Source organism: Musa acuminata, chromosome BXJ3-9, assembly GCF_036884655.1.
Source record: "Musa acuminata AAA Group cultivar baxijiao chromosome BXJ3-9, Cavendish_Baxijiao_AAA, whole genome shotgun sequence".
Classification (NCBI taxonomy): domain Eukaryota; kingdom Viridiplantae; phylum Streptophyta; class Magnoliopsida; order Zingiberales; family Musaceae; genus Musa; species Musa acuminata.
Genome location: NC_088357.1, coordinates 40,588,413 through 40,660,501, shown reverse-complemented (window position 1 = coordinate 40,660,501; position 72,089 = coordinate 40,588,413). Strand labels below are relative to the sequence as shown.

General features: G+C 39.8%; 3 protein-coding genes across 9 annotated transcripts; 2 read left to right on the top strand and 1 right to left on the bottom strand.

Annotated features, from left to right (window-relative positions):
- The first annotated feature begins 16,978 nt into the window (after window positions 1–16,978).
- On the top strand, window positions 16,979–18,143 carry LOC135649858 (chlorophyll a-b binding protein 13, chloroplastic). Its single transcript, XM_065168758.1, has 3 exons — window positions 16,979–17,139; window positions 17,226–17,387; window positions 17,474–18,143. The coding sequence occupies exons 1-3, from the start codon at window positions 17,026–17,028 to the stop codon at window positions 17,981–17,983; spliced, it is 786 nt and encodes a 261-aa protein (XP_065024830.1). The 5' UTR covers window positions 16,979–17,025; the 3' UTR covers window positions 17,984–18,143.
- A 1,472-nt stretch (window positions 18,144–19,615) lies between these two features.
- Window positions 19,616–27,817, top strand: LOC135649859 (protein ULTRAPETALA 1-like). Of its 7 annotated transcripts, none has more exons than XM_065168767.1 (5): window positions 19,616–20,153; window positions 20,328–20,612; window positions 21,450–21,555; window positions 23,314–23,638; window positions 27,380–27,817. In XM_065168767.1, the coding sequence occupies exons 2-5, from the start codon at window positions 20,529–20,531 to the stop codon at window positions 27,552–27,554; spliced, it is 690 nt and encodes a 229-aa protein (XP_065024839.1). In that variant the 5' UTR covers window positions 19,616–20,153; window positions 20,328–20,528; the 3' UTR covers window positions 27,555–27,817. The 7 variants fall into 7 exon arrangements, with proteins under 7 accessions (XP_065024839.1, XP_065024838.1, XP_065024831.1 ...); XM_065168766.1 differs by lacking the exon at window positions 21,450–21,555 and having other exon boundaries at window positions 19,627–19,954; window positions 20,038–20,081; XM_065168759.1 differs by lacking the exon at window positions 21,450–21,555 and having other exon boundaries at window positions 19,627–20,081.
- Window positions 27,818–30,043: 2,226 nt separating this feature from the next.
- Window positions 30,044–64,891, bottom strand: LOC135650081 (secretory carrier-associated membrane protein 1-like). Its single transcript, XM_065169198.1, has 12 exons — window positions 64,629–64,891; window positions 51,156–51,218; window positions 49,528–49,590; window positions 48,360–48,393; window positions 48,085–48,207; window positions 47,469–47,531; window positions 47,297–47,390; window positions 47,130–47,175; window positions 46,958–47,025; window positions 44,894–44,942; window positions 30,751–30,816; window positions 30,044–30,445 (listed from the first exon to the last, which is right to left on the bottom strand). Exons 1-12 carry the CDS (start codon window positions 64,683–64,685, stop codon window positions 30,359–30,361), a joined length of 813 nt encoding a protein of 270 aa, XP_065025270.1. The 5' UTR covers window positions 64,686–64,891; the 3' UTR covers window positions 30,044–30,358.
- Window positions 64,892–72,089: the final 7,198 nt, after the last annotated feature.

Genomic DNA, 72,089 nt, shown 5'->3' with positions numbered 1-72,089 from the left:
AAGTAAAGTTGATTGCTCCACAAATGAAAATTCTCCTCAAGTTGAAAACATCCAAATCAGTCCATACAGCCCCAAACAAGTGCTCGTCGCATGTAGGCGGTGGCACCGCCCAGCTGGCGGTAGCACCGCCGACTGTCACGGGTTGTAAGCGGTTGCATCGCCCTAACCAGCGGTGCAACCACCCGCAATCTTGCCCCCTTTTAAACCGAGCTAGGGCCGACGGTGGAACCGACCCCAACTTACTCCCTTCCCCTCTTTATACCACCAAAGTGTTGAATCTCGTATTTTGATGATGAAACTACTTGATATATGTTTATGATTTAATCTGCGTTTTGAGTGACGCAGGATGCTTTGATCAGGATGAGACAATTAAAGCAGGAAAATCATGTTGTGCCGGAGGAACATGTTAGAAGATTGGACGTCGGGACGGTGGATCGGTCGACGTATCGACAGAAGGCTTCGGGCCGTGGACTTGGGCATCGGGCCAAGAAGAGCGGGTATTGCGCCAAGGATATCGGAGTTGCGGAGTCAACTGGCCAATTGGGCAATAGGCCGCAGGAGAGGACGATGCGCCGAAGAATCAGACGAAGCGTCAAGGGACCAATGACATGCCGGACAACTTGGTTAATTGCTTAGGATTAATTGTCTTGATCGAAGTTTTGTTTTAATTGTGCAGGATTAACTATGATAACGATGAAGACATAAAGTGAAACAAAGTGTCGGAGTCAAGCGCGAAGGATTTGTTGCGAGTTCGAGAGTTCGACAGAAGTCCGAAGGTTCATCGGGAATGCTACCGGAACTAGCCGAGAAAGATCGGAGCTTGCCGAAGAAGCTCGTTGGAACTCACTAAGATCAAATCGTGAAGTCTAGGAGCTTGCCGGGAGTCCGCAGAATGGTTTCCGAGAGTTCATCGGAAGACCGCCGGAAGTTTACCGAAAGCTCGCCAGAAGAAGTCTTGACTTGCGGACTATGTAATAACTTAGAAAATATCTTTAAAATCATAGTTAGCACGTTAATTAGGGTTAGGATTATGTGTTAATCCTATAACCCAAGTAGGGGCCAATTAGGCCCAAGTTCAGACTGGTTTGGACCAAGTTTGGAGCCAAACCAAGTGAGCTGAAATAGTAAAAGAGGTGGCACCGCCAGGGTTGGAGGTGGCACCGCCCAGGAGAAGCTTTGCCAGGAGGTGCAACCGCCCCAGGCAGGCGGTGGCACCGCCTAGGCTTAGTCTCCGAGCGAGACTGGGCGGTGCAACCTCCCTAACAGAGAGGTGGCACCACCTGAGCTCGGTCTTCGAGCTCTAGCAGGAGAGGTGCAACCGCCTCAGTCAGGGGGTGGCACCGCTTGGGGCTCAGTCTCCGAGCCAGACTCAGGCGGTGCAACCGCCCCTGACAGAGAGGTGCAACCGCCTGGGCTCAGTCTTCGAGCTCTACCAGGCGGTGCAACCTCTCCAGTCAGGAGGTGCAACCGCCTGATCCCGGAATTCCGGGATTTGATCGTTTTGAGCTCCAAATTTGAATTGGGTTGGGGCCTATAAATACCCCACCCATTTAGCACTGAAAAGATACAGATCCACACCGAATTCCTAATCTTTTCTGTGATTCTAAGAGCTCAAATTTGTGTAAAGTCCTAAAGTTCTCCTCTTTCTGTTCTTCAAGTTTTGAGTTGTAAAGAGAGGAGAGAAAGGATTTGTAAAGGTTGTCTCCTGAGCCTGTCAAAAGAAGAGAAACTGTAAAAGGGCAGTTGGCCTTCGCCTATTGAAGGAAGGCCCCTAGTTGACGTCGGTGACCTCGCCGGTGGAGGAAGCCAAAAGTGGAGTAGGTCAAGACTGACCGAACCACTCTAAATCTCTGGTTTGCATTTATTTTGAGCATTTTATCATTACTGCAAACCTCCTTCATAGCTACTGCTCTCTGCGCTTTCACGAACAAGTTTCTAAACTCTGATCTTTCCGAATCTGCATTCAGACGTAAATCAGTGTTTTCGTACGATCTTTACATTGCAGTTTACGTTTATGTTTTGATTCTATTTATAACTGCAAACTGTCTTCTGCGCTTTTACGAACGAGTTTATAAGTTCAGATCTTTTCGTAAAACTACGTTTAGACACAAACCGCGTCTAGACGTAAAACTGTGTTTAGACGTAAACTGCCCAAACTGTGTTTAGACGTAAAACTGTGTTTTTGACGTAAACTGCGCAAACTGTGTTTAGACGTAAAACTGTGTTTTTTGACGTAAACTGCGCAAACTGTGTTTAGACGTAAAATTATGTTTTTGACGTAAACTGCGTAAACTGTGTTTAGACGTAAAACTATGTTTTAGACGTAAACTGCGCAAACTGTGTTTCGACGTAAAACTGTGTTTTAGACGTGAACTACTTTTAAACGTAAAACTACGTTTAGACATAAAACTGCGTTTAGACGCAAACTGCGTTTAGACGTAAAACTACGTTTAGACGTAAAACTGCGTTTAGACGTAAAATTGCATTTAGACGCAAACTGCATTTAGACGCAAATTGTATCTAGACGTAAACTGTGTTTAGACGTAAACTGCGCTCAATCTTAAGTAATATTAGAATCGGCTTTTACATCGAAATCGTGTTTATCGAACGAACGCAGCTTTCGTTTTTAATCGCTAAAAGATTTCCGCTGCACTAATTCACCCCCCCCCCCCCCTCTTAGTGCTCTCGATATCCTAACAATTGGTATCAGAGCAAGGTTAACTCTCTAACGGATTAAAACCCAAGAGAGATGGCATACGCCGGAAACCAAGAGGGGCATTCTATTACATGTCCACCCATGTTCAGTGGGACGGACTACACCTATTGGAAAACCCGAATGAGAGTTTTCTTGATTTCTCTAAATCTGGATTTATAGAATATCGTTGAAAACGGTTTTCAACTTCCCTCTAAACCGATGAACGAATGGTCGGATTTAGAGAAGAAGTATTTTTCTTTAAACGCAAAGGCTATGAATGCCTTATTTTGCGCTTTGGACAAAAATGAGTTCAATCAGGTTTCTTTGTGCGAAACGGGTTTCGATATTTGGCGCACTCTTGAAATCACGCACGAGAGAATTAGTAGAGTCAAAGACTCGAAAGTAAATATTTTACTGCATGATTTCGAGCTTTTTCATATGAAACCAAGCGAAACTGTTGTTGACATGTACACCCGTTTTACGGATGTCGTCAATGGTTTAAAATCACTAGGTAAAAGCTTTTCGGATTTTGAACTCGTTAACAAAGTTTTGCGCTCACTTTCTAAAACTTGGGATTCAAAAGTAACTGCTATTCAAGAATCGAAAAACTTGAACCAATTTCTACTTGAAGAACTAATTGGTTCATTGATCACATATGAAATGACGTGCAATGCACGTGAAGAACTTGAGAACCACCTTCCAAAGAACAGAAAGGATTTGGGACATAGAACATTTGAAAACCACTCGAGCATAAGCTCAAGTGATGGTGAACTTAAACTACAAATGAAACAAAAATTAAAAAGTAAAAAGAACGGAACTACTTGCTTTGAACGCAAGAAGAAGGACAAAAATTGGGATGAATCGAGCTCCTCCGAAGACGAGGAGAAAATCAAGAAAGGCGAGGTGGCAAACTACGCCTTAACCACTTTCAATGATGAGGTAATCGAAATCCCCCTAATTTACTTTGAAATTACTTGATGCTTTCATGATGTATTTTCTTTTTTAGTTTAGAATTAATGTTTAAAAAAAAAAAATTATGATCATGCTTGTAATTTCGAAAATAATAATGTTACATATTTTATGATAAACAAACAAAATGATTTTGATTGAAATGCAATCCTCTATCTTATTGATTTTTCAATAAATCTATGCTTGTCATATATGAATTTACTGAATGTAATTTTGAGGATGATTTCAGATTTGACAAATGCTTGATTCATATTTACGACATAAGATACACTTTAAATATGAATCATGCTTCAATCATGTTAAATGCTTCAATCATTTTCTATCTCTAGAGTTTTCGATTTTGATGAAATACAAGTGATAAATTCATTTATGATATCTTGTAAATTACTTGAATTATGAATGAGTTTTTATGATGTGTTAAAAGAATCACTTAAAAAGAAAATGCTTTTCCCATCTTATCGAGATTAATGATTTCATGATATTATGTGAATCTCGAAATTGATTTTGATGAAATAGTAATAACGTTATTCATGTTATGAATCTTAAAAATGATAATATGCTTCATGTGATAATATGAATACATGAAACACTTATGATATTCTGTGTATTCATAAAATATTTATCTCATCATCCAATAACTCTTCTTGATATTCCTTATGAGATGAAATGAAATAATGCATGAAATACAAATGAGGAGTTAATGATCATGCATAATAGGATGTAATGAATTCTAGATACCATCATTTGAATATCTATGATCATGTTGCCAAAATGATATATCATGAATGCTTGAATATCATGTTTGATATGCTCATGATGATGATTGATTTTTCGGTATCGTGCATAAAATTTTTTGAAATGTAATGTTAATGAATTTGTGCATTGAAACTATAATGATGCACAAATAAGAATGATTACTTACCTTTGTCATGATTTAGAAATTGATGTAAAGGGTTTTTCCCTTGTTGACAATGACAAAGGGGGAGATAGCTAGCTTGCACAAGTCAAGAAGATGCAAAAACTTGATTGCTAGCTTGCCTATCGTAAGTAGCAAATATTGCTAACTTGCTTATTTCAAGAAGCAAAAGTTGTCTTCTTGAACATCACCATCTTGAATATCTCAAGAAGCAAGACTTGCAACCTGCACATTACAATAGGAAGCAATAATCATGAGCCTACACAAGAAAGTTATCTTGCATTTGCTTTCGAAGTTTTTGCTAGCTTGTATATTGTGAAACTTGTACATCGTAAAAATTGCTAGCTCGTAGTCTAAAGAGAAGCGAAAAGTTGCTATCTCAAAAGAAGCAAATGTGCTATCTTGCCTATCTCAAGAGGCAAAAATGCTAACTTACACATCTAGCAAAACTTGACAAATTTGCATATCTCAAGAAGCAAGAGTTGCTTTCTTGAACATCTCAAAATTACTAGCTTGCGGGCCTTAAAATGTAAAAATTTTTTGCTAGCTTGTATATGGTAAACTTGCTATCATACTACCATGATGATGAGCATGTCTTATCTTTATGATTGTAATTGAATATCTATAGCAAAACCTTGTCCGAATGGAAGAAAGAGTCAAATTTCATTTTCGGATTCTCTTGAATCTAACATATCAAGTTCACTCTCTTCCAAACTTAACAAGCATATGTCATATCAAGTTTAGTTCATATCATTGATTTTTGACATATGTAATTAACTAGCAAATACATCTCTCATACACACATCATGTGAAAAATATTTTTTGAGAAATGGATTTGATGAATATGGATGAAAGTGTTTTTACTTGCAAGGATTTATTTCACATACATAACAACAAGCACTTATGCTTAAAATTTGCTTATATCGTTCTCCGTTTTGTTGATGACAAAGGGGGAGAAATATATGAATTGATGCTATGAACACTATTGCAATGCTTGCATCATTAAGAGATATATGAATTGATGCTATGATTGCATCATGCATTAAGATATCAAGAACTTGTATCGTAATTTTACGCGTTAATATCTTACCATGTGATTAAATGCTACAATTGATAAACACTTGAAATGTTTGCGTTATGATATCAAAAGCTTACATCGTAATTTTTCATATTGATATTTGATATTAGCAAACTTGCATGATGATAAAACTTGATAATATGTTTTTCATACAATGAGTTGAACCAATATCACACACACTTGATTGTGGTACTTCTCCTTTTTGTTGATGACAAAGGGGGAGAAGTATGTTGATGACATGACATGTGATGCATAAGTTTATGCATATGTTCATGTTGACGTGTTGCAAGTATTCATGATGAATATTGCAATGACTTGAATTCAGTTTGAATTCAAGATTCTATCAATATGGCATATTGATAGGGGGAGTTTGTTTAAACTCCGGGAGTTAAGGTTAACTCCGTCATCAAGTAGTTGCCATCATCAAAAATGGGGAGATTGTTGAATCTCGTATTTTGATGATGAAACTACTTGATATATGTTTATGATTTAATCTGCGTTTTGAGTGACGCAGGATGCTTTGATCAGGATGAGACAATTAAAGCAGGAAAATCATGTTGTGCCGGAGGAACATGTCAGAAGATTGGACGTCGGGATGGTGGATCGGTCGACGTATCGACAGAAGGCTTCGGGTCGTGGACTTGGGCATCGGGCCAAGAAGAGCGGGTATTGCGCCAAGGATATCGGAGTTGCGGAGTCAACTAGCCGATTGGGCAATGGGCCGCAGGAGAGGATGATGCGCCGAAGAATCAGACGAAGCGTCGAGGGACTAATGACATGCCGGACAACTTGGTTAATTGCTTAGGATTAATTGTCTTCATCGAAGTTTTGTTTTAATTGTGCAGGATTAACTATGATAACGATGAAGACATAAAGCGAAACAAAGTGACGGAGTCAAGCGCGAAGGATTTGTTGCGAGTTCGAGAGTTCGACGGAAGTCCGAAGGTTCATCGGAAATGCTACCGGAACTAGCCGAGAAAGATCGGAGCTTGCCGAAGAAGCTCGTTGGAACTCGCTAAGATCAAATCGTGAAGTCTAGGAGCTTGCCGGGAGTCCGCAGAATGGTTTCCGAGAGTTCATCGGAAGACCGCCGGAAGTTTGCCGAAAGCTCGCCAGAAGAAGTCTTGACTTGCGGACTTTGTAATAGCTTAGAAAATATCTTTAAAATCATAGTTAGTACATTAATTAGGCTTAGGATTAGGTGTTAATCCTATAACCCAAGTAGGGGCCAATTAGGCCCAAGTTCGGACTGGTTTGGACCAAGTTTGGAGCCAAACCAAGTGAGCTGAAATAGTAAAAGAGGTGGCACCGCCAGGGTTGGAGGTGGCACCGCCCAGGAGAAGCTTTGCCAGGAGGTGCAACCGCCCCAGGCAGGCGGTGGCATCGCCTGGGCTCAGTCTTCGAGCGAGACTGGGCGGTGCAACCTCCCTGACAGAGAGGTGGCACCGCCTGAGCTCGGTCTTCGAGCTCTGGCAGGAGAGGTGCAACCGCCTCAGTCAGGGGGTGGCACCGCCTGGGGCTCAGTCTCCGAGCCAGACTCAGGCGGTGCAACCGCCCCTGACAGAGAGGTGCAACCGCCTGGGCTCAGTCTTCGAGCTCTGCCAAGCGGTGCAACCTCTCCAGTCAGGAGGTGCAACCGCCTGATCCCGGAATTCCGGGATTTGATCGTTTTGAGCTCCAAATTTGAATTGGGTTGGGGTCTATAAATACCCCACCCATTCAGCACTGAAAAGATATAGATCCACACCGAATTCCTAATCTTTTCTGTGATTCTAAGAGCTCAAATTTGTGTAAAGTCCTAAAGTTCTCCTCTTTCTGTTCTTCAAGTTTCGAGTTGTAAAGAGAGGAGAGAAAGGATCTGTAAAGGTTGTCTCCTGAGCCTGTCAAAAGGAGAGAAACTGTAAAAGGGCAGTTGGCCTTCGCCTATTGAAGGAAGGCCCCTAGTTGACGTCGGTGACCTCGCCGGTGGAGGAAGCCAAAAGTGGAGTAGGTCAAGACTGACCAAACCACTCTAAATCTCTGGTTTGCGTTTATTTTGAGCACTTTATCATTACTGCAAACCTCCTTCATAGCTACTGCTCTCTGCGCTTTCACGAACAAGTTTCTAAACTCTGATCTTTCCGAATCTACATTCAGACGTAAATCGGTGTTTTCGTACGATCTTTACATTGTAGTTTACGTTTACGTTTTGATTCTATTTATAACTGCAAACTGTCTTCTGCGCTTTTACGAACGAGTTTCTAAGTTCAGATCTTTTCGTAAAACTACGTTTGGACGCAAACTGTGTCTAGACGTAAAACTGCGTTTAGACGTAAACTACCCAAACTGTGTTTAGACGTAAAACTGTGTTTTTGACGTAAACTGCGCAAACTGTGTTTAGACATAAAACTGTGTTTTTTGACGTAAACTACGCAAACTGTCTTTAGACGTAAAACTGTGTTTTTGACGTAAACTGCGCAAACTGTGTTTAGACGTAAAACTGTGTTTTAGACGTAAACTGCGCAAACTGTGTTTAGACGTAAAACTGTGTTTTAGACGTGAACTACTTTTAAACGTAAAACTACGTTTAGACATAAAACTGCGTTTAGACGCAAACTGCGTTTAGACGTAAAACTACGTTTAGACGTAAAACTGCGTTTAGACGCAAACTGCATTTAGACACAAATTGCATCTAGACGTAAATTGTGTTTAGACGTAAACTGCGCTCAATCTTAAGTAATATTAGAATCGGCTTTTACATCGAAATCGTGTTTATCGAACGAACGCAGCTTTCGTTTTTAATCGCTAAAAGATTTTCACTGCACTAATTCACCCCCCCCCCCCCCTCTTAGTGCTCTCGATCCTAACACAAAGCTTCTCCACCTTCATTTCTCCCAAATACTCCTTATTTCAAAGCAAAAGATCAACAATCTCTCTTTCTCTTAAGGATCTCACTTAAGGTATTCTCTAAGAACCTTTTAAATTCTATTTTTGAGTCATTTACTCTTGTTCATTACTATCTTCTTAAATAGCAGTAGTTATGGGCTCTAGAAGATCCTCTAGGGACAAAGGGAAGAGGAGATTAGAAGAAGACTTTGATCTTACCCTTTTCGATTCAAAATATCATGCTGAAAAATTTTCTTCCTTCGAATTTAGAAGTGTCAATAAGGGAAAACATATAGATCTAGATGAACTAAGAGACTTAAAAACAATCCAATGGTTTGCAAACTTAGATCTACTCCCAATTTTACAAATTAGTGAACTCATCTATCCAAGACTGGTTAGATTATTTTACAACAATCTACAAGTAGATGAAGAAAGAGTGTCTACCTATCTCCTAGGATAACACATCTCCATTACGAATAGATTCATTTGCGACATGATAGGCATTCCCGTAAAAAATAAAGGTTTTTATTTTAGAGGATCATGGGATAATGAAACAGTTGGGACAACATATGTTGAAGCCTTATGAACAATTTTCGGTAATCCCAACTTAGAGATAGTTCCTAAAAGCTATGAACATCTACTACCACTAAACACTAAGGTACTTCATCATATCATAACTAGCATCATTCTCCTTAAACAATACCATCATGATGAAGTAAGTCAAATGGAATTAGGAACCATGTATTGGATCATGAAAGGACATAACATATGTTTTGGTTACCTTATCCAACAAAACATGATAGAATTATCTAAGAAAGACATGATGCTTCCATATGGTGGTATAATCACTAGAATACTTAAAGCCTACGATATTCCAATACCATCCGATGAAGAAGTGATGAAAGTAGACAGGTTTAGCATAATAAATAAAAATCTACTTCACCGATTGAGATATTTTTATAGAAATGACAATTGGGTTAGAATGCCTAGAAGAACCGATCCCCCTCAACTTGAACTAGAACCCGAAACACTAGTCTTTAGGGGTACTCAATCTCCTCTGATCTGTCCCTTTGAGGAAACACATCCATTTGAGCAAGCTCTTACATCATCTATCGAAAACATTGGGATTCAGATGGACCAATTTGAACAAAGACAAGATCGGTTGGAACATCGACAAGATCAAATCCTATCTGAGCTGCAACAAATTCATCGACAATTTGACTCTTTATTTAGGCACTTTAATTTTCCACCTCCTGAATAAGCTTGTATACGTGGACACAATCACCTCTTGTTGTAACAATTACGTTGTTGTAAACTCTTTATGTTACTCACCTTGATCACAATGCCTTGATGACTACTAATCTTTGATATGGTTACTTGATGTATTAATTGGTGAGAATATGCAGGGTTACGTTGCTCAATCTCGTTACTCATTGTCGGATTTCATGTTGAAATTAAATGTTTCTATAATGCCTACTTTGAAAACCTTGTGTCTTGGTTTTCATGATAAATGTGATTTGAGAAAGTAATATAGCCATGAAATTGATGTGTCATTTCCATGATGTTAATGTGTCATAATATTACCATGATGTTGATGTATTGCCATAATACTAAACATCAACTAGTTGATATTTTTACAAAACCTTTAAGGAAGAACAATTTGATTTCATTAGAAGAGAATTAGGAATGTTAATGTATCCGAATGCATAAACTTGTTAAAATCATTTTTCGGACTTTATTGATTGAATGATCAAATCACTTGATTGTCATTACATGCCTAAAATTACATTTTGGAAATTATGTTTTTTGGATACAAAAATTTCCATAATAATGAGCATGTTTTGTCTTCAAGATTGTATTTGAAAATCTATAGTATAGTCTTGTCCGAATACATGAAAGTGTTAATTTTATTTTCGGATTCTCTTAACTAGTGGTATCATAACAATCGGATTTTCTCGATACATTATCCTTTTCCGAACTTAATAAGCATATGTTATATCGAGTTTGATTTTTATCATTGATTTTTGACATATGAAATCAACTAGCAAAAACATCTCTCATACACTTATCATGTGAAAATTATTTTTTTAGAAATGAATTTGATAAAATGATTCCTGCGTGTAAATTCCTTCTTGAAATATGGATGATAGTGTTTTTACTTGCACGGATTTGTTTCACATACATATCTTGATCCTTGTAAAAATGAAATATAATTTAATCTCTCATCGATTTTAACTTCATTCAAAGTAAACTCATAAATAGCTGGTATCATAAATAGCCTTCCTCCTTCATGCAAAATGATAATAACAAATGAAAAGGAAGAAGTATTAAAAGCTATCTCCATGTCATGTTTTCCTTGAGATGTTTGCATAATTGGTATCCTATCACTCACTGTTGGAAAACGAGAACCTAGTTATGGCATGAATAAAATCGTACTTATTCTTAAAAATTGTTTATATCGTTTTCCTTTTTGTTGATGAAGAGATATATGAATTGATGCTATGAGTATTGATGCTATAATTATGCCATGCTGCTTGCATCATCGAAAATATATGAATCGATGATAACTATGATTGCCATATTTGCATTATGCCATGTTTATCAAGAACTTGCATCGTAATTTTACGTGTTGATATCTTACCATGTAATGAAATGTTACGATTGTTAAACACTTGAAATGTTTGCTTTACGATATCAAAAGCTTCAATTGTAAATTTACATGTTAATATCTTATGTTGAACTGCTACAATCATTCATATTTGAAATGTAAAACTTGAGAATGGATGTCAAGTCTTGACATCATTTTCAATAAGATATATCATGATAGGAATAATGATGGGAGTAATTGATAAGGTTAAGAGTTCTTAACTTATCAATAAGTCTATTGATTTCAAAGGCCTTAAATTCAAGAATGACTTATCTCAAGTATGGCATATAGATAGGGGGAGTTAAGGTTAACTCTGTTATCAATTGATTGTCATCATAAAAAAGTGGGAGATTGTTGTATCTCGGATTTTAATGATGAAGTCAATTGTCATTTGTTATCTAATCCATATGTTGAGATAAGTGTGCAGGATTAACTACGATAAAAGTAAGACATGCAACAGGAGTTGAGCCGGAGTCAAGACTATAATCACGTTGGGAGTTCGAGAGCTCGACGGAAGTCCAGACGGTCGTCGGAGGTTCTGCGGGAACAAATCCGAGAAGTCCAGGAGCTTGCCAAAAGAAGCTCGTCGGAACTCGCCAAGTGGATCATCGTAAGTCCAGGAGTTTGCCGGAAGTCCGTCGGAGCATCGCCGGAGGTTTATCGGATGTTCGCCGGAAACTCGCCGGAAGAAGTGATTGATACACCGGAGCAAGCTATAGTAAATGCCTTAAGAATTATCGTAGTTAGCATATATATTAAGTTAGGAATGGGAGGTGATCCCATTAACTTAATCTAGGGGCAATTGGGCCCTTGATAGACCCAAATTAGGCCGAATGGATTAACCCATTCAGACCAGAATTCCTACTAGGCGGTGGCACCGCCCAGGAGAGGGTCTCCCAGGAAAGCTGAGTGGTGCAACCGCCCCAGGCAAGCGGTGGCACCACCAGGGCTCAATCTCTAAGCAAGACTGGGTGGTACAACCGCCCTTGACAAGCGGTGGAACCGCTTGAGCTCGGTCTCCGAGCTCTGCCAAGCGGTGCAACTGCCCCAGTCAGGTGATGGCACCGCTAGGGCTTAGTCTCCGAGCAAGACTGGGCGGTTGCACAAGCGGTGCAACTGCCCCTGTCAAGCGGTGGCACCACCCAGGGGCTCAGTCTCCGAGCTCTGCCAAGCGGTGCAATTGCCCCTGTCAGGCAGTGGCACCACCCAGAGGCTCAGTCTCCGAGCTCTATCAGGCGGTGCAACCGCCAGACCTTGGAATTCCGGGAGATGACAATTTTGAGCTCTAAATTCAAACTAGTTTGGGGCCTATATATACCCCACCCTTTCCTGCATGAAAGGGCACCGAAAATTCAATATTATTCTATGATTTTTAGAGCTCAAAAGTGTTGTAAAGGCTAGAAGTCCTCCTCTCTCTTTCCTTCCAAGTTTTCATCTTTCAAGAGAGGAGAGAAATCTTGTAAGGGTTGTCTCCTAAGCCTGTCAAAAGGAGTGAATCTATAAAAGGGTGGGTGGCCTTCGCTTATTGAAGGAAGGCCTCTAGTGGACATCGGTGACCTTGTCGGAGGAGGAAGCCAAAAGTGGATATAGGTCAAGATTAACCGAACCACTTTAAAATTGCGGTGCTCTCTGGTTTGAATTTATTCTTGCTGCTTACCTTACTGCAAACCTCCATATGTGCTTTATTTCCTCTTTACTTTTGCTACACTCTTTTACGAACTCACTTTCAAGTTAAGTTTTCGAAAACGGTTTTACGTCGAAAATCGGTTTTATTATATGAACATCATATTTCAGATTGTACTTACATTCCGATTTCTATCTTAACTGCAAACTTCCTGCCTTACTTTACTTCAAATACATTTCCATAAGCTTTCAAAGTTATTATCTGCACAAAATGACTTTTACGTCAGAATCAGATTTCAACATACGAACGTAGTTTTAATCGTCGAAAATTTTCCGCTGCACTAATTCACCCCCCCCCTCTCTTAGTGCTCTTGATCCTAACAAAGCTTTCTGTTGATACATCGACCGATCCTTTGGCTTAACGTCCAATCTTTTGACATGTTTCTCTCTGGCCCAACATGATTCTTCTTGCTTTAATTGTCTCTCCCTGATCGAAGCTTCCTACGTCACTTAAAATGTAGATCAATCATAAACACTATTAATTGGTTTCATCATCAAAATCTAAGATTTAGCACCTCTATCAGATGGACGAGTATACATCATATCGGTTTATCAGTTATCTCAATGTCCTTCTCGAGTAACCTATGATCGAGATAATTTACGATATATGTTTAAAGGCAAATCGATCTCATTATTATGATCTCATTGTTGAATATTAGATTTTGATGATGAAACTAATTAATAGTGTTTATGATCTTATCTACGTTTTGAGTGACGTACGAAGCTTCAATCAAGGAGAGATAACTAAAGCAAGAAGAATCATATTGGGCTGTAGTGGAACATGTTAGAAGATTGGACGTCGAGCTGAAGGATTGGTCGACATATCGGCAAAATGCTTCGGGCTAAGAAAAGCAAAAATTACGCTAAGGAAATCGGAGTTGCGGAGGTCAATTGGCCGATTGATTAATAAGCCGCAAGAAAGGACAATGCACCGAAGAATCGAACGAGGCGTCGATGAATCAATGACATGCTGTACAATATTTAATTTAGCTTTATAATAATTATCTAGATCGAAGTAGATTTTAGGTGTAATTAGGTTGAAATTATGTCAATTCAATTAGGAGTCAATTGGGCCCAAGTTTGGGTTGTGTTGGGCCAAGTGAAAGGCCCAAATAATGACCCAACTGGTGGAACCATCGGTGGCATAGTCTCCGAGATTATGTCAAGTAGTGGTACCGCCAGTTTGGGTAGTGGTACCACCCAGACACAGTCTCCGAGATTGCTTCAAATGGTGGTACCACCAAATTGAGTGATAGTACTGCCTAGTGGTAGGGTGTTAAGTAGTGGTACCGTCAGACTAGGTAGTGATACCGCCTAGTATTAGTATTGTAAGTAGTAGTACCGTATAGCACTAGCGGTGGTACCGCTAGTACCTAGAAGACTTGGGATGAGACTAGTTTTGGCTCCAAGTTTGAATCGATTTGAAGCCTATAAATACCCCTCTCATCCTTGGTTAACAAATAAAAGCACAGAGAACTTAAAAGTGAGAAAATGTTGTAGCAATCACTTGAGAGATCCCCTCATATAATTCTAAAGTTTAGAATTCTATTTAGGGAGGAATGAGTACTTGTAAAAGATTATCTCCTAAACCTGTTAAAAGGAGAAGAGGGGTGTAAATGGATAATTGATCTTCGCTTGTTGAAAGAAGATCGTTTGTGGATGTCGATGACCTCGACGGAAGAGGAATCGAAAGTGGATGTAAGTCACGACGACCGAACCATTATAAAAATCTGGTTTGCATTTACTTCTTACTATTTACCTTCATTGCAAACTATTTTACTTTCATTACGCTTCCGTATGCTTTCAAGTTCAACATCTTTCCGAAACAATTTTATCGAACAAGATTTTTGACTCAACGTGATTTTTATTGCTGCACTAATTCACCCCTCTCTTTTAGTACCAACTCGATTCTAACATTCATCATGATCTGACTCCCATTACATAGATCCAAGGATATCATAATATACATCCAGATAATATGTGAGAAAAAGCTAGTGATAATAAGCAAAGATATTATCGTTGCATATCACAGGTGTCATTACTTATGTGATTGGCTTGTAAGGAATTTATACTAACAAAAAGTGTATTGCTCTCTCCACCACAGAGGTAAAATATATTGTTGCTATAGAGATTTGCAAAGAAATATTATGGATAAATAAATTCTTATAAGAATTGAGGTTGAAATAAGAAAACTATGTAGTGCATTGTGATAGCCAAAGCACCATCCATTTGTATAAGAACTTAACTTTTCAATCTAAGTCAAAAGCATATAGATGTCATATATCACTAGATTCAAAATGTACTTGAATATAAGTAGTTGCAACTGTAGAAAATTAATACAGACAATAATAGAGCAAACATATTGACAAAGACTTTACTAAAAGAAAGATAGGAGATATGTCAACAGTTAGTTGGCATAGTTTCACATTGAGAAGTCATGGGACAGTCTCTCTTATGAGTTGAAGGGGGAGGAGGCTTTAGTAACCCACAGCCCACTTTTTTCTAACTTAAACCCTAACTCATAGGTGTGGCAACTATGGTAGAAAAAAAGAAGGCATCAGTGATTGTGAACTTGACTAAAAATTACAGTAACATGATTCAAAAAAGAGAAGAAAAGAGTAAAAAAATAAGAGAAAAGAAAAGGGAAGAAGACAAGGACAACGATTATTCTTAATCATTCAAGCAGTACTATCACATTAGATCAGATTTATAATGGATTCTTACTGTGATTACTCGAAGAGATTTTGGATATTGTGCATGGTGACATAATTCTTATATCTCAGTTATTCTCTTGTGATTGTTGTTTGGATTTTAAGCAAAAGACTCTGAGATTTATATATTCATTATTAATAGTAGATTTTATCTAATTTGTCATATAATTTTTACTTTTCACGTTATAGGAGTTTTTCATTAGAGGAGTTTTTTATATAAATTATCCTATTTGTTTATGATTTCTATTTAATTTCATTATACTTATATTTGTTCGTATATAAATTTTTTTTTTTTTATCGGATCATGATTTCTAGTACCAACTCGTAACATCATTCATACAAAAGAAGTTTAACCTTCGGAATAGCATATACAGACACCGTAACTGTTGAGAACTGTCATTCAGGTACGCTCGGTTCTGATTGCAGTGTCTAATGTGTTCGAACTTCTTGGGAGATATGTGCCTCTTGTAGAATACATCAAGATAACATCAAGGAAAGGACTCCGGCAATTCTTTTAACTCATTCCATCCTTCTATTTCACTGCAAAGTATGGAGATCAAGGTTGGATGATTATGATGACATCTCTGTTAGGATTGACCATTGGTTATTTTACGGTTTGTATTCTTACTGAAGCACCGAAAGGATCCAAGGGTGGTGAACCTGAGATTTGTGTCTTCCAGTTTCTCTTTTGCTTTCAAGATTTGACAATATAGTTTCAGCATCTGTTAGGAATGACCAAATATAATCACAGTAAGTTTCTTTGTCTGGACCAGAGCAAAATGCCTTGGGAAACTTGCTTGTGTTCTTTCTTTTAGCTGGTATATTCTCTGGGGTGGCCCTTTATTGGCTCTGGTTCAAAGGCAAGGGCTGGTGATGCTATATAGATTATGATGCAGCTCAGTATCTGTACATGGATCATGTTGTCTCCCGTTGCCTTATTGCAGCTGAATGATTGATTCTGTTGTTGACTTGATGAACACGAAACACAATTGCAAGTGTTCTTATTCTCTCAGCCACTTTAATATCATGATTAACTTTTAAGTGTCGACTATACTTTAATATCATGCATGACTACTGCAAGCACCAATCTTTCGAACCAAATAAGCATTGGGGATCCAAGATTCCTAGGGGAATCTTTTGCAGAGATTCTTCGAAGATTCGAAGCAGGAGTCAAGCCAACATCAATTAAGACCGGCCCAACACATAAATAAGAGAGAGAAATCTGTGACGACTGGTTATGATGGCCAGAAGATAACACTTGGATTTCGTGATATGAGCTGTGGATAGGCTTCGAATCCTTGTGAGATCTTTTATTGGTCCGAACAAAATCCTGAAATCTCCACCTCACACTTCTGTCGGAACTGCTCACCACTCCTTTCTCTTTCCGTCCCTTACATACCCTCCTTGGCATCCATTCCTTTCCATCCATCTCTCGGCTCTTGAGCTCTACCAGCAGCAGACATGGCGTCCTCCACTGTTGTTACTCCGACCCGGTTCCTCGGCCAAACCCGAACTTCAACAAGCGCCAACCCTCTCAGGGATGTCGTCGCCATGGGAAGAGGAAGGATCACCATGGTAAGCGAGCGTGCTTTTGCTTTCCTCAAGCAGAATAGTAGGAATCTTCTTACTGTGTTTTGTTGTGGTGCGCAAATCCACACCAGGGGAATGAACTGTGGTACGGACCAGACCGCGTCAAGTACTTGGGACCCTTCTCAGCTCAGACGCCGTCCTACCTCACGGGCGAGTTCCCCGGCGACTACGGCTGGGACACTGCCGGGCTCTCCGCCGACCCCGAAGCCTTTGCGAGGAACAGAGCTCTGGAGGTACCACCAACTGCTCTACTGATGTGACTGCAGTTAAGCGGCGATTAGTTCTCATCTCACTTACCTTCCTCATGGTGTGGGTTCAGGTGATCCATGGCAGGTGGGCGATGCTGGGGGCGCTGGGCTGCATCACCCCGGAGGTCCTGGAGAAGTGGCTGAAGGTGGACTTCAAGGAGCCCGTGTGGTTCAAAGCAGGGGCACAGATCTTCTCGGAAGGCGGGCTCGACTACCTCGGCAACCCCAACCTCGTTCACGCCCAGAGCATACTGGCAGTGCTGGGGTTCCAGGTCGTGCTCATGGGCTTGGTGGAGGGTTTCCGCATCAACGGACTCGCCGGAGTCGGGGAGGGCAACGACCTGTACCCCGGCGGCACCTACTTCGATCCCCTCGGCCTCGCCGACGACCCCGTCACCTTCGCCGAGCTCAAGGTGAAGGAGATCAAGAACGGGAGGCTGGCGATGTTCTCCATGTTTGGGTTCTTCGTGCAGGCGATCGTGACAGGTAAGGGGCCGCTGGAGAACCTCTTGGATCACCTCGACAACCCTGTCACAAACAATGCCTGGGTTTATGCCACCAAGTTCGTGCCAGGCTCCTAAATCTCCCTCGCCATCGATTGCAAGAACAAGAGAAATGTGCATGCCAGCTTGCTGTATGTAGGAGAAGCTATTGATTGCTGTGTATTGCTGATACATTTAGGATGTTCTCTAATCATACCTGTCAATTCACTCGTTCTCTGCAGCACCTGCTCAACTTTCATTCTTGCATGTCCCTAACATATTTGAGTTCTGGATATAAGCCAAACGTTAAGTTTATGAGGGATATGTATGCCATTGAATGATTTGGCAGGGATATCCACAGTATAATTTCTATATCATGACATTGATTCATAAGGCTTCTCTTTTTCTCTCTGCGTTTGACAAGTATATCATACTATTGATTCATGTCCTCGCTCACTCGACATGTTCGCCGAGATGGCATTCACATGGCAAGTCGGAGGTTCCATTGCATTGTTTCTTCCTTTGTCTAAAGAAGAGTACTTGTCTTTTGGACGTGGAGATTTCTGTCCCCAACAAGAACCTCTATTTGTTCGCCATGGCAATGTTAAAAGTTGCATCGTCCTTTCTCTCAACGACATGCATGCAAGAAAGCATTTTTGGGAATGTTAAGAGCTTGTAGTGCTGGCCACTTACTGAAATGTAGCCTACAGTTGCATGCAGTTACTTATTTTACTCTTGCAACTTGGTGCGTAATGCAATGAACTCCATCAGTAGTACGGACAACAGTACTACTGTCTTCATGTTCCGTTCTTGGTACTTCCCGGCCATATTAGTCTGCTAATTCAAGTGTCAATCAAAATCTCACATTCACTCTTCTGGGTTGTGGTCGCATACTATGTTTTTCTAACTTGTCTTCACCTTCTGGTTCAACTTTGGTGGGTTGCAATAACATTGGCTGGTCCACATGGGTAAGTAGGCTAAGTTGAGAAACCTGTAAGCTAATTAATTGTTCAGATTTCAATGCATGCGTGCATGATGTAGGGAATCCTACCAATTGAAGCACTGTATGCTCTTTGAACAAGGAGTTGATCTTTGTAAGGAAATGACAAGTGGAGAAGTGAGCTTTGAGAAGTTGTGGCCAGTAGGAACTACATGAAGTAAGGAAGGCATTTCATGGAAGGCATGCATTGAGAAATCAAGCACTCTAGTTTTGCAGAGCTGAGTTTGAAAGTGTCCTCATGATGATTGTTGCCATTTTAGCACCATACCTTTTCTTCAAGAGAATCTACGATACTGTTCCACCAAGTGTTGTGATGTCTGTATGAAAAAGGAGAAGCTTTGTTCCAAATAAAACATATGTATCCTCTTTGATTGGTGTTCATGGAAAGTGTTCAGCACTGAAAGGATGAACAGGATGAAGAGTTTGGACCATCAGAGGGGGAGAGGGGTAACATGAGCTGCTGCTGCACCAATAGGCCATGGGATGCACTTGAAAGGAATAAAGCCAACCTCTTCTGCTGTGGCTCAAAATCCAAGTACGATACCTGGACAAAGGCATCAGCAACATACCGCAGGCAATTGGAGGGAGAAACAAGTACACCCTTTTTGTTCAGCTGCTTTACTTTCGATTTCATTTCCCTCTTCTTTCTTTCTTCAATCTTTGTTCTTTCTGTACAACAACAAACGCTTGTGAATGTGTGATGAAATGTGATATATATATATATATATATATATATATATATACATATATATATATAATATTATTGTTCATGTCATGTCATGCACGAGTGACAGAGCGCTGCTGCTTACTGATGCCGATGCCAGCTCACATTAGGCCGCTTGCGGTATTCCCAAAGTGTCCCTCCGCCTCCTGCTCCGGTCCTCTTTGTTATGAAACGATTCTCTCTCGCGCGTTCAATCTCCTCCAGATTTATCGCTTTCTGGGTAGGCTTTGAAGGAGATGATGGTGGGATTGGCTCTGCGGATTGAGGAGCAGTTCACGGAGACGAGAGAGAGGATTTTTAGCCTTCGATAGGAAAGCTATGTGCCTATATTGTTCTGAGAGGAGAGGTGCGAGAGCCGTATCCCTTTTCCCATCGGTTTATCAGGGGAGGAGCATGTGAGACGTTGTTGCTTTCGATGGTTCCTTGCAGGGTCTCGCGTGTTGCCGTGCCGCAGTAACTCTCCGGTCGGAAAGGTGACGCCTTTGGTACTCTTTGTGCCTCTTTTTCTGTGAGCCACTGCTTCCGACGAGGTTTACAGGTCACTAGTGCGTCTCCTTTGACTTCTCGACGTCGACTCCTCTTAGAATCCTAGATTTCCCCTGTATATCCTCTAAAAGTCGTCTTTTTGTTCTCCTTTTATTGATTGCATTTGGGTAATTCTTTTCGTTTTGTTTCGTATGTCTCAAAGCGCCTGAAGGCCATCTTGGTTCTTATCTCAGCTTCTTCTCACGGTTTTGGCGCTTAAAAGAGTTATCTTTACGAGGTTTTGGTGAGGTTCCCCGACAGAGAGAGCGAGATGGCCGGTGGTCAGGGAAAAGATGCCGCCTTTTTGTTTGCAGACGAGGAGCTGATCGGGATGACCGAGTTGAAGAAAGGCGCCGACTTTGTTGAGGTGATGTGCGGGTGCACGAGCCACCGGTATGGCGACGCTGTCGGGCGGCTTAGGGTTTTCGCCTCCGGTGATCTCCAGATCAGCTGTGAATGCACGCCGGGCTGTGAGGAAGGTGAGTCGGATCGTTTGATGCAACGACTCTTGATCGGTCTGGATGCCTCGTAAATGTTGTCATGACGACTAAGATAATGGTGGTGATTTCATGTTCTTGATGTTCGGCTTTCTTGGAAAAAGGAGGATCTGGTCTTCATAGCACCTGTTTGATTCAGGACTATGCTTGTTGTCTTACAATCAGATTATCATGTCCTCATCATTGAAATAGTTAGTTCTTTGTTACATGCAAGTTGTCCCTTGTCTCGTTCATCTAGACTTATCCACATTTGCATGCAAGTCAAACTGTCCCTTTAGTACTTGGCACGTCTCCTTTGTGGCTATTTTAGATTTCCTGTTTGTTTGTGATTTTTCAGATCTATTTTATCCAGAATTACATCATTGTGTCCTGTGATTGCTGGTCTTATGTTGCTCCTCCTTGTTTTCATTTTTGGAGTTATGCTTCTATGTTCAAAAATGTTGGTTTCTCATGCTTGATGATAAATATATATCGAGTGCTCACCTGAATGATCACTGATAGTGTCTTTTGTTTAATCTGTTTCTCTAGAGGATCCTCTTTATGTGTTTTTTTGGTTGCATTATCTTCTGCTGAATGTTAAAGTTGAACTAGTTTGGTTAGTTTGAGCTAATGTTCATCAATGCTTTTCTTGGAATAGTAGCTGAATTGTTGCATCCTACTTCGAACCGTTTGGTCTTGCTATTATAAGAAGCTTGAATTAATGACGGGTATCGACCTCTGTTCTTTAAAAAAATTATTTTGACGATCTGATATCATAAACTTTAGTGGGATTAGTATAATTTATGTACTAGCTCCCTTTTGTTTTGTTGGTGATGTCAGCCATTGAATATTGTCATTGTCGCCATCTTCACAAGGCAAGCAAAACATCTTCTCCAAGAAGTGTCTATATCTCAAGGCCTTTGCAACCATTTCTTGCAGCAGCATTGTAAGGAATAATTATCAGATCTGGAATTATAAGTTAATTTGATCTGAATTTTGTACCTTGTTTGCTATATACTTGCCTTCATGAGATTTTCATCTTCCTGGTCTTTGGTGGTCTTTCAATTAGTTTAGTTCTTGATTTTGATATTTTGAAATGTTTCTGCATAATTCTTTTACGTTAGTAGAGAAATTAGATATCTGTAAGTTATTCGTGTGAAGGTGTTGGTTTACTTACAAGTTTGCTTTGATTCCTTTTTAACAGTATAATTGAAATGTCACAAAAGAACCATCAATGTAACTAAAGATCTTAATATGCCAATATTTGCATGTATCAAACACTAAGTCAGGGGTGAAAATGGATCTAGAAGAGATTGGATAGTTTTAGGTATCAAGAGGATACTAAATTCTACAACCAACTTTGTTTAAACTTGATATGAGTATGAACTGGATGTATGACAAATACAATTCAAATAGAATCTGAGGCAGATGTAGTTGGGAATACCAGATCTAGAATCATAGTTCAAAATCACTTCTGGACTGGTATGTACTGAGCGGTATTTAACTGTCAAATATTGAATCAGCATGCAGACTATATTTTTTTTCACTCAGTCTATGTGGGTTTCAGGGTTATCATCTGTCTGATACCTCAGCTCCTCCTCCTCTCATCTTCTCAGTGTTGACCAATATGTGGATATACCATGTCTTCTTATGCTGATTTGTGTCAGATCCATACCGGTCCCTAGCTGGACATACGGATACCGATACCAAAAGTTCGAACCATACCTAGAATAATGTGAAACAAGTAATTAAGAAATTAAGAAATTAATTAAAGGTGAAAAATTATAGAAGCATGAGAAAAAAAAAAAAAATATATATATATATATATATATATATATATATATATATATATATATATCAAGTAGCATATTTTCTTAATTTATTATATGTAAATTTGGAACTTTTAGTATATTTAGATAGTCAGATATTCAGATTGTTTGGAACTCAACTCATATCCATATCTATGTCCAGAAGATTTTGTATATGAATATGTGATGATTGATGACTAGATCTTGTGTAACCATGTCAGGTTCCTCCGGACACGGAAATGGATTTAGATGGATACATTTCACCACTACATGAAATAGCTGTACACTACTTTGCTAGCTAAACAGGAGAAATTTATTTTATTTCCCTTTTATCTTTTTCAAAATTTCCTGATTAAGTACTGTTAGTTCAGGTGAAACAATCTGGTTATGCATAAAAGCCACGCTAGATGGGAGGCTATCAATGTGTTAAGGCTCTTAGAGAACAAGAATAGAATGAGAGAGTCCATACTTCCTCAAAAGATGGAATTCTTGAAATTAGTAATTATTGCTGAAACATGCATATCTTGTACAGATGTATCGTTACAGTTCTGCTTCTAATTATCTGAATGATGCAATGGACTTCTCCTCAGCCATGATCTGTGAATCTGTCTTTGGATTTCTCCTCTTGTTTCTTACATGGAGAATGCCTATGATTGCCTAAGGATTTCCTTATTGGATAATTGTATAATTATATATAATAGAATCTACCATGCTGATGTTAAGTAAGATATAGCTTTTATAAATATTAGTTGTAACTTGTAAGCATCATGGAAAATGTCAGGAATCGAAAGTTTATGCATCTGAGGCTTCTAGTTCTGATATATAATGTATTTAATCTCCAATATCAACTTTGTATACCATGTACCTGTTTGCTGACTGTTCATAATTATAATCAGATAAGTTGACACCAGCTGCGTTTGAGAAGCATTCTGGGCGGGAGACTGCAAGAAAATGGAAAAACAATGTGTGGATCATTATCAAAGGAGACAAGGTTCCACTTTCAAAGACTGTGCTGCTTAAGTACTACAACCAGGCATCAAAGGCTGCTAATGGCTCTCATAAAGGTCCCAATGGACGGCCATTTCACCGTGATGAATTTGTCTGCTGTAAAAGATGTAACAAAGAGCGTAGATTTCGCTTACGTACTAAAGATGAATATCGCAATTATCATGATGCTGTGAGGAATCCAAATTGGGAATGTTCTAACTTGACGTTTGACAGGTGAAATTCTCCTTTTTTGCATATGGCTACTGCCTTTCTGACAATTTTGATTTCTTGGTCTGCTATGGAAGAGAAAGATTCTGTTAACCAATGCCTAGTGAGCTTTTGAATGTTAAACAGATTGTGTTAGTAGCCTTTTTAAAAGCAAATTTCTTAGTACTTATCCTGCTCCTTTTGCAAGTTTTGCATGATTGATAGACATTCTGTGGGATACATGAGAGATGATATGACTGCTTTTGCACATGCAATTTCATCTCACTTAAAAGCTCAATGTTCTTGATAAACCAAGCTGAACTACTTTCTGTCTCACTCTTTGTGACTTATTTCATTGTCTTTCTATCTCACGAAATAGTTTTATATATGCTTCTTAATCTCTTACTGGAAATATAGAATTGACAATACTCTGATCTCCATTATTTTCTTTTAACTTTTTTCTTCACCAATTCTTTGGATCAAGTGAACAAATTCTCTTGCTCTTCTGAAAACTTATTTAATAATTGGTACTTAAATTATTGTGGTAGAATGGATTTTCTTTTGTTGTCTTTGAAACAAAAAAGCATCTAGGAAAACTGTTCGAATGATGATTAAAGCATTTTCATGCATAACTATTGGTCTCATGACCATCAACAAGCTAGTAAGTCCTTTTGATTTGTTTTCTGCACCTAATTGCTTTTTAAAACTTGATTAAGATGCTAATGTCAAATACCCAACGGCAATTGTTGTGCGAGGTGCTCGCTAGCATATAGGCATGCCAGGACAAGTAAATTCCCTTATTTATCCATGTGGTCATACTTATCTGTTGAGCTTTAATTGGTTGATGTGCAATGCTTTCTTGATATTGATTGTCAACAATTTAGTAGATAGGTAAAATAACTTGCTGATATTGGTTCATGGAACATGTTATTTATATGGTAGACTTAGATAAACAGTCTTGCTATGCATTTTACACTTGATGATTGCTATACAACTCATATCAGTACTTAGTATTAGGTTCTAAGTGTGTAGAAGGCAATGATTCCCTTAAATTGTGTAGCATGTAGGTGAGAAAAGGATTAGATTATCATAGCCTATCATATTGAGTGCTATTTTTCAACTTTGCTGCATCATCCAATGTAATGTTTGTGTTGAATTATGATTTCCTTTCAAGACCCATGTTTCTCATTAAGTAATGTTGTCCATACTTCCCAAAAATAAAATATTAATCTCTAGGTGTCTGTTTTGTTCATTTTCAACATATCATAACATGTTTAGTAAAAATTCTTAGTCTTCTTTACTTCGTAGGGATAGTATATCTTCAATTTAATTACATATTGATTGTCATGACTCCACTTATAGGATAATCATGTCAACTTATAAGTTAAAGTTAATAATAGTACTCACATCAGACCCTTATAAATCAATTTTAGTTGTACCCAGTTCCGATGTGGGACTAATTGAGGTGTTACAAACTCTCCTACTTAAGAGCTTTGACGTTCTCATTAAAACCCAGCATAGCCCCTATCAAACCCTATCATTGTGCATGTAAGGTATAGTCTAATGGTGGCTCCATATCGTGATGAGCAATGATTTAAAAAGCACTAGGCGCCAAGGTCCAAAAACGCCCGAGACGCTAGGCGCTCGCCCGAGCAAAGCGAGGCGCTAAAATATAAAAATATATAATATAATTAACAACATTAAAATCAAAATAATATATTATTAATCTATTAACAGTATTGAAAATTAATCATTTCAAAATTCAAATAAACTTAATATTAAGAGTATACTGTATACTGAGCCTGACGGAGAAACGAGGAAGCAGCGGCGAGCGGCGGCAACGGCGAGCGACGGCAGCAGCAACAACGAGCGACGGCAGTGGCAGCGGCAGCGGGGAAGGGAAAGGGAGCGGGAGGCGCGAACAGCGGGAGGGCTCGCGAGCAGCGGGAAGGCTCGTGGGAGGCGCGAGCAGCGGGAGGGCTCGCGGGAGTCGTGAGCAGCGAGAGGGCTCGCGGGAGTCACGAGCAGCCGGAAGGCTCGCGGGAGGGCTCGCGGGAGGTGCGAGCAGCGACAGCGACGAACAGCGGCAGCGGGAGCAGGAGCGACGAGCAGCGAGATCGGGAGCGACAGCGGCAGCGGGTTAGGGTTGGGTTAGGGTTATATTGGTTTAGTTGGTTTGATTGAACCAACTAACAATCGAACCAGGACCGAACCAGACCTAAAATCCTAGTTCGGTCACTTGGTTTACCTAGGTGCTCGCCCGAAGCGCCCAGCGCCTGGGCTCGGGCGAGCGCACAGGCGGCGCTTGTTTGAAGCGCGCCGCCTGGGACATTAGCAAGGCGCTCGGGCCTCGCCTCGCCTCGCCCGAGCACCTAAGCGAGCGCCCGAGCGCCTCTTTTAATCACTGGTGATGAGTCCTCTGACTCCATCCGCAGATAGTCTTATCCTACTTGAGCAACCTCACCATGCTCCAGTACTAAATCAACCCTGATACCAATTGTCATGACCCGGTCTGATGAGATAACTGTCTTGTCAACTTCTTTTGGCTCAAACCACTAATTAAAATGCTCAACCTGAAATTAATAACTCCCATCAGACCCTGAAAAATTAGTCTTAATCTTGTTCACTTCCGATGTGAGACTAATTAGGATGTTATATTGATAATATCAGTTTTATTACTATGTGCTTGATAAGACATTTGGAGGTCAACTAATTGAAAGAGATACATTTGACAGAGAATAGATGTCACAGCCAAATAGTTGATCTTTGTGCATGCTACTCTTCATTTACTCAATATTCCCTTGCTGTTTCATGTGCTAAAAACATGGATCACGGGAAAATTAATTGGGAGGCTTTCAGTAACTAACTTAAGGTTATAAATTACTAAAGTAAATATGGTTGCAGTGGAACTTTAATGCATCTTTGTTTCTTGCAAGTTCATGTGGTCATAAAATGTTTCATGAGGATGCTCTTGATGCATAAAGCATTGCAATTTTATGGCACTATTAATTAATCAAGTAGAGAAGGCTTAGACATACCATTTTAACTACCATTTCCTCGTACTTGAGATGACTGCCTTTGTTCATAGCAATTCTAGAGGACCTATGGGAGTATTAACTGTAAGCATTGACTTTGTACTTTGCAATTTGAGGTCAACCTTATCATTTCCTTTTTCTCTAGTTTAATGTTGCTTGTACTGTTAAAATTTACATTCTCTTTTTCACTCCTTTTATCACTGATAAATTCAGGTCTTTCCATAGGGTTTTACAATGGTGTATTCCTTTTCATTAACTGTTATTTAGTTGTCCTTTTCCTAGAGGGTCATATACGATGGGAAGATTGAGTCGCCTCAGTTACATTTCTATTTTTCTTGAAAACTTCTGTAGCATGAAAATTGGTGGGTCATCATGCAGTAAACAATTTTTGGTTTATAACTTTGTATTCGCTTAGTATCAAACAAAATTGGGTTAAGCCACTACAATTTGGAATAAATAGTTTGCCATATCACCCAGTTCTGATATGATACAAGAGATCTAAATTGAATATTCAAGGCCAACCTGATTTTGGCCGATTTCTCGGACTTCCAAGTTAGAATTTAGTCAGAATTAGCTCGAATCAACCTGGTACATATTTTATTCTTATCTTGTGTATTTAAGTTAGATTCCCCATATATTATGAATGTCTGATGTAATGATGTTATCTATTTGCAATTTTTAATCTATTGAGAATTCTTTTGATAGCTTGTTACCTTTTTATCCCATGCATCAGAGCCACCTGCGATGACGAAGAGGAGCGAGCAAGCCGTAAGGTCCTCAGGGGATGTTCCCGTTCTCCATCCTGTAGAGGATGCACCACATGCGTATGTTTCGGATGTGAGAACTGCCGTTTCTCAGATTGCAGCTGTCAGACCTGCATCGATTACACACGCAATTCTAAAATCTAAGCTTGTTCGATGGAGAACTATTTATCCTCCATGGGTGATTGCATAATTGTGTTATCAATGCAGGTATTTTGATGCAGACCTGAAACCCTCAATCATAAGGTTCAAAATTTTGACAATCCCATCAATGGGGCTTTCTATGTTTCCTTTTCCTCCACCCCACTTCTTCCATTTGAAACATTGCTTATAGATGAAGATGGTGGAAGCTATGAATAAGTGACATGGAAAACTTTTAAAGGCATATCTATTATTTTCGTACGATTTAATTTTTCTCTTAATCCATGATCATATGTATCCTTTCTTTACTTAATTTTGAATTGCATGAGAATATTAGACTGAGATAGCAAGCTGTTTGCGTCTGATGACTCTACAGAATAATCCAATATTTGTCTTCATTTGGAGATTTGCAGCAGCTGCATCAGTTGTCTCATCTCAGAAATGCTGCTATAGGTTGAAGGAGGGAGGGAGGGAGGGTTTAGGCCTCCCATCGTGATCACCAACACAAGCTTGGCTAAATCCTGATCATCATACTTCAGTTGGTTTAAACCTTGAAGTTTCGTTTTACAACCTAACTAACATATCATAGATGGTGCTCGAGTTTATACAATGGGATCAAAATTTGTTGACCATAAAGGAAAAAAAATTGCAAAGAAGCTTTATGGATCAGGTCACTGATGTGGAGTTTAGCATGTGCTCTGTTTGGGACACACAGGGTTTGCAGTTGCAGTGACATGATGTTGAAGATGACAGGGTAGTTTATTGAAAAAATGCTCCTGGGTTTTGATCGGATGGAATCGTCACAATTGATGAGATATTTTTTTAAAACAAAATTTGATAATATCCTTAATTGGGCTGTTTCAAGTTTGATAGATTCGTGATTCGTGGGTTGGTTCAGTTTGGAATAGGGTCGATTCGGGTTTAAAAATATGTTACAATCGAGTTACACTTATTTATAGAATTTATTAAAAATATATTATTTTTATATAAATTTATTCTAAAATAATCATAAAATATAAAAATATTATTTTTTTGTTAAAATCATATTCTAGTATAATTCTCAAAGTTTTAATAATTAATTATCTAAAAATATCTTAAAATAAAAAATATTAATTTGAAAAATAAGTTAGTCGATATCGAAAATATAAAATAGGAAAGATAAGATTTTGTGATTAGTTTTATGATGAATTTATCTAAAAATTAATATATCTTTTAACATATTTTGTGAATAAGTGTAATTCAAATATAACACGAATGTAATTCAAGTGAAATAGTATTTTTAGATAATTTTACATAAAAATTAATATTTTTTTAAGGATAACTTAAGTTTTTATTTTTGGATGAATTTAGGAAAATTTTATATAAAAACTAATATATTTTTTAATGATAACTCAATTTTTTTAGTTTTATGATAAATTTAAGATTTTTTTTATATAAATAATAATTTTTTTTAATATATATATATATATATATATATATATTTATATTTATATTTATATTTATATTTAATGCAATTCAAGTATAGCTCAAGTGTACATTGAGTGTAATGGGTTTTCTAGAAAAACTATGAGGTGAAGGTGTTGGATGAGAAAGGAAGGGAAGGAGCAATGGAGTAGAAGGAAATAAAATAATGGTGAGGGAGGTTAAAGGGAGAGAGGAGTAGGAGAAAACTGAGAAAGAGATGGAGTTAAGGTGGAGAAGGTAAGGATAATTTTAAAATATTAATAAGTAATCTAGGTTTTAATTAAATTAACTAAATAATAAAGATTTAATTAATCCATCTGATCCGGTTCATCTCAAGATAATCGATTCATTTAAAAATAATTGAATCAAGCCTAATCAAGAATTAATCATTATTTATTTAAAATATTTTGATTAAAAAAATATTCTTGGATAAAAAATCGAGTGCATCATATGATAAAAACCTGAGGGTTTTTTCTTTCTTTTTTTTTTATAAATTGCTCAAGAAATGGAAGTAATAGGCAAGAACAGACAAACAAAAGGGAAAAATCGCCACAGCTTGGACTGGATAAGGCACTAAAATGTACTCTTTAGGAGCTGCACGTTGACGACGGAAAAATCTAGAGCGAGCATCAACGCTGAAGAAAATGTGCAACATTAAATAGGAAACAAGAACCAAAATGAACACATCCTGATGATCATTTGTAAACTCACAGAAAATCATGAGTAAGGCCAAATAAAGAGAGCTTGCCAAAGATATATCTCCTAAGCAATATCCACGAAAATAAGCCACCATGCTTGCTGAAGCAAAAAGACCCTTTTTTATATATATAGTTTATCACATTGGAACATTGTGTCGTTGACTAATAAAAATGTGAAAACAACAAAAAAGCTCAGGTAACATAACCTTTTAACTTAAGTGGCTTCCCATGTTGATCAAGGATCTTTTAATTGCACTTGTCATGGGATGCGAAGTAATTTATTGTGATAACAGGCATCAATTAGAAAAGGATCAAGAATATATCTACAAGATATGCCCATTAACCACCGTACCAGTAATTGTCACTAATTTGCATTCTTCTATAGCACAAATTCACAGGATGAAATGAGATGGTAGATACAAGCGAGAATAGGCTTCAAAGAAGCTAACACACGCTACATGCTTCCCAGATAAATTTGGAAAAGGAACGATGTACCTTTTCCCATTCAAGGTAACACACCTGACAATATGCCAAAGACATCATGAATGACCAAGAAGAAATCAAGCAAACAAAGACATTAATCAAACTATAGGCCTGATCAACTGCATTTCTCGTCTTCCCCTCAAACAGTGGCTCTGGATAAAATAATCATATTGCTGCCCTCATAGCACCACGTGCTGCCTCACGCTTCATTTCTGCAGCCTTTCCACTCCCACGGAAGTACATATATACTTGCTGCACAGAATTACCAGAACCCTCAGGTTGAACATTGAGTTTAACCAAATAAATCCATTTCCAGATTCAATTTTCACTGAAGCTCATTAAGTACTACTGATTTCTTAATAAATAAGATATAAAAGCCTCCAACTATATTTCATTTAGCATATAATTGATAAGCAACTTTACCAATCAACTGCAATTCCCTTAAACCTTACATAAACATAATTTATTCAATCAAGGAACATGGTTAACTTTAAAAGGAAAAACAGAATGGAATTGTTAACTGCTGGCAACTTCCATATTAGGTGCAGAAAAATGACCTGTATGACCCAAATGCTGAGCAGTGACTCGAGGCAGAACAAACCGAATCCAACAAAATAGAAGATCTACAAGCAAACAAGAATCTAGAGTCACATAACACTACAATTAGATCAAGAAAACTTGCAATAACAGTGAAAACATTTCAACTTCTCTGCTCTAATTTACTAAAGAAATACAGATGCTGCAACTAAATCAAAACTAGTGATTTCTTGAAAATATAGTGTTTGCTTGCAGCATCATACCAAAAGGAGAACATCCAATTAAAGCAGATATTTAGCTGTTAAATTACAATAGATAACTATTGAGTTGCCAAGTGTAGGCCTAAGTGTTCCAAGCTGCAGTTTGTGCAGTCACGTGTTTCACGTATGCCTATGTGGTCATATGACGCTATGCAACTAATATGTCATATTATTGGATGTGAAAACAATCAGATTTGTGGTCCACATCAGCAAGAAAATGCAAGCATATGGTTCAGATATACTTCTTATTAGCGTTAATTTACTACGATCTTGATAGTAGGAGATGATGATGATATTATACATTCACCAGTCGTAGAAAGTCTAGCTATACAAATCAGTTGAAGTTGTACTAGTTGTGTCTACAACTACCAGCATACACTTAATGAACAAAGTGACTTAATTATTGCTTGATTAATCTACAATTAGCATACAGTGTATCAATACTGAATGCCATGGGAGCACAAATTATGGCCTTGATATTCAACCACAAGAACCTCCCAGAAACACAACATTCGTTTTGGTAATTAGTAGGGCCTGTACTAATAAGGTACAGCGTGTATCATGCATAACTCATGTGTCATGTATTTATTTTAATGTTTCTATAAGTGTTTTTACTTATGTAGTACGATTTATGTCTCTCAATAGGTCTTATATGCATATTTTGATCCATTTTTCAGGATATATATAAAAAGCTACATTGAAGAGATGGACTAGTCTGAAACTGGACCTGACTAGTCCAACCATTATTGACACTTGGTAGGCTATGGTACCATTGTCGTGGACCAATAAAGAATTGGTACGAATATCACTGAGATAAACTACTAATTTCAATTTGCGTGTATCCTTCATTTAGTTACTAAAAACTATCTTGAATACTTAATTCCACATACTGTTTATATGCTATGTGATACTTTGGTAACTTTTAAACCATTGGCAGATATCAAGTGCAAACATATAATATTGCTTTAGAATTGCAACTTAAACCCTCTAACCTACATTTCCACATGCAACCAAGCTACTGTTAGAACCCTTGCAGATTCTAAACTTGGGATTGATCTCTTTAGGGGATCGGCCTCCTTGGAACTCTATAGGGGTTCCTCCCTCCAAGTTGATACTCAAAGGCTGCAGAAAAGATTCATCTATTGCTTATGAAAAGAGGTGGAATACATGACTATTTATAGGGCTTCTAAACCCTAACTCCTAATAGGACTCCTACTCAAGACTCTTACTTCTAACCAACTCCTAATATGACTCCTAGTGTTTATATTGACTCCTAATATGACTCCTAATATAAACACTATTTATTGAGTATTCCCTTTGGTAACTTTTATATGCTATATTGAGTATGGCTTCTAAAAGATTCATCTGCAAGATCAGTAGTTTATATTGAGAATTTTTTGATGAAACCAAAGGGAAATCCACTGTTAGGAAGTGTCAAAGATGTCATAAAAATTTCGTAGAAATTTGGATAGAAAAAGCACAGTAGCAAGATCAAACAGATGGTGCTATGCGGCTGGAATTCTGCAATGTATCTTTCGTCGTAGAGATGAAAACTTTGTGATGAAAAGTTTATGCAGCAATATAGGAACATTTTTTTTTTTTTTTTGGATTTTCGAATAAGGATAACTAAATTGCAGCAGCAGTAAGGTAGGAAACCAGAACCTGTTGCAATTCACGGGGAGATTAAAGGATGATCCGTGGTGGTGGAGATGATGGCGGAATTCGGTGACGATCTTTTAAGCAATTGTGGGAATTGCTTTGGATGGTTGTAGAGGGTTGATGGATGGCTGTAGAAGGGCAGCGAGACGCCAATAACGCTGCTCTGATACCAGGTGTTAGAACCCTTGCAGATTCTAAACTTGGGATTGATCTCTTTAGGGGATCGGCCTCCTTGGAACTCTATAGGGGTTCCTCCCTCCAAGTTGCTGCTCAAAGGCTGCAGAAAAGATTCATCTATTGCTTATGAAAAGAGGTGGAATACATGACTATTTATAGGGCTTCTAAACCCTAACTCCTAATAGGACTCCTACTTAAGACTCCTACTTCTAACCAACTCCTAATATGACTCATACTCAAGACTCCTATTCCTTTACAACTCCTTATTTTTCTCTAAGAAACAACCTCCTACATAAATGTCCCTCTCAATTAGAACTCTCCTAGCTAGAGTCCTAATAGAATGTCCCTCTCAATTAGGACTCTCCTAGCTAGAGTTCTAACAGAATGTCCCTCTCAATTAGGACTCTCCTAGCTAGAGTCCTAAGAGACCCGCCCTCTTCAAATCAGCCTTGTCCTCAAGGCTGAGATTCCATGAACTCAGGGAACCGGGTCTTCAGCTCCTCATATGGTTCCCATGTGGCGTCTTCAAGTGGTAGATTATTCCAATGCACTAGTACTTCGGTAGATGGATGTCGGCGACGCATCACGATCCTGCGATCGAGGATGGCTTGTGGTTGGGCTTGAATAACTCCATCCTCAGTTGTGTTGGGCAGTTGGATCTGGGGTGACTCGTGTTCTCCCAACTTGGGCTTTAGGCATGATACGTGGAAGACAGGGTGAATTTTGACATCTTCAGGTAATTTAAGTCTGTACGCCACGGCTCCAATACGCTCTGTGATCTGATAGGGCCCATAAAAACGTGGGGATAGCTTCATAGAGGCTCGAGTGTTGATAGAGAGTTGCTTGTATGGTTGTAGGCGAAGATAAACCCAATCTCCCACTGAAAATTCTCTTTCACTTCGTCGTGTGTCGGCTTGCTGCTTCATTCTGGCTTGAGCGGTAGAGAGATTATCTTTTAACAGTTGTAAGAGTTTGTCCCTATCAATCAATTCTTGATCAACCTGATCTACCTTGACCGAGCCAATTACATACTTTGGAATCACAGGGGCTGGTCGACCATACAATGCTTCATAAGGGGCACATTTTGTAGATGAATGATATATAGTATTATACCACCATTCGGCCCAGGGAAGCCATTTCGCCCACTCTTTTGGTTGGTCGCTAGTGAAATACCGGAGGTACGTCTCTAAGCACCTATTTACCACCTCTGTTTGGCCGTCAGTTTGTGGATGATACGCTGTGCTCATCTTGAGTTTGGTGCCTTGTAACTGAAATAACTCGGTCCAAAATTTACTAGTGAAGATCCTGTCACGATCACTTACGATGGACCTGTTAGGACTCTATCTTGGAGAGTCCTAATTGAGAGGGGCATTCATGTAAAACTGCTAGGACTCTAGCTAGGAGAGTCCTAATTGAGAGGGGCATTCATGTAGGAGGTGTTTTCTTAGAGAAGAATTAGGAGTTATAAGGGAATAAGAGTCTTGACTAGGAGTCCTACTAGGAGGTTAGAAGTAAGAGTCTTAAGTAGGAGTCTTATTAGGAGTTAGGGTTTAGAAGCCCTATAAATAGCCATGTATTCCTTCTCTTTTCATAAGCAATAGATGAATCTTTTCTACAGCCTTTGAGCAGCAACTTGGAGGGAGGAACCCCTATAGAGTTCCAAGGAGGCCGATCCCCTAAAGAGATCAACCCCAAGTTTAGAATCTACAAGGGTTCTAACACCTGGTATCAGAGCAGCGTTCTTGGCGTCTCGCTGCCCTTCCACAGCCATCCATCAACCCTCCACAACCACCCAAAGCAATTCCCACAATTGCTTAAAAGATCGTCGCCGAATTCCACCATCATCTCCACCACCGCGGATCATCCTTTGATCTCCCCGTGAATTGCAACAGGTTCTGGTTTCCTACATTATTGCTGCTGCAATTTAGTTATCCTTATTCGAAAATCCAAAAAAAAAAATTGTTCCTATATTGCTGCATAAACCTTTCGTCACAAAGTTTTCATCTCTACGACGAAAGTTACATTGCAGAATTCCAGCCACATAGCACCATCTGTTTGATCTTGCTATTGTGCTTTTTCTATCCAAATTTCTATGAAATTTTTATGACATCTTTGACACTTCCTAACAACAGATTTCCCTTAGGTTTTTTCAAAAAATTCTCAATATAAACCATTGATTTTTTACGTCTAATCTGCTATACTTGAAAATCTGTACTATAAAATTTCAATCGCATAGCACTGTTTGTTTGATCTTGATACTATATTGTTTCTATCCAAATCTCGATGAAATTTTTATGATAGCTTTGACACTTCCTAACAGTGGATTTCCCTTTGGTTTTATCAAAAAATTCTCAATATAAACTACTGATCTTTTACGTCCAATCTGCTATACTTAAAAATCTGTGCTGCAGAAAATTTCAGCGGCATATTGTTCCCTTAACCCATCTATTTGCAATCTTTTTTGAATGAAATTTCTTATACACTTCATATATCATCTTGGCTTCCATCTAAGATTGATCTATAAAGAAATTCATCTTAAAAAAATGATCTTGTGTTGCTGTAAATTTTCATCGTAACCCGCTGAAATTTCTCGACGAGAATTCTGCTATCGCAACTTGCACCAATTTTCTTACTGTTATACTGCCGAAATTTTCTTGATTAAATTAGATATCCTTGCTGTCATATAAACTGTGATTTTGCTATCAATTTTCTCCGCAATTCTCTCAAGTTTTTGGTGAAAATTACGTCGAGAAACCGTTGTTTCTTCGACGACAATTCTGCTCTTACAAGACAGCACATACTTGCTGCAACTTCCACTTATTTCTGTCAAACCTTTGCTACCATCTACCACAGATCCAAAACTTTCATCCACAGCCCTAAAACTCTACCAAACCACACCCTCAAACTGCACCCAAAATAGCCACAAAACAAGCCTAAACCGCAGCCTACATCCACCAATACACCAACCCTTTCGACCATCACTTCTCTCAACCTATACATGCCTTTAACCTAACAACAAAAGAGAGATCTTAACATCATAGATTTGGAGGCATATACTATAGCATCTAAGGAGGCAATCAATGCTAAATTTGAAGCCTTGAAGGCGCGAATGGAGGATAAGATTCGGATGCTCTTTACCGAACTCAGATTGGACCGACCACTAAGCCCAAAGAAATCATGTCAAGGAGAGAGCTTTGCCCAATCACACCAAGCCCAAAGATATGACTTCCAAGAGAGGGGAAGCTCTATGACCAACCCCAACTATCCATGTATGAGAGTGGACTTCCCTAGATAGGAAGAAGGAGACCCAATTGGTTGGATCTTGTGCGCGGAGCGATATTTTCGGTACCATAAAATCGCGGATGCATCTATGGTGAAAATTGCAGCTATATATCTTGAAGGGGATGCTATACAGTGGTTTGACTGGTTTGAACATACTTATGGAGTCCTTTCATAGCGACAATTCAAAGAAGGACTGCTGATCCGCTTCAGACCAACCGATTACGAGAATATTGACGGACAACTAGCAAAGATCTGACAAACCTCTACCATTCAGGAGTATCAAACCAGGTTTGAAAGGTTATCTAATCAAACTCATGATTGGTCTCAAAAACAGCTATTGAGGACCTTCATTGAGGGCTTGAAGCCGGAGATCCGAGGAGAAGTTAAAGCGCGACAACCATATACGCTTATGGCAGCCATCTCTTTCGCACGACATCAAGAGGAGCAATTGAACCATGAAACTCGGAGGACTAGGGTCGTTCCTCAACCAGTAATATTGAAGCCCTCAGCCCCCCCTACTATTGACCAAGTCCCTACACCAAAGAGGTTAACAAGAGAAGAGCTTCGGGAGCGATATACGAAGGGGTTATGTTGGCATTGTGACGAACCGTGGAGCCGTGAGCATCGCTGTAGTAAAGGGAGACTTCTTATGATTGAACCAATAGAAGAAGAGGTCATTGAACATCCAGAAGAGAGCCTTGAACATGAAGAAGAAGATGCAGAAGAAGAGCCACAACCGACTGAAGTTACGGTGCATGCACTAGCCGGCTACTCAAACCCGGAAACGATGAAAGTTGGAGGCCTTCTCAAACAACAACCGATCACTGTTCTCATCGACACGGGCAGTTCTAATAACTTTATAAACAGTAAGGTTACTATCTAGATGGCCTTACCTATTGAGAATTGCAGCAGGTTTGACGTTAAGGTCGTCGACGGACGGATTTTGAATTGTGATCGTAGGCACCCACAGGAGAAACTATTGCTGCAGGACCAAGAGATAATTGCATATTTCTTCCTTCTCCCTCCTGATGATCATAAGGCTATGTTCATAATTAAATGGTTGACGACATTATGTGATATTTCTTGGAATTTTATGCAACTAATTATGAAATTTTACAGTAAGGAGAAACAGGTGATACTGAACGGGAAACGTGGGGGCAACATAACGACGATTTGCACACAACAAATGGAGAAGGTTTTGCATAAAGCATGCAGCAGATTTTTTATACAACTTGAGCAGCAAACTAAGGGAGAGCCAATACAATTTGAAGATCCAAACCTACTTCCTTTGCTTGTTGAATTTTCAGATATATTTGACGAACCGTACAACCTACCTCTTACCCGTCGGCATGATCATTATATAATGACTCTTTCAGGCAAACCTCCAGCAAATACTCGGCCATATCAATATCTCCAGAAGGATGAAATAGAAAGGATTGTAAAAGAAATGCTCAAAACAGGAGTTATTCGGCCAAGTTGCAACCTCTATTCTTCACCGGTGCTCCTCATACGAAAGAAGGATAGAATATGGCGATTATGTGTTGATTACCGAGCTCTCAATGGAATAATTATCAAGGATAAATACCCTATTCCAATAGCAGATGAATTACTAGATGAAAGGGAGCATAAATCTTTACAAAGCTGGACCTTTGATCCGGGTATCATCAAATATGAGTGTGCGAAGAAGACATACCGAAAACCACCTTTTGAACACACAACAACCATTACGAATTTTTGCTTTCTTCAACAGAAGGTGGAATATCTTAGGCTCCTATCAGAGGAAGGTGTGACAATGGACCCCTTCAAAATTGAAGCAATGCAAAACTGGCCTACCCCGAGGAACGTAAAATTGCTACATGGCTTTCTAGGTTTAACAGGCTACTACTGCAAGTTCATGAAAAACTATGGCAAGATCAGTGCACCACTTATTTCTTTACTAAAAAAAGATGTCTTCCAATGGTCAGACAGAGCCTCCGCTGCCTTCGACAAACTTAAGGCAGCCATGACGACGACGCCGGTGCTAACACTACCAGATTTCAATCGACCCTTCATTATTGAGGCCGACGCATCTGGAGTCGGAATTGGAGCCATTCTCATGCAAGATGGTCGACCACTCATATACACTAGCAAGGCATTATCTCCCTCCCATCAAAATAAGTCAACATATGATAAGGAGATGCTCGCCATTGTGCGCATAGCAACGAGGTGGAGACCCTACTTGATTGGCCAACGATTTCAAATTTAAACCGACCATAAAAGCCTCAAGTACTTTTTGGAGCGAAAAATATCATCCCCTGAGCAGCAAAAAAGGGTAATAAAACTTCTCGGATTTGATTATGAAATAACTTACAAAAAGGGGAAAGAGAATGTTCTTGCAGATGCGCTTTCGCAGCTACCCGACCAAGTTAAAGTTTCGGCTGTTTCACTTCCGACTAAAGACTTTCTTAAGGATATTAAGATGGAATGGCAGGAAGATTCGGAGACCAATAAGATCAAAAAAAAAAAAAAAAAAAAAAATAGAGGAAGCACCAAGCTCCGTGGCTCATTACAATCGGGACTCAAAAGAATTATGCTATAAGGGACACATTGTGCTTGTGACAAATTCTACTTGCATCTTCAATAGCAGATTTTGGACAAAGTTATTCCATATGCAGGGTACTAAATTGAAAAGGAGTGCGACATATCACCCACAAATCGACGGCCAGATAGAAGTTGTAAATAGGTGCTTGGAGACAGCCCAAAGCCACCCACCAAATATGACTACCCAAAGAGAACTCCAAACCCAACCAAGTGCCATTATTGATCGACGGATCATGACTCGACGACGACGACCCACTAATGAAGTGCTAATACAGTGGGCGAACCTACTAATAGAAGATGCCATTTGGGAGAACTATGACGACTTGAAGATCAAATTCCCATAATTCACGAATCAACAGCCTCGAGGACAAGGCTGATTTGAAAAGGGCGGGTCTGTTAGGACTCTAGATTGGAGAGTCCTAATTGAGAGGGACATTCATGTAAAACTGTTAGGACTCTAGCTAGAAGAGTCCTAATTGAGAGGGACATTTTGTTAGGACTCTAGCAAGGAGAGTCCTAATTGAGAGGGGCATTCATGTAAGAGGTGTTTTCTTAGAGAAGAATTAGGAGTTGTAAGGGAATAGGAGTCTTGACTAGGAGTCCTACTAGGAGTTGGTTAGAAGTAAGAGTCTTAAGTAGGAGTCCTATTAGGAGTTAGGGTTTAGAAGTCCTATAAATAGCCATGTATTCCTTCTCTTTTCATAAGCAATAGATGAATCTTTTCTGCAGCCTTTGAGCAGCAACTTGGAGGGAGGAACCCCTATAGAGTTCCAAGGAGGCCGATCCCCTAAAGAGATCAACCCCAAGTTTAGAATCTGCAAGGGTTCTAACAGGACCTTGGCATCCCATGCAGTTTAACAATATTTTCTATGAAAATCTGGACAATACTAGCAGCAGTGTAGGGATTTCTCACAGCACAAAAATGAGCATATTTCGTAAGTCGATCAACCACCACGAGAATCGTGCTTTTACCTTTGGAAGATGGCAGCCCTTCAATGAAGTCCATGGAGATGTCAGTCCACACTGAGTCTGGTATGGGTAGTGGTTGTAGCTTCCCTGGATTTGCCACAGTTTCACCCTTATGCTGTTGACATACATCACATTGTGCCACATATTCAACAATAATTTTTTTCATCCCTCTCCAATAAAAATTTTGCTTCACTCTTTTGTAGGTTCTTAGGAATCCAGAGTGCCCTGCTGAAGGTATGGAGTGCATTTGATGCAAGATGATTGTGATGCAAGGGGAGTCAGGTATAAGCACAATGCGATCTTTGTAGCGTAGATCCCTCGAATCCCAGGTGTAGTGGGCTATTGCACTTGGATCCTCCTCCAATTGTTTTATGATGTTGCTGATCTCTGGATCCTTCTTCCATTCTTCCCTAATGTCCTCGAGGAGACCGGTGGTAGGAAGGGAGATGGCTGAAACCTTAGCTTGTTCAGGTAGCCGTGAGAGTGCATCTGCAACAACGTTTTCTTTTCCCTTTTTGTAAATAATTTCATAATCAAATCCAAGAAGTTTGGTTACCCATTTTTGCTGCTCAGGAGATGATATCTTTTGTTCCAAAAAGTACTTGAGGCTTTTATGGTCAATTTTAATTTGAAATCGTCGGTCGATCAAGTAGGGTCTCCACCTCGTTACTGTGTGTACAATGGCAAGCATCTCCTTATCATATACTGACATGTTTTGATGGGAGGGAGATAATGTCTTGCTAGTGTATGCGAGTGGTCGACCATTTTGCATGAGAACAGCTCCAATTCCGACTCTAGATGCGTCGGCCTCAATGATGAAGGGTCTATTGAAATTTGGTAGTGCAAGCACCGGTGTTGTTGTCATGGCTGCTTTAAGTTTGTTGAAGGCAGCAGAGGCTTTGTCCGACCATTGGAAAACATCTTTTTTCAGTAAAGAAGTGAGTGGTGCATTGATCTTCCTATAGTCCTTAACAAATTTTCGGTAGTAACCCGTTAGTCCAAGGAACCCCCGCAGTAATTTCACGTTTGTAGGTTTTGGCCAGCCTTGCATTGCCTCAATTTTTGTTGGGTCTACCGCCACTCCTTCTTCTGATATTATATGCCCAAGGTACTCTATTTTTTGCTGGAGAAAGCTGCACTTTGGTTGCTTAACAAAAAGAGTATTCTCCCGAAGGATCGTCAAAACAATCCGTAAATGCTGAAAGTGAGTCTCAAGAGAAGGGCTGTAAACGAGAATATCATCGAAAAATACCAGCACAAATTTACGAAGAAAGCTCCGAAATATATCATTCATGAGACTTTGAAAGGTTGAAGGAGCATTAGTGAGTCCAAAAGGCATTACCAAGAATTCATAATGGCCATCATGTGTGCGAAATGTAATTTTTGGAATGTCATTGTCACATACCCAAATTTGGTGGTAACCGGATCGGAGGTCCAACTTCGTGAAGACTCGAGCTCCTTTCAATTCATCAAGAAGTTCATCCACCACTGGTATTGGGTATTTGTCCTTGACGGTTATGCCATTTAAAGCTCGGTAGTCGATGCACATCCGCCAAGTTCCGTCCTTCTTGCGTACAAGTAGCACCGGTGAGGAATAGGGGCTGCAACTTGGCCGAATCACCCCTGTTTCAAGCATCTCCTTTACGATCTTTTCAATTTCATCTTTCTAGAGGTGAGGATATCGGTACGGTCGAGTGTTCGCTGGTGGCTTGCCCGGAAGGATTGGAATTCGATGGTCATGTTGCCGAGAAGGAGGAAGACCGCGCAGTTCAGCAAATATGTCGACAAATTCAGTAAGCAATTGGGCAAGATTTTGATCTTCAATTTCTATTTTCTTCCCCTCTGGTTGCTGCTGGAGGTGCATCAAAAAGCCACCATTTACCTTGTATAAAACTTTCTCCATTCGTTGGGTTGAAACAGTGGTAACGTTGCTTCCACGCTTCCCGCGTAGGATGATCTGTTTGCCCTTATAGTAGAATTTCATAATTAATTTAGAAAAGTTCCAAGAGACATCACCTAGTGCAGTCAACCATTCTATACCAAGCACTGCCTCATAGTCATCGATTGGTAGGAGGAAGAAATCGGTGATAATTTCTTAGTCTTGCAGTAATAGTTTCACCTGCGGGCATCTTTGGTCGCACTTTAGGATTCTGCCGTCGGCAACCTTTACTTCGAACTTGTTGCAACCTTCAATATGCAGTGCCATCCGAGCAGCAACCTTACTATTCAGGAAGTTATTAGTGCTACCCGTGTCGATAAGAACAATGATCGGCTGTTGTTTAAGAAGGCCTCCAACTTTCATCGTTTGCGGATTTGAGTAGCCGGCTAGTGCGTGTACCGTAATGTCGATCGGTTGTCGCTCTTCTTCCATATCTTCTTCTTCATGTTCAAGACTCTCTTCTAGATGTTCAATGACCTCTTCTTCTACTGGTTCAATCATAAGAAGTCTACCTTTTTTACAGCGATGCTCACGGCTCCATGGCTCGTCGCAATGCCAACATAACCCCTTCGCAGATCGCTCCCGAAGTTCTTCTCTTGTTAACCTTTTCGGTGCAGGGACTCGGTTGATAGTAGGGGGGGTTGAGGGCTTTAGTATTGTAGGTCGTGGAGTGATCCTAGTCCTCTGGGCTTCATGGTTCAATCGCTCCTCTTGAAGTCGTGCGAAAGAGATGGCTGCCATAAGCGTGTAAGGTTGTCGCGCCTTAACTTCTCCCCAGATCTCCGGCTTTAAGCCCTCAATAAAGGTCCCCAATAACTCTTTTTCAGACCAATCACGAGTTTGATTAGATAACCTTTCAAACCTAGTCTGGTACTCCTGAATGGTGGAGGTTTATCGGATCTTTGCTAGTTGTCCGTCAATGTTCTCGTAATAAGTTGGTCCGAAGCGGATCAGTAGTCCTTCTTTGAATTGCCGCCATGAAAGGACTCCATAAGTGTGTTCAAACCAGTCAAACCATTGTATAGCATCCCCTTCAAGATGTATAGCTGCAATTTCCACCATGGATGCATCCGCAGTTTTATGGTATCGAAAATATCGCTCCGCGCGCGAGATCCAACCAATTTGGTCTCCTTCTTCCCATCTAAGGAAGTCCACTCTCATGCGCGAATAGTTAGGGTCGGTCATAGAGCCTCCCCTCTCTTGGAAGGCATCTCTTCGGGCATGATGTGATTGGTTAGAGCTCTCTCCTTGATGTGATTTCTTTGAGCTTGGTGGTCGGCCCAAATTGAATTCGGTAAGGAGAGTTCGAATCTTATCCTCCATTCGTGCCTCAAAGGCTTCAAATTTAGCATTGATTGCCTCCTCAGATGCCATAGTATATGACTCCAAATCTGTGATGTTAAGATCTCTCTTTTGTTGACGGGTTAAAGACATGTATAGGTTTGATAGAAATCAGTGAAAGTTTGCTGCAGAATTGTGTTGTCTTGTAAGAGCAGAATTATCGTCGAAGAAACAGCGGTTTCTCGACGAAATCTCCACAAAAAATTTGAAAGATTTGAGGAGGGAATTGACAGCAATATCTCAGTTTATATGACAGCAAGGATGTCCAATTTAATCAAGAAAATTTCGGCAGTAACAGCAAGAAAATTGGTGTAAGTTGCGATAACAGAATTCTCGTCAAAAAATTTCAGCAACTTACGATGAAAATTTGCAGCAATATAGGAACGAAATTTTTTTTTTTTTTTGGATTTTCGAATAGGGATAACTAAATGGCAGCAGCAGTAAGGTAGGAAACCAGAACCTGTTGCAATTCACGGGGAGATCAAAGGATGATCTGTGGTGGTGGAGATGATGACGGTGGAATTTGGCGACGATCTTTTAAGCAATTGTGGGAATTGCTTTGGGCAGTTGTGGAGGGTTGATGGATGACTGTGGAAGGGCAGCGAGATGCCAAGAACGCTGCTCTGATACCAAGTGTTAGAACCCTTGCAGATTCTAAACTTGGGATTGATCTCTTTAGGGGATCGGCCTCCTTGGAACTCTATAGGGGTTCCTCCCTCCAAGTTGCTGCTCAAAGGCTGCAGAAAAGATTCATCTATTGCTTATGAAAAGAGGTGGAATACATGACTATTTATAGGGCTTCTAAACCCTAACTCCTAATAGGACTCCTACTTAAGACTCCTACTTCTAACCAACTCTTAATATGACTCATACTCAAGACTCCTATTCCTTTACAACTCCTTATTTTTCTCTAAGAAACAACCTCCTACATGAATGTCCCTCTCAATTAGGACTCTCCTAGCTAGAGTCCTAACAGCTACCTATCAATGAATTCTAAAATTAGTTGAAATTTAAGATCTTATTTCAATCCTTACTCCAATAGACCTATGTATGGGCTGGGACACTTACCCGACCCGACAACCTGGCCTCCAAATAGGAGAGCTCTTGGGCAAAGTTTTAACTTGCTCAGGCCCAAGATGGGCAAAAAAGTTGGGCCCAATTAAAACTAAAGTCAGGCCTGGGTAGAAAATTTTGCATCTAGACCCTACCAGAATAAAATCATTATTATTATAAATTTAGGTTCACAATGTAACAAAATGAAGAAAAACACAACAAGGCTAGTAATGGTGTTTAGTTTATTGCGAGGTCTTGTCTCTTATCGTACTTCAATATTTTGAGTGCTTAAGCTAATATTTTTTGTCCTTAGTAATTAGTTATGGGCAGGGATTGCATACATTGGTCCAAGCCTGGAAAAAACAAAAACTTAGTAGGCACAAGCTAAACCAGGTTTGAGCCAACCCAAGGATAAGTGAACTTCCTCCAATGCACCTCCTATATTACATAAAATCGCTGCCTACTCTCTCAGCATTCCTGCAACTATTGTTCTCCCTCCAACAACCCACCTTGGCCACCATCTGTTCCTTCATCCTTCAGTGAAATAGCAATCGCAAATAAAGGCAACCAAACAAAATGAAGGTAAGTTGCACTTACAAATGCAGGAAACCAAACAATTGAGCTTTTTTTTTATGCAGCACTTACAATTACATTGAGATTACGTTAGCAGGTACTTCTACTTTTAATAATCAAATAGTCCCATGGTACTAAATAGTTTAGACTTACATGTCTCTATCCAGTTATGCCCAAAGTAAGCCCCATGCTGGATTTAAAATAAACTCCATAACATACAATCTTATTTAATCAGCAATATTAAGACACAATGTTCATGTCTATCTGCTCAAGTTATTTCAAGAACATAGAAAAAAGTTCAACAAATTTTCTATGGAAACCTATACTCACCCCAACCAAAGCCTTACTGCTGATAAGATCCACTGCTGGCAAAATACCTCTGCAACAGAAAACATGAGAAGGACATGCATAAGCAGAAAAGAAAATGGAAGTTGTTCAATAATTTTGTATAAGTTGGCAAGGAAGCAAATCCTTCCTCAAGGTGATACAGTAAAAACTTTCATTTTTCAGCATCCAATGAAACAATAACAAGTTTATCTATTTTCATCCTTTTGTCTACAAGAGTCTGATAAAAAAGTTCTTTATAGATTAGGTCAGACCACAACTTTTGTAGTACCAGAATAGCAACAAATTACATAAGTCCATCTGGAGAATACTAGGTTGCCCAAAGAGCAAACAAGAATTGATTTTACACAAACTAAGTGAATCACGATATCATGTCCAAAGTTGTAAGTAGTAATAATTAATGTTACAGCTAAGTTGTAAGATGTCACCAGTGTCCTACTAAGAGCTAAGTCATGTTCCAAAACTCTGCAAACAAGCTCTAAAATGGTCTCCTACAATTCCACCACTATTGTCAACTTCATTTTAGCTCAAAAATCCTCTATTACTGGAACCATTGGTGAAGACTAAGATGCCCACATTTGTTAAAGTCCAACATAATATAGAAGGCAATACATTTTTGCTCAAACTGCCATGTTAAGACTATCGACAAAAAATTTCACAAAATATCAGAGAGTCTCCTTAATGCTCTCCTATAATCCGAGCAATCTTCAAACAAATTTGTTAGACTTACAAGATAACAATCTTATAGGATATTAGAAACTAAACTTGAATGTGGTTAGTTGGGAAACACACAATAACTAGATGCAACAAGCAATGAAATAGATACTTTTATAATAATGAGTAATTTCTAAGGGTAATTGAACTGGAAATAAAAATGATGAAGCTATCTAAATGAAAAATCTATTTCCTTGCAAAAGAATCCATTGTATTTGGAGTAATGGAAGAAAATCAAAATTACATTTTCTTTTCCTTTCATTGTGCTTAAGCATAGAAAAGCCTGAAAATACTTTATAGTTGTGACATTGATCAGCATAATCAAAAGCTATGCTTTTTCAATAAATGTAAAAAAGGTTGTGCAATTTTTAGTTTTCTGTCAATGGAAAACGTTCTGCCAACAAATTTTCCATGAAATCAATGGGAAATCTGACACAGAGAAAGGAAGAGTGGAAGGAATTGAAAGCCACCAAGTCTCATAGAGTTTAAAAGCAAGGAAGCTCGAAGGTAAATATAGCATATACCCCTAAAATTTCAAGATAAAAGTATCTCAATTGGGTTTGTTCCAACAAATTCACAGTTTTAAAAAGTCAACATAGTCCAAGGATAGTAATTCTGTGGCATCAGAATGGGAGGATACTAATACCTTTCTGCACATTCTATACCATGGGCAGAGAAATGCTACCAAATATTCAGCTGGCCATGTTTCTGCAATGATTTGGCACATCTAGGGCACTTACTGACTCATGCTGGCCATACGGTTAAGTTTGCCTCCTAGTATTATTCACTTAGCACACCACTTGCACAATGGACTTATGCACTAAATAGACTTTCCTTCCATTTCATATCAAATTAAAATTGTGATGTGATTATTTATCACATCAACTTGTGTCTTCTCCAGAATATTTAGCAATAACAGCAAAAATTCCTCATTGTTTCATGTACAATACCCAATGAAGAAAAGCTTAATAGATTTTAAATTAAAATTCAACTATTTGAATATCTAGAAATCAACATAACTTGACTATATTTTCTTCTAGCTGACACACATTACTAAAAACAATAGCTGATGGATTTTTAGGAAAATACATTTTGATGTCAAGCTGCCAAAAATCATGAGCATGAATGCATGATCTCTAAAACAAATTTTGAAAGTTAACCTTCCAATGCACAAAAGGTAAAAGGCCAGTCTCAATTATTTTCTCAGTGAACAAATCAAATTTGCATTCACCAAATTTGGAGGATGTATCAAAATGGGTTAGCTGTAGCCTCTGTATATATGAATTTATTACTTTCACCATTCACCATATATTACTCATAAAAAGAGAAACTTACGTCAAAGATTTTCCCTTGAAAAAAATTGGAGGAGCCACAGCAGAATATATGACAAAAGCAATGTGAAGCTGCACAGACATAAGAGAGTCAATTGGAGAACATTTTACTTTCCATAAAGCATTACCATGAAAAAAGATATCTGAGACAACATCTTAAACCACCAAGAACATACCAAGTAAAATAGGAAAAACCATCCAAAATTCAAAGCGCTTTCAGTCCTATAAAACATGTTGCAATGTCATGTGAACATATGACATCATAAGCTTAAAGCATAAGTTTGTATCCATCATAGTCTTGAAGTCCACAAACTTTAGTAAAGGTTGAGATATGAAACTGTACCTCATGGCACGATAAAGAGGCCGATACCACAACACATATGCACCTGGGACACCAGAGATGAAGTAGATGATTGCAAGCAACCAGATCTTGACACCTAGAAATAAGAAGCAAATAAAATTAATTTCCATTGTGGCATTATAGTATCCACTCACAAAAAAGATCCTCTAAGTACCTTCCCCTTTAATCCATGCTGTTGTAACTGCTATAATATTCCAAAACAGGCATGCAGTCAAACCTGTCAAACACCCAAATTGAGAAATAATTTCATATTTTGTTTTCACATAAAAATTTTACACCCAAAGTTCAATAACTATCTACTAGAATTATTCCTACCATGTAAATCTTATCAATTATACATTTTGTCTCCTAAAGCAACTTAGCTAAGCGATCATATGAGAATGTTCCAAAAGCCTATATATACCATGGTAAATATTTTTGGTTTAGTCCACTAAAGTCCAATATTACTCCTGAATATGAGGGCACAAAACAATAAGAAACTGCTTCTTAGATAACAAATCAACTACATGCAGCACATACATTTCACATTCATAAGATATCTTTGTCAACAGATGTCAATGCCCAAACTAAAATGACAGTGAGAAAGTTACTATCATAAGATGAAAAATATGTCACATATCAAAATGGTTAACTGATTGTCCTCATAATTTGGTTAGAATGTGAACAAAAAATGCAAAAGTTCAAGTGTTCTGAGCAAGAAAAGCAACAAGGCCTTAGAACCATAAAAAACAAGGGCGGAACTTTGATTAATGATAAGAGCCTAAACATACCTAACAATGAAGCAAATGCAAGATACTGCAATCTCTGCAGGTGAATGGGTATCTCATTTGCAATATCATGATGGATAATAGGAAAAAAACGTGGCCAGTTTTTCTCATCTATAACAACACCAGCTGCAAAGAAGCAAAAAATAAGGAAGGGCAACCAATTTAAGAAAAGATAAATTTAACTTGTATTCATCTTAAAACAGTAAGGCTCTTGCCTAACATTAAAAGAAAAAAAAGAGTACTAGTCAATTTATTCTATGAAAATATAGACTAGTCACCTTGTGCTGCAGCCTCTTCTTTACGTTTTAGTTCCTGTTTTACCAGCAAAATAAATAAATAAAAACAAAGAAAAAGCACACATGCACAATTAAAGACAACCATTCCATTTGACAGAAGTAAATGCAAAAAATTCTTTTTTTCATGATCTGTAGAAACATAATATGATTTTAGGGCTTTTTGCATACATAAGCCATCAAATTAGTATAAAAACAAACCAGTGAGAAACAAGTAATCATAGTTTCAGAAATATAATGTAGTTTGATCAAAATACAGCATTTTTGTATACAATATGTGGTAGAAATGTGTGGGTATTAATATAATGATGATTTAAGAAGTGCTCAAAATTTAATGTTCTATTTAAAATTTTCAAAGTTTGAGCCGTTGTCATGATATTTGGGACTTCTTCCGAAGCTTGTGCATGCCAAGGCATCCTATGGCTATAGGATAACAAATTTATTTTATATTAGTTCTTTAGATAATATTTGGCTGTTGAAAACAATTACATGCATTTGCATGTTGCTTGCCTTAACTACAAGATCATGCATTTGAGTGTCACTTGCCTTACTATGCTTGAGTGTTAAGAGAGGTTGTGAATATCTATGAAGCAATTATATTGCTAGTTCATTAGTTATTTTTATTCTTTTCTGATTTTAAATGATACTTACAATTTTCAAAAAAGAACCCACATATGCAACTACATACACACTTGCATTGTGCAAACACACTATGTCACAACCTAATCGCCTGCATGCCAATTCCACTTTTATAACCTTGCACACAATAGATCTTATACACATGACGAGCTTATAAACTGAGTAATGTTAGCTTTTGCAAAGCATATAAATAAGATACTCTTTTTTAATAGATCAGGCTAGTTAACAATTTCATTGCATAAAGGTATATCATATACCACATATTACCTAGCACGTATTGTCCAACACACTTGAGTATCAAGATGTTTGTTTTACAATTGTCTCACAAATTAATTATATAACAATACAATGGTAAGCATTGCATAACATTTTTGGACAAGAATATTCCACATATTCTTTTATTTAGTTTCAAACTATCTAAATCTTTAACGCAAGAGAAGCAAAACTGAAGTTCCAAGAATAAGGGCAGGACTTGCATTTGTGACCATTAAACTCAAGGACATACAGGACATACCTTTTCCCTCTTATTCAGTTCTGCCTCCCTGGCTTGTAGTTCTCTTTCCTTTTTCTTGAGATCCTACATTATAAACACAGATAAAATAAGCAACTAAGAAATATCAATACACCACAGTACTTGCAATGCAATCTATGTTAATCAGATAATTGATTTAAGAATGATGTGATCACTATTACAAGTTTTGCAAAAAGTTCATAAAAAAAAATGGTTCATTAGTTGACTCACTATTCAAGGAAGTGCTCATAGGTTCTTGATCCCATCTAAAATGCAAAGACATTGAAAGGTTTTCTTGTTTAAGAAGTACATGTATCCTCACAAAATGGAACTAAAATGTATCTAGAGACTGGTCTTGTGAAAATGTCATTATAACTTCTGCCTATACTCATCATATCAAAGAATATCATAATGGCACAACAGCCATTGCAGAAATCAGCAGGGTTCCAGTGGGAGCAGGAAAAGCTAGCATTTGAATAAGAAGGGTTCAAGAAATGTATCTCGTCCATTCAAATTATTTGATAGACCTAGGATTTTGGGGACGTGATGTTTCATCAATTATTAGTTCTTCAGTTCCCTAAAACTCAGGTCCCTAAAAAGAAGTATTCTAGTGCCCTGATTATTTCTACGATATCTTCATCCTCTTCACCATTTATCAGGATAACTGGAGCTAAATCTCTATTTACTTCACAACCCTCAGGACTATATTTAAAATAATAATGCCAGGAATAAAGGAGCTACATCCTCAATCACCAATTGGAGACAATTTATGTACATCAGGTATTAGTAAAAGGTTTCAACTGTCCCTGAATTATTGAAAACTCTTTGTTTTTTTGACAAATTATTGAAGAATCTCTCTAATTGAGACTTGAAGGCTCTCTTTCTTCTTTCTCGTGGATTAATATGCTCTGTGCCACTAAGGCTAGCTTCTCAATACTACATCTTTTGCAATGACGAAAGACTGCATGACAAAATATTATAAATCATTTTAGAATATGGTGCATTGTGGTAAATAGATTTCAGTTCTGAAACAGATATAATAACAGGTCTGCTGGTGCAAGATCCAAATCAATAAAGAATAGTATGATTTCCATAGCAACAGAAAGTAGAGGGAAAGGAAGGTAGAATAGCAGTGAGATGGAGACAAAATATGGAACATCATAAGCAAAATAAAGATACAAGTGCAACAGAAAAAAATTATAGAAATAAGGATATGAATCATGGAATTTTGTGTCAAAGCCTTCTGAATAGGTCAAACATCTCATGATCCTTAATTCAGGTCAGATTGGGACCTTATGACCACCCTAAAAGGGATGCAAATCAGTATTACAATATCTTTGTTATCCCAAATCAGATAACCTTCTAAGATATTTAGAATCATGTTAATAGTTCCTTTATTTTCTAGGGAATAAAGGTCTGTCATACAGGAAAATCATGATTCCACCGCCATTACTTTCTCCTAATAAACTCTAGTGACAGCCCTTAAATTTATAAAATCACAGTAAAAGCTTCAAAAAAATTGAAAACAAGATCTTAAGACTAATATATTCAAAGCAAGACCTACATTTGACACAAGCTGCACCTTAACTTGACCTTGATTGCAAAATTGTAAGTTCATGATGTACACGTACCGCTGAACCTAGTGAGCCTCCACCATAATTTGATCCAGCTGCTTTTCCACGTACCCCAGAATCCTGCCATAGACGTTATTAAATGATACCGAAAGGATATATGGTAAAATAAAACAAATAAAAAGTTGACACATTAATATCAAAGAAACAATGAGGTTATTGGGTTAGATATCAATTTGAAAGAAGAGCGATATACATTAAAGCAATAGTTTAAATAGGAGTCCAGGTGCTCGCTTAGGTGCTTCAATGAAGTGCCACCTAGGCACTCGCCTAAACCCAGGCATCGGGCGTCTCGGGTGAGCGCCCGATTGAAACAAAGCAACTGAACTAGAGTCTGAATCGGTTGAATAGTAGCTTAGTTGGTTCAATTGAACCAACTAAGCTACATAACGTTACTAAACTTGCACAAAACACACACCCCCCCTCCCCGTGCGACCCGGAGCCATAACCCTAGCACAGTCGTTTCCGATGCTTCCTTTGCCGCTGCCTCCGCTGCCAATTGGACCAACCCTTCCTCTATCGCTGACGGACGAGTCCAAAGGTCTAGCTTTCGTGCGTAGTTCCCTCCACCATCACGGCTTCCATGTGCAGCTCCTTCCACCGTCAAGGGAGAGGACCACAATTTCCTTTGCCACCGATTGACACATTTGAAGCTTCTTCCGCCCACGACGTCATCGTCCGCAGCTTCTGCCGCCATTGTTGTCAGTGTTTGAAGCTTTCTCCATCGGTACTACTACTGTCCGCAGCTTCCTCCGCCGCCAATGCTGTCGTCCGAAGCTTCTTTCACGGCTGTTGTCATCTGAAGCTTCCTCTACTGCTGGTTCTACCATCCTATCACGCACTTAGCTAATTTTGCCTAAGTCATGCGGCACCCTTACGTATCCGTCTGCAAAGGTCAGCCTCCTCGAAACCTCCTATTGTCCCTTAGGACCTACAAAAGAGAAAACGGATTAAAGAAAGTTTCTCACTCAGGATCCACAAGCAATCATTTCAGCAAAAACTTTATAGCCAATGCAAATTACAAACAGACTTCACAAATTCTGAACGATCACACAACAAAGGATCTAAAATAGTCCACTATAGATCAAAATCCCCACAAGTGCCCACATGACACAAACCTTTGTTTGCAAGCCTAAGACGACCACTAAAACAAAATAAAATGGGGTTGCTAAGCCTACTATCAGCCCTTTACATATTGTGCAAAGCATGAACAAAATCGAAAGACACGGACATATATAAGAATTACATTAAACACCCAAATTATAGTTTTGTCCGTGACATTCTCCCCCACTTATTCCTTCGACGTCCTCATCGAAGTCTTTACAGATGTTGCATTTCCTAGCCTTTACTGAGTCTTTAATCTTCTGCTCCAGTTGTAATGCGTCACTTGGCGCCCAACTGCACTCCGCTGTTATTGTTAAGTAGTCGAACTTTGATCCATCATGCTGCTTCAACTCGCCAAAGACTCTGACTTTAGTGTGGGGTCGGCTAAGTTGTGTTGATCCCTGCTGTTTTTTGCGGATCCCTTAGATGAAGGAAAAGATCCTCCTTAGTATGCGCTAGTCTCTCAAATGCCTCATGCCGCTAGAACTAGGTGGATGCATGTTGGAGCTTTAATGAAAATCGCCTCACAAACTTTAAAGTTTTTAGGTCCTTCCTCCATAAAATTTGCTCATCGTTTTTTCTTCCACTTAGACATCACTTCCAAGTAGGTTCGCATCACTTCCACTTTCGATTGACATTCTGTTGGGAAATAAAGCAGATAATCTACTCTCAGTAGCACTGATCACCATTGGTGAGGATTTGACAACTAGTGTCTTCCATTCGGTTCTTCGAAGGGTTTATGAACCTATGTAGAGCTCCTTTGCTGGATAGATAAGAGAATTAGGGTACTCGGTTTCACCCATTCTATTAAGAGTTAAGAAGGAAAATGTTACCTTGATTTCGCCCACCTCCTTGAGGGTTGTACTCCATGCATCGAGCTGGTTACTAGCCTTCACCCGCTCATTGCTCATACTTCTAAAGCACTTGAAGTGTTTACACTCCTTACGTTGAGTTAGCAGTTGTGATTCACCTTCTCAATGCCATTGAACTTCTGAAATGCAAGAAGTTTTCACCCCAACTTAGAGCAAGTTTTTAATAGTTTTGGTCGCCTCTGGGATTATGCCATCTTCTCCATCATCTTTGCTGCCTACTCCTCTGAGTTGTAAAGGTACAGCATCGCGTACTGTCTACTTCATTCCTTAGTCGAGCACTCTTGCATCGACCTGAAATCGTTCACTTTCGATTATCTTGATGAGAAGCTTGTTGACACCGATCTTACGAAGTTCCCTGACATCTGCCCTTCAGCCTTATCTCGGTACTTGGAGTTTGCCTTTGCATTCTCCACTACCTCGACCCCTTTCACGACCAAGTACTCTCCCTCCAAGAGAGCAAGGGATCGATGACTTCATAGAAGTCCCGCCTCTGAGGTACCATGGCGCTGCCATGCCCATGGCCCTACTATTCGTCGTCTCGTATCTGCGTCCCTTTCTTCCCGATCAGTAGATTTGCCTTTGTGGCACTATGGCACACATTCAAGTCCACCTCCATTCTAACCAACGCTTGGTTTTGGGTAGCTAGGTCCCTTTGGACTCGTCATTGCTTCCTCGCTCCTTTCGACCCTCTGCTTCAACACGTTTGTGTTCTCCGAGCAATTTCCCTTGGTCGATGGAAAAATAGACTACAACTCTTATGCATGGCCACCGCCATCATGTTGCAGGGTTCGTATCGATTTTGTTCTCCTTAGCTTTATTGGTAGCAACATTTGCTTGCTCGGCCTAATCCTCTGACTTATCGGGTCCCTTAGACGAATATGAGCTCTGAAGCAGTCCAACTCTCTAGTCGCTTTGATCATACCTCTGTATGATCAAGTCCCCCCTATTAGACTCGCTCGTACCTGCATTCGAAATTCTCCTTCGGTGGTACACAACCCCTATATACTGATGACCAAGGCTTTTATCCGATGCAAGATTCGATGCACGCACGGAAGACCCACCTCTGCAATACCATGACATTCACTCCTTGAATCCATAGTCTTTCTTGTCATCGTGTTGTTCACCGAAATGGTGTTCGCAGTAGCTCCCGATCATACCTTTGTATGATCTAGTCTCTTGCGGGACTACTTACGTGTGTATTGCATTGCCACGAACTGTTCCACTATAATCCATTGCACCATGTCGCCTCCTGGTGATATCTTCATTCTATTCTGATCATTGTGGGATGAACTCGGATTGTGATCCCTCTATGTATGGTCTTTACCAACACATTACAGGGCCTCTTCCACCTTTGATTGTGTTCGCTCTTTTGGCAATCGACCTTCGTCCATTCGCTCTCGGGTCACACCCAGACGAAATACAATTCTAAGACAGTCCATCACCTAGTAGCTCCCGAAGTCGACCGACTTCGCTGAAATTGGTGCACCATTGTCTGGATCCTGGGCCTCTGCCCCCACCAGCACAATCTCCACTACGCATTGCTTCCTTCATAGCAACTTGAATGGCAGTACTATGGAGTATTACTCAAGAGTACCCGCCTTCACATCCTCTTGCCTTGTGCCAAGGCCTTCTGAACCCAACTTCGCCTCCGTAAATTGAGTAACCTTGGTTCCTCCGTCAAAAGCTTCTTCGAGATACGATGCATGTGTCTCGAAGCTCCCTTCGTCTTTGGCACCATGTAAGATTAGTCCGCTCCATCAGAATGAGAGACTTATGGAACGATATGATCCTGCTCTTACCTCTGCAAGAGTTCATGTCCTTGACCTGTCTAAGGAAAGCTTCGTGCCTCCACTCCATGTTCCAACTTCTATGCCAACTTCCTTCATGCGGCTTAGGTCCTTCACCAAGTTATACCCAAGTTGCTCCGCTCCTCGATTTGCATTAAGTTGATGGGGGCTCTCATGCCCACCATTCCACGGGTCAGCCCTCCATTGAGTCCAATCTCCATATCGACTCCAAGTATGCCTTCATTTTATGTTGCCTCGAGTCGCTCCCCCACTTGATATCACAATGCATCCACCAATGCATTACCTCATGCGAGATCATGTGATACTCTTCGCCACTCGCTCGATCCGTTGAGCTTTGTGGGGTTGTTGTCTTAAAGTATTCCTCCTCAACATATGGGGTCCGTTGCACATGAATCTCCTTCCGGAGAACTGGGACTTATCCCTCAAAGGTCTTTGTCTTATTGGAGCAACTTCTCTTTTTACATCCTTCCCTTTGAAAGTTTCGGAGGCCACCATCCCCTTAGACTACTCCGCCTTACTGAACAAACTGTGCATTGTTCTGCCTTTGCAAATGCACTTGCTAGATTAGGACTCCTCGCTAATACAGCTCCTACTGCACCCCTCAAGACCTAGGCAACATGTTGAACTCGCTGCACACTTCAGCTTTATACGGACGTATCATTCTCATGCCGAAGAGAAAGTTTCAATGCTCCATGGCGCCGAGTTTCGGTCGCCTTGGTGTCACGGACTTAGTTGGAATTGCCTAAGCCATAAGGCACTCTTGCGGCAAAGACGGGAACTTAACTTAAGTTGCCTAAGTCGCAAAGCACCCTTGCGCCAACTTCTCAAACTTAGTTGGGATTGTCGAAGTCATGACGCGCCCTTGCGATATGCGTCCGCAAAGGTGTAATCAATTTGTAATCTCACTCAAGTCCCGAAGGACCTGTAAAAGAGAAAGTTGATTAGTTCGAATAACGAGTGGCGGAAAAGTCCCGACGTCTCACGGAAAGGGAAGCTTTACAAGCAATTCAGCGAGCACCTTGCATGCATAAGAGAAAAGAGGAGGAAAACAAGGATTCTAGAAGGTAGAACGAATAGTTGCAAGTCCATAAACAACTGCTCACCGGGTGTCGGGCGCGAAAGCAAGTTCCCCTTAAGTTAACGTGCGAACTTGTGAAGATTTTTCAACGCTCGATAATATACCGAAGCCCTATCCAGCCCTATGCCACCTAGGGGGTTCCAAGGTGCTGAGATGGCAAACGTTTTGTGTGCAGCTGCGGCTTGCAGAAAACAAGCTGTGGCACATAAAAATGGAGCCATTTTGGGGCAGTTCGGCCCGACACAGCGAGCGGTCACACTACAGCACTGCAACCTATTAGAACATGCATTTTTACAAACAAAAACACACAAACCAAGGCAAAACAGGCTGCCATGTCTTTGTACAAGCATGCAAAAGCGACGAACAGTTCATTGAACGAAGTTGTTGCGGGTGCACGACGATCGTTCATGACATTCTCCCACACTTAAACTATCGACGCCCTCGTCGACGCTTGTTGGTAGTTGTTGATGACTGCTTCTTCATGTCGTAGGGCATCTTCGAGCTCCCAACTGGCTTCGGTTCAGGGAAGCTTTCGCCACTTCACCAAGTACTCGATCTGCTCAGCTCCATTGGGTAGCTTTATCTTGCGATCCGCTAAAATAGTTTCAACTCGCTTTTTGTATGAGGCTCTGGTGGGAGATAACCGAGTTGGAACACTTCGGGAAGCATCTTGTGGATCTGAGTGGTAGGCTTTCAAGTTGCTGGCATGAAAAACATTGTGAATTTTGAGTCACACCGGCAGTTGCAACTTGTAGGAAATATTGTCCACCCTATTGATAATTAGAAATGGCTCTTTATACTTGTACACCAATCCTTTATGTACTTTGTTTCTAAAGAATTGGAGTGATGCTGGTTGGAGCTTTACCAACACCAAATCGCCGACTTTGAACTCCTGCTGTCGCCTTCCTATGTTTGCCCGCTTCTTCATCTTTTTGGTCACCTTCTCCAAGTAAGCCCACGCAATATCTATATTTAGGTGTCATTCTTTTGCAAAGTGATATGCTGACGAACTACTCCCAGTATACCCAATAGCCAAGGTGTGAGGAGTTGACGGTTGTTGTCCTATAATGATCTCGAGGGGGTTCTTGTTAGACATAGAGCTCCGTTGCAAGTTGTAGGAGAATTGAGCTATGTCCAACGGCTTCACCCAATCTCGTTGGTTGGCACTCATGTAGTGCCGAAGATATTGCTTAAGGAGCGTGTTTATCTTTTCAGTTTGGCCATCCGTCTAGGGGTGGAGGCTTGTGGAGAAGTATAACTTAGACCCCAACAATTTGAATAGCTCGGTCTAGAATCATCCCAGGAACCAAGTGTCTCGATCACTGATGATATTGTGCGGGACTCCCCAATACTTCACCACATACTTCATCATCAGCTTGGCCGCCTCCTCTACTGAACAGTGTAGGGGTGCAGCAATGAAAGTTGCATACTTTGAAAATCAATCGACCACCACAAGTATCGATCCGAGTCCCCCTACTATCGGCAAGCTTGATATGAAGTCTAAGGAAATGCTCTCCCACGACTTTTCTGGTACAGGCAACGCTCTGAAAGTAACACCGGCTTCCGTTGCTCCACCTTGTCTTGTTGGCAAGTGAGGCACGTTCGAACATATTCCTCCACATCAATCCCCATCTTCGGCCAATAAAAGGCCCTCTCCACGAGAGCCAAAGTTTTATGAATACTCGGATATCCAGCCCAACGGGAATTGTGACACTCTCTTAAGAGTTCACGTCTCAAATTGTCCACTCAAGGAACATAAATCAAATTCCCTTTTACGTACACGAGTACCTCATAGATCCAAAATCGTCGTGTCTTGCCTTCTTTGATGAGTTGCATCAAGGGATCACTGTACAGTCCATCCCTGATCCTGGAAAAGAAGTTGGAGTGCAACTGACTTGCTTGGCCTCTGCCCTCCAACTGTATGGCATTCACTCGCTCCACTTTCTAACTCAATACATCGGCCATGACATTTGCTTTTCCGGGCATGTACTCCATTGTCATATCAAACTCAGCCAGGAAGTCCTGCCATCGTGCTTGCTTTGGGGAGAGTTTCTTTTGAGTTTGGAAATAGCTCAAAGCGATGTTGTCTATCCTCAGCATAAATCGCAATCCGAGAAGGTGGTGCCACCAAACTCGTAGATAATGGACCACCGTTGTCATCTCCTTCTCGTGCACTGGATACCGCCGCTCGGTCTCGTTGAGCTTGTGGCTCTCGTAGGCCACCGAGTGACCCTCCTGCATGAGTACTCCAATAGCGAAGTCTAAAGCATCTGTGTGGACTTCGAAGGGCTCCCTATAGTCCAGCAATTTGAGCATCGATTCTTCCAACACGGTAGCCTTCAGATCTTGGAATGCAGCTTCACATTTGTCAGACCACCTCTAAGGCTGCTCCTTTTTCAGCAACTCCGTCAGTGAAGTTGCACGCTTCGAATACCCCACTATGAAGCGCCGATAGTAGTTGACGATACCGAGGAAAGATCTTAGCTCCGACACCTTATTTAGAGTTTGTCATTCCGCAACAGCTTGCACCTTTGATTTGTCCATCCGAATGGAGCCATCACCGATTCGATGCACCAAGAATAAGATCTCCATTTGAGCAAAGTAGCACTTCTCCCTTTTCACGAACAAAGTGTTCTCCCTGAGAACCTTGAAAATTGTCCGAAGGTGTTCGACATTCTCCTCAAGCGTTTGGCTATAGATGACGATATCGTCCAAGCAGACGACCACAAACTTATCCAAATACTCCTTGAATAGTTGGATCAAAAGAGTGCAGAATGTGGCTGGAGCGTTGGTTAAGCCGAAAGGCATCACCAAGAACTCAAACGCCCAGTACCAGGTCATGCAAGTAGTCTTTGCTTTATCGCCTTCAACAATGCGCACCTGCCAGTACCCCAACTAAAGGTCGAGTTTGGAGAAGTACTTTGCCCAATTGGTCGAACAAGTCCGCAATGAGCGGGATGAGATACTTGTTCTTTACCGTCACTTTGTTGAGAGCTCGATAATCGACGAATAGTCGGAGGCTCCCATCTTGTTTCTTTTGGAAGAGAACTGGAGCTCTGAATTGTGCTTTAGGACTACGAATGAGACCACCGTTTAGTAGTCAACCTAATTGCTTTCTGAGCTCTGCCAACTCTGGAGGGGGCATGCGGTAGGATGGTCTCGCTGGAGGCTTCACTCTTGGCTCCAACTCGATATGATGATCCACGCCTCTGCATGGCGGTAAAGTCTTCGGCAACTCGGGTGGCATAACATCTGTGAACTCCTTCAGGACGTTCGCCACCACAGTAGGTTCATGAATGGCCTTCTCGTCGAGTGGCTCTAGTTTCATAGCAGCCACGAATATTAATTTGCCTTTTTGTACCCCATTCTTCAGTTGTAATGTCGATATCTGTTGGGGTTCGCTGGTTCCTCTCTGAGAGATGGAAACCACATAGGGGTCATCACCTCCCATCATACATAGGGAGTTTAGGAACATCATTGGCACCAACTTTGCCGCGTGCATGAATTTCATTCCAAGAATCACTTTGAAGTCGTCCAGTGGCACCGCCATCATGTTTGTGCTCCCGCTCCATGTTCCAATCTTGATGGGAACTCTCTTTGCCAACCCGGAGATTCGCTTGGCCTCCGAGTTCACCGCCTTCATTCGACTTGGGTTCTTCTCCAAGATCAGCCCAAGTCGTTTTGCTTCTCGATCGGCAATAAAGTTGTGGGTAGCACTCGTGTCCACCATTGCACGGGTCGTTTGGCCATTGAGCTTAATGTCTACGTACATCAGCTCGCTACTTCTTGCTTTTTGTGGCCTTATCTTCATGTTCTCCCCCACTTGACCTCGTATAGCGTTCAACAAATGCATTGCCCCCATCTGGGGTCTTTGCAACTCCTCATCGTCACTGTTGGATTCTGAACTACTCGAACTAAGAGCGACAGCCTTGCCCTTGTCCGATTTGGAGGGATGGATAGAAGCTGTTAAGCCATTGAGTGCTTGCTTCTGTGGGCACTCTCTCACCATGTGTGGCCTTCCACACAAGAAGCATCCGTCAGATTTTGGAGCCTTGCCTTTTGAGCTTGGCCATTTGTGGGAACTCTTCTTCCTTTGTTCGTCGCCGGGCTCCTTCCCTCGAGAATATTTTGGAGGGTGATTTCCTGAAGATTGTTTCCTTTTTCCTGACTCCTCGGAGGAAACAAAGTCGGTGAGCCTTTCTGCAGCAACAATTGCCCCGATCACATCGGTGACATTCCTTCGATGTAGTTTTTATTGAGCCCATAGTTTCAAACCATCGAAGAAGCTGAATAGCTTATCCTTCTCGGACATGTCCTGTATGTCCAGCATTAGCGTAGAAAATTGCTTCACGTAGTCTCGGATGGAAGTACTTTGGCGGAGTTGTCTCAACTTCCTCCTTGCAATGAACTCTGTGTTCTCAAGCAGAAATTGAGTTCTCAACTCTCGCTTTAAGTCCTCCCATGTGTCTACCCGACACCGACCTTGTTGGATCTCCTCCCAACGGGTTCGCAACCAAAGTTTTACATCCTCATTCAAATACATGGTTGCTATCGAAACTTTGGTTTCTTCAGTGCCCTTGTGAGCATAGTCACCCTGGAAGTGAGTTCTGCTAAGACTTCCGGCAAATGTTGCACGGAGTCTTTGGTGTCGTCCGATAATCGATCGACTAAGGCCTCAACCTTGTCGATTCGGGATTCAGCTTCTTCTTGCAAGCTCTCTACCCCAAGAAGCCTTCGCTGGCCTTGGTAGAGTTTCGCCAAGCTCACTTCAAGAACATCCAAACGGGTTTCCGCCACTGTAAGTCTCTCCTTATAACTCTTCTTCCTGGTTAACGCTCCATATTGCACCTCCTTCGCTCGCGGAGAGTAGCTAATTTCTTGCTCATCATGTTCGCTGCCACGATCCTCCAAAGCGGCTCTAACAACATGAGAGCGAGTTTGCACTTACAGCCCACCTGCGGCTGCTTGGGACAAAGGTCCGGCTTACCCCCGCCCTGCTTGATTCGCTACGATGCTTTACCATGGCGAAATTACAAAGTTCCTTCGCTGCTTGCTCAAATTGCTTGCCCGCTCTGATATCACAATGTCACGAACTTAGCTGGAATTGCCTAAGTCGTAAGGCATCCTTGCGGCCAAGACGCGAACATAGCTTGAGTTACGTAAGTCACGACGCACCCTTGCGCCAACTTCTTGGACTTAGCTGGTATTACCTAAGTCTTAAGGCATTATTGCACATATGCGTCCGCAAAGGTTCAGCCTAGTTGCAACCTCGTATAGGCTCCGAAGGACCTGTAAAACAGAAAGTTGATTAGATTGAAAACAAGCAACAGACAAGTCCCGACGTCTCGCAAAGAGGGAAGCTTTACAAGCAATTCAACAAGCATTTTGTGTGCATAGGAGAAAAAAGAGGAAGGAGGAAAAAAAGGACTTTATAAGGTAGAATGAATAGTTGCAAATCCACAAACAACTGCTCACCGGGTGTTTGGCACGAAAGCAAGTTCCCGTCAAGTCAACGTGTGAACTTGTGAAGATTTTTCAGCGCTCGACAATGTACCGAAGCCCCATCCAGCCCTGTGCCACCCGGGGGATTCTAGGGTACTGAGATGGTTGACGGTTTGGGCGCTGCTGCGGGCTACAGAAAACAGCCCGCGACACGCGAAACGGAGCCATTTTGGAGCTTTTTGGCCCGACGCGGTGAGCAGTCGCACTACAGCGCTGCAACCTGTTCGAACATATATTTTTACAAATAAAACACATAAAACCAAGGCAAAACAGGTTGTCATGTCTCTGTTCAAGCATGTAAAAGCGACGAACGGTTCGTTGAACGAAGTTGTTGCGAGTGCGCAATGACCGTTCGTGACAGTTCGTGACATTGGGTTGGCCACGAACATTCCATCGTTCGTATGCAAGCCCTTACATGAGTACCGAATTCTTCGAGTTAGCAATTCCTCTCATCTCTGTGAGTTTTGCATAACTTTTTCGATCGTTAAGCAACTCATTCTACTTTGCATAGTCTGATCCTTTACTAAGCGTCTCGCTTGCCTTCAGCACTATCAAGTATGGTTGCCAACGTCGAGTCGTAACTCAAACTCAGTCATCCCAACCTTTGTGCACTACATATTCTCCCCAGCTTGCTTGTCTTCATAGTGTCTCTTACACAAAGGGTTATCCATTCCTCTAAATGTCATTCTCAGATGTCGGCTCCTCTGAGTGACTCTTTTTCCCTATATCTCCATGCCTGTTTTCCCTAAATGGTCGTGCATGCTGGCTGCCCTCAATGCAACCCTACTAGGTCCCCTACGTTTACATACCAAGTGTTTATATGTGTGCTTGTCCCGCTCTGATACCATATGTCACGCACCTAGCTAGTTTTTCCTAAGTCGTGTGGGACTCTTGCATGTCCGTCCGTAAAGGTCAACCTCCCCGAAACCTCCTATTATCTCCGAAACCTCCTATTATCTCTTGGGACCTACAAAAAATAAAACGGGTTAGAGAAAGCAACTCACTTGGGATCCACAAGTAATCATTTCAGCAAACACTTCATAGTCAATGCAAATTACAAACAGACTTCACAAGCTCTGAACGGTCGTATAACAAAATGTCCAAAATGGTCCACTACAGAGCGAAATCCCCACAGGTGCCCACATGATACAACATTTAATTATAAGCCTAAAACAACCAACAAAACCAAAGAAAATAGGGCTGCTAAGCCTACTATCAGCCCTTTACATACTATGCAAAGCATGAACAAAACCGAAAGACATGGACATACATGAGCATTACATCAAACACTCCGGTTACAGTTTTGTCTGTGACAATCTGCAACTTCCTCCACCACCGTCACTATCGTCTGAAAGTTCCTCTATTATCGTCGTCCTCTCCTTCCCCACTTTCTACCATCGGTGATTCTTTACACCGCTCTAACTATTGTTAACAGTAAATTGTTAACTACTAGTATTATATAATAGTCCCTATTTAGATTTTAACAATACTAATCATATTTATTAACTGTATTATATATTTTTTATATTTTAATATTTCAGAACGTCTCGCTTTACCTGGGCGAGCACCTAACGCCTCGGGTATTTTAGGACCTTCATGCCTTTTGACGTCTAGCGCTTTTTAAATCACTACATCAAAGTAAAAGACAAACAGTCTACATCAAATTGAAAGGCAATAGAGAGTCCTAATGTGACTACAACTTATAATGGAGAATGAGAACTTGGGGATTATTTTACCATCTCTAAACAAGAAGAAATAAATTCATATAGCAATATCGTAGCAGTACTACATTGCTTGTAATTATAATTGGTGGCCTTCTCCACCTCAAATTGGACTTATAAAAGGCAACACTCTAACAAATTAGGAATATCCACAATACGAGTATGCTTAATTCCTCAATGACATCAAAGATAGGAAATTTTTGGGGTTGTTACATAAAGTTAAAACCACTAAAAAGCAGTTAAAATATTGGCGTCACTCTGATATCAATTAATAGGATGTGACACTCCTGTTATTAGAAAAGGAGGAAAAATCCCCACAGCTATCAACTAGAGAATCAAGCTACTGACTTAGTATTTTTGTCATACAAAAAATAGATATAAGATTCAGGCAAGAACGTCTACATTCACATTTCTCATACATATAGATAATTAGGAGTGCTAACTAATAAAAATGTTATTTCGGCATTAATTAACTTACCCTCCAAAATTTTGCACAAAAAACTCTGTAACTCTCAAAACACAGGACCTTATAGTTAAACAACAGATCTAACTAACCTTTGATGTGATCAAATTAGGATTCTTATACACTCAATAAACAAGGCCCTATATAAATCCCTAAAATAGCTAATATAATTAGTGAGAAAAGGCATATTCTCTTGTCTAATCATGCTTAGGACTCTTTTGTAATTTGGAAAATAATAATGTGAGCTTTTCAAAATTACCCCAATGATGTCCTAGTCAAAGTCATAATCTAAACTATCTAGGGCCTAATTAACATACTCTTATGGGTTCAGTACGGCCACAACAAGGGCAAGTCGAGGTGCTTTTAGGTCATAACAAAAATACGGAGGTCTCGGACTGATCTAAACCAAGTTTGGCGGCGCCAAACCGCAACAAGGAACTTACTTTGATTCGATGCAAAATATTAGAAGTTTAAACGTTTTCTAGCTCCGTAAGTTTCTAATCAGGAATAGAACACGCGTACGCCTAACAGTTGGAATTCAGATCTTTCAGATTCAGTCTTCTTCTTCCCTATCCTTCAACATTAGAAGTGATTGTCGTGACGACCTGACTAGGTTTTGCAAGATCCAAAAGCAAAATACGACACATTGCCGATAAGCACTCAATTCAGCACCCAATGTACGAGAAACCAACAAACAAGTAATCTCTCACACCCCGAATGTCGCAGTCAAAATCAAGAAGCGCGAAACAATGATCCAATTTCGAGAAGCGGAGAGAGCAACCGGGAACGATCGGACACGTTGGGAACCCAGCGAAACATCAGATCTGACACAGTGATCTAAATGCCGAACCAAATCACCGACTACAGCATCGATCACTAGAAATGTTCCTAGTAGAGATGAAGTTGGAGAGATCGGGGAACTCACCGCGAAGGGATTGACGTCTTCCTCCTGAAAGGGATCGCTGTCGTAACGCCCCGCCATCAGATCCCAACAGTAGAGAGAGAGAGAGAGAGAGAGAGGCGTAGGCAGGTGACTCGGGGAGAAGAAGGGCGACTTCTTGTCGGGTGTATCCCTAGTCCCTGCGTGACAACCTCTACGTGTGGGATCCCCTCCAACTCGTACGGATTCAATATCCTTCCATTAATCTCCTCATGGTTCTTTAATCGGCTAGAGAAGAAGACCACATCAAATGTACTAAATTTTACACACACACACACATATATATATATATATATATATATATATATATATATATATATATATATATATATATATATATATATATATATATATATATATATATATTATGTATACCTTGTATTCTCGTAGAAACTAATAATTACTTTAAAAAGGTTTTCTTTTTCTCACAAAGCATCCTTCGTTTCTCTTTTTTTTCCTGAACATCCTTTTTTTCATATATAATTTAAGTATCCTAAAAAAAGTAATTTTATTTTTCTTTGATTTACTCTTCAATTGACACGGTTTAACTCATAGTTTTACAAAGATTCAAAATAATATATGTTTTTTCTATAAATTAATAATTAAAATAATTAAATAATAATAAATAAATGCTAAAGAAATTAGCAAATAAAATAAGAAACAATACTATCTTAAATATAATATTTTAAAGCTTAAATATTTAATAAAAATTATTAATTCATAGATATAAAATTAGATTTTATTAAACTAAGAGGAAACCGACAAATTGAGAAATAAAAAAAAAAGTCTCGATATTGTCAAAGCTATTATGTAAAAGGATCTCATATTAGAGAGGGATAGTAGAAAACTTGAAACACAAAAGAAAAGAGATTAATAATAAAAAATATATCAAAAAATTCGATGCATCATGTAATATAATTCGATAACTCTCTTCATATATCTATAGAATAAATCAAAAAATTTGAATATATCAATAGAGAAAATCAAAATTTTCATCATAGGTCAATTATAAAACTTTTAAATTATTCATACTCTAGCACAACTCCCCTTATATACCTTATCATATAAAACCAAAAAACTCTTCTCTAACTCTCATTAGATTCAAAAGAGAAACCTCAAAAGCATCCAAAGCCTCTTATCTCTCTTTCATCAAAATCTTAAGATTTAAAATGTATTTATAGAAGCAAATCTTAATTATCTAAGAACTCTTCTTACTTTAATCGCAAGTAATTTGAATACAATTACAACTCCTAAAATATTTATCAACCCAAATAATATCTACTATAGTGAGTACTTTCTCATTTTGCATCTCCTATAAAAATTAAACTACTGGCTTGAAATATTTTTCATAGCTACATAAATCAAATCAGTTCATAGTTCAACACTTGATTTTAATAAATTCGTCAGAACCAAATTAATTACACTACTTGATAGAGAGACGATACTTGATAAGCAGATAAGATTTCCTCCATGTTGAATGTGTATAACCTCCCTGCTAAGTGTGTATAAATAGCTATCAAGAGTTCACTATCAAAATGAACTAGACAATTACATCTTATACATTTCATAGTTTCTTCTACAATTTCTATCTTTTTATATTCTTCGTTTAATTTTTATCATGGTATCAGAGCCTTCTTCCTTGCGGATGTAGGCAGCTCTACCGAAACCTTCTACTGCTCCTCTTTTCTATTCAGTTGGAAAGGGCAGTGTTGTTGCTTCCCTCTCCTCCGGTGTCGCTGCTTCTTGTTCCGGAGTTGGAGATTGCTCGGCCACCTCTTACCCTCATAAGAACCTCGCCTACACTATCATGGTGGCCGCCGTCCTTGCAACTGCTCCTCGGCCAACCGCTTCCCTCTGCCGCAGCAATTTCTCTACAATTGTAACTGCTGCAGATTTTTTTTTTTCTTTCTTTTCACCTAATCGCTGCAGATTTCTCTCCTCTGTAGTGCATCGTTGTAGCCTCTTCTGCAGTGCATCATTGTAGCCTCCTCTATAGTGCATCGCTGTAGTCTCCTCTGCAGTTCATCATTGTAGCCTCCTTTGTAGCGCATCGATATACTTTTCTCCTCCTCTCTCCCTCCTATATCTTTACATCTTTTGTAAAGATCACTTAAACTGCCACAAAATATCTGGGATGTCTTCATTTTCCTCTTCTGATATTCCTGTCCCTGTTTTTGTAGGGACTATAAACACGTTTCAAAGTCTTATCACCATCAATGCTGCAGCACTTATTCCCTTCAAATTATCCAAAGTCTTATCACCATCAATGCTGCAACACTTATTCCCTTCAAATTATCCAAAGGCGGCAACTACGCATCTTGGCAGGTACAACTTTCTAATTTTCTATTTGGCTATGATCTCCTAGGTTACATTGATGGCTCTTTTCAATGTCCACCTGAAATGATCAACATCCCAGGTGAACCCAATCCAGTGCCAAATCCAGCTCACAAACTATGGTTACGTCAAGATCGCCTCATCCTCCAAGCTATTCAAGCTTCCGTTGTTGGATCCATTACCCCGTTGATATCCTCATGTATGACTACTGCAGAAGCATGGTGTAAGTTACAAACAACTTTGGCAAATTGCTCGCGTACTGTATGCTTGGACTTCTCTCCAATCTAATGAAAACGAAACAAGAGGGAAGTACTATTAATGATTATCTACAACATATCAAAGTTATCATCGATGATTTAGTTTTGATAGGTTATTCTCTCAATGATGAAGAAGTCCTAATCCATACCCTCAATGGCCTAGGAGGCGACTACAAAGAATTGACAGCAGCACTTCGGGCATGCGACTCACCGTTATCATTCGAAGAACTTTATGATAAGTTGATTGACTATAAGACGTACTTGAAGCGTGATGATAGGTTGCCCGGACCACCTATTACAGCTCAGGTTAATCAAAAATCTAATGAGGCTTAGACCAAACCCCCCTTATCCATATCAAGATGGTAACTTTCATAATCCTCAGCCGTCGCGTCCTGACTTCACAAGCCACCAACGAGTTGTTTGCACCTACGATTAAAAGAAACCTTATTTCCGTTTCTCAATTCTGTAAACAAAATAATACCTCAATTGAATTCTTTCCTAACTTTTTTCTTGTCAAGGATTTGAGCATAGGGGCATTCTTGGTCTAGGGCCAGAACAAAGACAACATTTATGAGTGGCCATCCGCTTCGCAAATTACCCTTCCTACTGCTCACTCTTTAATCGTAGCTCCGGTTGATATATGGCATCGTCATCTTGGTCATCCCTCCCCTTTTATCCAGCAAAAATTATTTTCTCATTATTCTCTTCCTACCTTAAAATTCAATAGTATAATCAATCATTGCGATGCTTGTCTTTGCAATAAAAGTCATAAACTGTCTTTTGGGACAACCTCCATTTCTTACTCTAAACCATTTGAAATTATTTATACCGACATGTGGGGCCCTGCCCCAATTCCTTCTTTTGACAAGTTTCGCTTTTATGTCATTTTTGTATACTATTTTACTAAGTACACATGGTGTTTCTATAGTATTTACCAACTTTCGAAAGTTGGTCGAGAATTTTTTTCAATCTTCCATTAAAACAGTTTACTCTGATGGCGGAGGCGAATATCAAGCCCTCGCATCCTGTCTCTCTGCTTGTGGTATACAACACCTCAAGTCACCCCCACATACTCCTTAGTTGGTTGGCTCTACCGAACGCAAACATCGATATATCATTGAAACTTGTCTCTCCCTTCTACATCAAGCATCCATGCCACCACCTTTTTGGTCAGTAGCTTTTCAAACTGTAGTTTATCTCATTAATCGTATGCTCACTCCAATCTTACAATACCAGTCACCATTTGAAAAATTATTCTACAAGCTTCCAAACCTTCATAAACTCAAAGTTTTTGGCTGTTTATGTTATCCATGGCTCCGTCCCTATGCGTCAAATAAGCTAACACCACGATCTAAGCCTTGTACTTTTATATGCTACTCTCATGAACATAATGCTTTTCGATACTATGAATCCCAAACTAAAAAAGTCCTTATATCACGTCATGTTATTTTTTAGGAGTCCGTCTTTCCATTTCAAAATAATCCTACCATGCAAGCTACTTCGATAAACATGCATCACTAGAATATCCCTCCGATCTCATCACACGAACCTCCAATGACACCATCCAGTCCTTACCCTCAAGATCCGCATACTACTATTACTCCAGTTCAACAGCTTTTCACTCCCTCTATTTCTCCACTCCCTTCCTCACAAGTTTCCCCTATTAATGAAGCAATACCCTTGGCAACATTGCCACTGGCTTTACCTTCTCCTAGATCTAGTGACATTGTTGTGCCGACGGTTGGCCCGGTCCATGACAGTGACTCGTCCTCGGCTATACCACCAACACAATCTACCACTTCTATCCCCCCTAAACATCCAATGACAACACACTCCAAAAGTGGTATTGTCAAACCACGTCAAGTCCTTGATTTACATGCTATAACAAGTTCCTCCACTGAGGCCAGTGAACCCACTACAATCACTCAAGCTCAAAAATCTTCTCACTGGCGTAAAGCCATGTGTGACTTATATGATGCTCTCCTCCATAACTCTACATGGACCTTAGTACCCTTTCATCACACACAAAATATCATCGGGTGTAAATGGGTCTTTCAAATTAAGCGGAACCCAGACGGATCTGTTGCCAGATATAAAGCATGTCAAGTCACCAAAGGGTTTCATCAACGACCTGGTGTCGACTTCACAGAGACATTTAGTCCCGTTGTTAAACCTACAACAATCCGTCTTATCCTGAGTTTGGTCATCTTAAAGGGCTGGCACATACGACAATTGGATGTTAACAATATCTTTTTACATAAGACACTTACTGAAGATGTCTTTATACAGCAACCTCCTGGTTTCGTTCATCCTCAATATTAGAGGTATGTCTACAAACTTCAAAAAGTTATTTATGGACTTCGTCAAGCTCCAAGGGCAGGGCTTGGTATAATGAGTTTGGCTCATTTTTTACCTCAATTGGCTTCATCAATTCCAAGTCTGATACCTCATTATTCATTTGCCAGCACAATGGAAGTATAATATATCTTTTAGTATATGTGAATGATATTATTGTCACAGAAAATGATCCTTCGAAGGCTCAGGCATTTCTAAAGCAGTTGGCCGATCGATTCTCCCTCAAAGATCTAGGAACTTTAAGCTACTTTTTGGGAGTGGAAGCAACATTTACACCTTCAGGTCTCTTCCTATCATAAAGAAAGTATATTCAAGATTTATTATCAAAGACAAACATGCAGGATGCGAAAGAGGTTACAACTTCTCTCTCTACTAGTGAATCACTTAAATTATGTGATGGAAGTTTTACTACAGATTCGACTCAATATCGACAAGTCCTTGGGTCCTTATAGTACTTGGCTCTCACCCATCCAGATATTTCATTTGCCGTCAATAAATTATCATAATTCATACATCGACCATCTACTACGCATTGGTCTACAGTTAAATGAATTTTGTGGTATCTTAAAGGGACTCTTAATCATGACATTTTTCTTTGCAAAAATACTTCACTCCATCTCCATGCCTTTGCTGATGCTGATTGGGCAAGGAACTTTGATGATAGAACATCTACATTAGGATACATTGTCTTCCTTGGAGCTACTCCAATTAGTTGGAGTTCTAAAAAAACAAAATACGGTTGCACGATCTACAACTGAAGCTGAATATCGTGCCATCGCCACTACCGTTGCTGAACTCAATTGGGTCACAAATCTGCTCAAGGAACTCAACGTCAACTCTACAGTTATTCCTACAATATATTGTGATAATATTGGAGCTACCTATTTATGTGCTAATTCAGTGTTTCATTCCCGCATGAAACACATAGCTATTGACTTCCACTTCGTGCGAGATCAAGTTGTCAGACAACAACTCCGTGTTTCTCACGTACATACAGCTGATCAACTAGCTGACTCACTCATAAAGCCTCTCGCCCGTAAACTTTTTTCATCTCATCGATCCAAGATCGGCATCCTTGATGGAAGCTCAATCTTGCGGGGGCATGATAAATAGATAAGATTTCCTCAAGACAATTGAGGAAATCTCTAAGCAGTTGAGAAAAATCCTGTATGCTGAATGTGTATAACCTCCCTACTGAGTGTGTATAAATAGCTATCAAGAGCTCACTATCAAAACAAACTAGACAATTACATCTTATACATTTCATAGTTTCTTCTACAATTTCTATCTTTCTATATTCCTCGTTTAATTTTTATCAGTACTAACACTGACACTAACACTGAACTAAATTAATTCATCGCCTAGTCTAACACTGACAATGAGTGGTACCACCGCTCAGTTTGGCGATACCACTACTTGACATAGTCTGAAAGACTGTGTTTGGATAGTACCACCACCTGATACAGTTTGGAAGATTGTGTTTGGGCAGTACCACTGCCCAGACTGGTAGTGCCACCACCTGATCCGTTTATGGATGATCGAAGGGGCCTTCCACTTGGCCCAAAACATCATCAACTTAAGCTCAATTGGCCCTTAATTGAATTGGTATTATTTCACCTAAAAACTGACTCAATTAAACCTAAACTAACTCGATCTAGATACATGATTACAACCATGAATCCTATGTTGTTCGGCATGTCATTGGTTCATTCGGCGCTTCGTCCAATCCTTTAGTGCATTGTCGTCTCCTTCGGCATATTACCCAATTAGCATATTGACTCCCGTAACTTTCGATCTCCTTGGTGTAATGTCCGATCCTTCGGCCTGATGACCGAACTCATGACATAAAGTTCTTTCAGCACGTCGACCATTCATCTGCCCTAACATCCAATCTTCTGACATGCTCCACTCCGGCCCAATGTCCAATTCTTCTTGCTTTAATTGAATTATCTTTCCTTAATCGAGGTTAGTCCTACGCCACTCAAACACACATTAGATCTTAACTTCATCAATTGATTTTATTATTAATATTTGAGATTCAATAATCTCTCTATTTTTTATGATGATAATCAATTGATGACGGAGTTTAAACTAAACTCCCCCTATCAATATGTCATATTGAAAGAAGGTTTGAATTTCATAAAATGATAACCATTGAATTTCAGAAAATGATAACCATCGACTCACATCATTGCATGCATCATAAAATCATGAGTATTACATGTATCATTTCCAAATCATAAATATTTCAAATTATTATGGCATCAAAATATCAAAGTATATTACATCCTACTATATATGATTATCATAACTTTTCATTGTATGCATCTGTTAGGATTAAGAGCACTAAGAGGGGGGGGGGGTTGAATTAGTGCAATAGAAAACCTTCTACGATTAAAAAAAAACTACGTTCGTTCGATAAAAGTGATTTCAGTAAGAAAGCTGATTCGTAAATCACTTTAACTTTTGATTAAGTGAGATGCAGTAAAAATATAAATGC

Bases quoted from the DNA above. Each gene is read 5' to 3' on its own strand.
- LOC135649858 (XM_065168758.1), top strand. From the start codon at position 17,026: ATGGCGTCCTCCACTGTTGTTACTCCGACCCGGTTCCTCGGCCAAACC. The intron at 17,140-17,225 runs GTAAGCGAGCGT...AATCCACACCAG, and splicing joins GAAGAGGAAGGATCACCATG to GGGAATGAACTGTGGTACGG. The intron at 17,388-17,473 runs GTACCACCAACT...GTGTGGGTTCAG, and splicing joins CGAGGAACAGAGCTCTGGAG to GTGATCCATGGCAGGTGGGC.
- LOC135649859 (XM_065168766.1), top strand. From the start codon at position 20,405: ATGGCCGGTGGTCAGGGAAAAGATGCCGCCTTTTTGTTTGCAGACGAG. The intron at 20,613-23,313 runs GTGAGTCGGATC...AATTATAATCAG, and splicing joins CACGCCGGGCTGTGAGGAAG to ATAAGTTGACACCAGCTGCG. The intron at 23,639-27,379 runs GTGAAATTCTCC...CCCATGCATCAG, and splicing joins TCTAACTTGACGTTTGACAG to AGCCACCTGCGATGACGAAG.
- LOC135650081 (XM_065169198.1), bottom strand. From the start codon at position 64,685: ATGGCGGGGCGTTACGACAGCGATCCCTTTCAGGAGGAAGACGTCAAT. The intron at 48,208-48,359 runs GTGACTAGTCTA...GCTTCTTTGCAG, and splicing joins AGAAGAGGCTGCAGCACAAG to CTGGTGTTGTTATAGATGAG. The intron at 47,176-47,296 runs GTACAGTTTCAT...CATGTTTTATAG, and splicing joins CCTCTTTATCGTGCCATGAG to GACTGAAAGCGCTTTGAATT.